The sequence below is a fragment of the Homo sapiens genome, chromosome X (genome assembly GCF_000001405.40).
Source record: "Homo sapiens chromosome X, GRCh38.p14 Primary Assembly".
Taxonomy (NCBI): domain Eukaryota; kingdom Metazoa; phylum Chordata; class Mammalia; order Primates; family Hominidae; genus Homo; species Homo sapiens.
In genome coordinates, this window is record NC_000023.11 from 779,456 (window position 1) to 846,279 (window position 66,824).

General features: G+C 44.2%; 20 annotated features.

Moving 5' to 3' along the window:
* Nucleotides 10,634-11,660: an enhancer, noted in NCBI's record as "CNE5 PCR-amplified transgene fragment". NCBI's record gives its function as "activates a beta-globin promoter in mouse E11.5-E12.5 neural tissue, especially in hindbrain {active_cell/tissue: hindbrain(E11.5-E12.5) | neural(E11.5-E12.5)}" and the evidence as "EXISTENCE:transgenic organism evidence [ECO:0001131][PMID:23575226]".
* Nucleotides 10,634-11,821: a biological region, named in NCBI's record as "CNE5 enhancer downstream of SHOX". NCBI's record gives its function as "regulatory_interactions: SHOX".
* Nucleotides 10,635-11,660: an enhancer, noted in NCBI's record as "CNE5 reporter construct fragment". NCBI's record gives its function as "activates a SHOX or beta-globin promoter in ovo in chicken limb buds, in day 2 and day 3 zebrafish embryo brain, skin, heart, fins, muscle, notochord and eye, and in human U2OS osteosarcoma cells {active_cell/tissue: limb bud | brain(d2-d3) | skin(d2-d3) | heart(d2-d3) | fin(d2-d3) | muscle(d2-d3) | notochord(d2-d3) | eye(d2-d3) | U2OS}" and the evidence as "EXISTENCE:reporter gene assay evidence [ECO:0000049][PMID:17200153, PMID:22791839, PMID:26631348]" and "EXISTENCE:transgenic organism evidence [ECO:0001131][PMID:21731768]".
* Nucleotides 10,645-10,694: a conserved region, noted in NCBI's record as "conserved region; CRCNE00011075 more deeply conserved sub-region". NCBI's record gives the evidence for it as "EXISTENCE:sequence alignment evidence [ECO:0000200][PMID:21731768]".
* Nucleotides 10,832-10,891: a conserved region, noted in NCBI's record as "conserved region; CRCNE00011096 more deeply conserved sub-region". NCBI's record gives the evidence for it as "EXISTENCE:sequence alignment evidence [ECO:0000200][PMID:21731768]".
* Nucleotides 10,995-11,281: a conserved region, noted in NCBI's record as "conserved region; CRCNE00011097 more deeply conserved sub-region". NCBI's record gives the evidence for it as "EXISTENCE:sequence alignment evidence [ECO:0000200][PMID:21731768]".
* Nucleotides 11,105-11,821: an enhancer, noted in NCBI's record as "NANOG-H3K27ac-H3K4me1 hESC enhancer chrY:701295-702011 (GRCh37/hg19 assembly coordinates)". NCBI's record gives its function as "activates a minimal SCP1, AML or CMV promoter by ChIP-STARR-seq in primed H9 embryonic stem cells {active_cell/tissue: H9 hESC(primed)}" and the evidence as "EXISTENCE:reporter gene assay evidence [ECO:0000049][PMID:30033119]".
* Nucleotides 11,331-11,495: a conserved region, noted in NCBI's record as "conserved region; CRCNE00011098 more deeply conserved sub-region". NCBI's record gives the evidence for it as "EXISTENCE:sequence alignment evidence [ECO:0000200][PMID:21731768]".
* Nucleotides 11,508-11,567: a conserved region, noted in NCBI's record as "conserved region; CRCNE00011099 more deeply conserved sub-region". NCBI's record gives the evidence for it as "EXISTENCE:sequence alignment evidence [ECO:0000200][PMID:21731768]".
* Nucleotides 13,608-14,108: an enhancer, noted in NCBI's record as "H3K4me1 hESC enhancer chrX:753798-754298 (GRCh37/hg19 assembly coordinates)". NCBI's record gives its function as "activates a minimal SCP1, AML or CMV promoter by ChIP-STARR-seq in naive H9 embryonic stem cells {active_cell/tissue: H9 hESC(naive)}" and the evidence as "EXISTENCE:reporter gene assay evidence [ECO:0000049][PMID:30033119]".
* Nucleotides 25,674-26,170: an enhancer, noted in NCBI's record as "CNE6 PCR-amplified transgene fragment". NCBI's record gives its function as "enhancer in diverse tissues in zebrafish embryos, especially heart and ear at day 2, and muscle, ear, eye and heart at day 3" and the evidence as "EXISTENCE:transgenic organism evidence [ECO:0001131][PMID:21731768]".
* Nucleotides 25,919-26,007: a conserved region, noted in NCBI's record as "conserved region; CRCNE00011100 more deeply conserved sub-region". NCBI's record gives the evidence for it as "EXISTENCE:sequence alignment evidence [ECO:0000200][PMID:21731768]".
* Nucleotides 39,898-40,804: a meiotic recombination region, noted in NCBI's record as "meiotic double-strand break mapped by DNA meiotic recombinase 1 chromatin immunoprecipitation followed by single-stranded DNA enrichment and sequencing on the X chromosome in the germ cells of some male individuals with the PRDM9 A/A genotype". NCBI's record gives the evidence for it as "EXISTENCE:chromatin immunoprecipitation-seq evidence [ECO:0000229][PMID:25395542]".
* Nucleotides 39,898-40,989: a biological region, named in NCBI's record as "SHOX downstream enhancer, distal recombination region". NCBI's record gives its function as "recombination_partner: LOC108251803".
* Nucleotides 39,999-40,989: a meiotic recombination region, noted in NCBI's record as "meiotic double-strand break mapped by DNA meiotic recombinase 1 chromatin immunoprecipitation followed by single-stranded DNA enrichment and sequencing on the Y chromosome in the germ cells of some male individuals with the PRDM9 A/A and PRDM9 A/B genotypes". NCBI's record gives the evidence for it as "EXISTENCE:chromatin immunoprecipitation-seq evidence [ECO:0000229][PMID:25395542]".
* Nucleotides 40,359-40,360: a chromosome breakpoint, noted in NCBI's record as "distal breakpoint sub-region, recombines with the proximal breakpoint sub-region within the SHOX downstream enhancer, proximal recombination region, resulting in a recurrent 47.5 kb deletion". NCBI's record gives the evidence for it as "EXISTENCE:nucleotide sequencing assay evidence [ECO:0000219][PMID:22791839]".
* Nucleotides 40,391-41,045: an enhancer, noted in NCBI's record as "ECR1 PCR-amplified reporter construct fragment". NCBI's record gives its function as "enhancer in human U2OS osteosarcoma cells" and the evidence as "EXISTENCE:reporter gene assay evidence [ECO:0000049][PMID:22791839]".
* Nucleotides 40,510-41,030: an enhancer, noted in NCBI's record as "CNE7 PCR-amplified transgene fragment". NCBI's record gives its function as "enhancer in zebrafish embryos in day 2 skin, and in day 2 and day 3 brain, fin and cardiovascular system" and the evidence as "EXISTENCE:transgenic organism evidence [ECO:0001131][PMID:21731768]".
* Nucleotides 40,594-40,765: a conserved region, noted in NCBI's record as "conserved region; CRCNE00011101 more deeply conserved sub-region". NCBI's record gives the evidence for it as "EXISTENCE:sequence alignment evidence [ECO:0000200][PMID:21731768]".
* Nucleotides 40,833-40,942: a conserved region, noted in NCBI's record as "conserved region; CRCNE00011102 more deeply conserved sub-region". NCBI's record gives the evidence for it as "EXISTENCE:sequence alignment evidence [ECO:0000200][PMID:21731768]".

Consider the following 66,824-nt stretch of genomic DNA (forward strand, 5'->3'; position numbering starts at 1 on the left):
GGATGAGAGATAGATAGATAGATAGATAGATAGACAGATAACGGTAATAGATACATACTTAGGTAGATAGAGGATGAGAGATGGATAGATAGACAGATAATCGTAATAGGTACATACTTAGGTAGATAGAGGATGAGAGATAGATAGACAGATAGATAGACCGATAGATAATGGTAATAGATACATACTTAGGTAGATAGAGGATGAGAGACAGATAGATAGATAGATAGATAGACCGATAGATAATGGTAATAGATACATACTTAGGTAGATAGAAGATGATAGATAGATAGACAGACAGACAGATAATGGTAATAGATACATACTTAGGTAGATAGAGGATGAGAGATAGATAGATAGATAGATAGATAGATAGATAGATAGATAGATGATGGTAATAGATACATAGGTAGATAGAGGATGAGAGATAGATAGATAGATAGATAGATAGATAGATGATGGTAATAGATACATACTTAGGTAGATAGAATATCATAGATAGATAGATAATGGTAGTAGATACATACTTAGGTAGATAGAGGATGAGAGATAGATAGATAGATAGATAGATAGATAGATAGATAGACCGACAGATAATGGTAATAGATACATACTTAGGTAGATAGAAGATGATAGATAGATAGACAGACAGACAGATAATGGTAATAGATACATACTTAGGTAGATAGAGGATGAGAGATAGATAGATAGATAGATAGATAGATAGATAGATAGATAGATGATGGTAATAGATACATACTTAGGTAGATAGAATATCATAGATAGATAGATAATGGTAGTAGATACATACTTAGGTAGATAGAATATCATAGATAGATAGATAGATAGATAATGGTAGTAGATACATACTTAGGTAGATAGAGGATGAGAGATAGATAGATAGATAGATAGATAGATAGATAGATAGATAGACAGATAATGGTAATAGATACATACTTAGGTAGATAGAGGATGAGAGATAGATAGATAGATAGACCGATAGATAATGGTAATAGATACATACTTAGGTAGATAGAAGATGATAGATAGATAGACAGACAGACAGATAATGGTAATAGATACATACTTAGGTAGATAGAGGATGAGAGATAGATAGATAGATAGATAGATAGATAGATAGATAGATAGATGATGGTAATAGATACATACTTAGGTAGACAGAGGATGAGAGATAGATAGATAGATAGATAGATAGATAGACCGATAGATAATGGTAATAGATACATACTTAGGTAGATAGAAGATGATAGATAGACAGACAGACAGACAGATAATGGTAATAGATAGATACTTAGGTAGATAGAGGATGAGAGATAGATAGATGATAGATAGATAGATAGATAGATAGATAGATAGATAGACAGATAATGGTAATAGATACATACTTAGGTAGATAGAGGATGAGAGATGGATAGATAGACAGATAATGGTAATAGATACATACTTAGGTAGATAGAGGATGAGAGATAGATAGATAGATAGATAGACCGATAGATAATGGTAATAGTTACATACTTAGGTAGATAGAAGATGATAGATAGATAGACAGACAGACAGACAGATAATGGTAATAGATACATACTTAGGTAGATAGAGGATGAGAGATAGATAGATAGATAGATAGATAGATAGATAGATAGATAGATAGATGATGGTAATAGATACATACTTAGGTAGATAGAAGATAGACAGATACTGGATAGATAGACGATGTAAAATCACTAGCAGCACTTTTGGGAAAAGGTGTTGTATAAACTGGATCAAAGACTAACTCTGAGCTACACACATATGAAATCTCACCCAGAGGAGACCCCACTGCTCACAAAGACCTCAGTCAGGAGCGGGCGAGCTGTATTTTTATGCTAAAATTTACACAAAGGGACGGCCCCAGGCTCTCCCTCCTTTACAAGCTGTGGTCAGTCACGCCGTCTGGCCGAGGAATCCGGCTTTCACAGGGGGAAGCAAATAATAGGACGGGGAAACCGCAGGGTCCTTGGGCACTCAGAGCTGTCACTCATCACAAATCCATAAAACAATTCGTGTGGAAGTAATGATATTGTTTAACCACTGTATTTTTGATTAATGTATAAATAATTTAACTGAGTATTTCTTGAGTTTTCAGCGTGTCTGCCATTATTTACCGGCCCTGTCATGACGGCTGCTGGTGCTCTGCCATATAAAACATCCTCAAGTCCGTCCGAGGAGGCTGGTGGGTTGTTAATGGTCTTAGGGGGAAACGGCATTGCAGCTATTAACAAGCCGATTAGCATAATCCATTGTGATATATCATCATCCAGAAGTTCATCTGTGCAACTCGATGGGACTGGGGAATGGCTTTGAAGATCTTATGATACAATAACTATCTATTTGATAAGCAATTAAAAAGATATTTTGAGACACGAGGAGTGAAGATAATGGAACGGAGAGGAGGAGGGAGGCATGAGGGTGCCACGCTTCAGGGGAACGCGTTTGCTGATGACGGATGGAGCTTGATTCAGCCTGAGCTGTGGATGTCAGTGGCATGTTTGGCTCCCGGAGCAGCGTGGGGTGGTGACCTAGAAGCTATGGTATTCACGCAGGACTCTCCGCATGACATCAGGAGGCAGGACAAAGCACCTGTCATTATGCCACAACATCCTACTGCACTCACAGCTGCAAATCAAAGTATCTCAAAACCATTCTTGTTTCCATAGTCTTTGCCTTACACTATTCTGTGATACTGGGGGCAACTGTCAGGATCTGGGTGTGGGGACTGATAAGTGTGGATCACAGACTTCTTTTTTTCTTTGAGACGGAGTCTCACTCTTGTCGCCCAGGCTGGAGTGCAATGGAGCGATCTGGGATCACTGCAACCTCCGCCTCCCGGGTTCAAGCGATTCTCCTGCCTCAGCCTCCCGAGTAGCTGGGACTACAGGCACCTGCCACCACACGCGGCTAATTTTGTAATTTTAGTAGAGACGGGGTTTCACCATGCTGGTCAGGCTGGACTCGAATTCCTGACCTTGTGATCCGCCTGCCTCGGCCTCCCAAAGTGCTGGGATTACAGGTGTGAGCCGACGTGCCCGGCCTTTTTTTTTTTTTTTTTTTTTTTTTTAGATGGAGTCTTGCTCTGTCACCCAGGCTGGAGTGCAGTGGTGTGATCTTGGCTCACTGCAACGTCCGCCTCCTGGGTTCAAGCGATTCTCCTGCCTCAGCCTCCCGAGTAGCTGGGACTACAGGCACCCGCCACCACGCCCGGCTAATTTTGTGTTTTTAGTAGAGACGGGGTTTCATGATACTGGCCAGGCTGGACTTGAACTCCTGACCTCAAGGGATCCAGCCATCTTGACCTCCCAAAGTGCTGGGATGACAGGTATGACCCACTGCACCCGGCCACAGACTTCTTTCAAAATTGTGGCAAACTGTATAGAACCTAAACATGGCCACTTGACCATTTCAAGGTGAACAATTAAAGTTGCATAAAATATGTTCACAGCTCACACCTGTCATCCCAGCACTTTGGGAGGCCGAGGCGGGTGGATCACCTGAGGTCAGGATTTCAAGACCAGCCCGGCCAACATGGTGAAACCCCGTCTCTACTAAAAATACAAAAATTAGCCAGGTGTGGTGGCGCGCACCTGTAGTCCCAGCTACTCGGGAGGCTGAGGCAGGAGAATTGCTTGAATCTGGGAGGCGGAGGTGGCAGTGAGCCGAGATCACACCACTGGACTCCGACCTGGGTGACAGAGCGAGACTCCGTCTCCAAAAGAAAATAAAAAATGAAATAAAATAAAATACATTCACAGTGTTGTGGCATCATCCCCACTGTCTAAAGCCAAAGTTTTTCTTTTTCACCTAAACAGGAACTCTCTATGTATTAAACTATCATTCCTCATACTCCCCGTCCCCCAGCCCCTGGAAATGTCTAATTTTACTTCCTGTCTCTCTGGATCTGCCTATTCAAGTTTGTTTCTACAAATGGAACCCTACGTTATGTGGTTTTTTGTGTGGCTGGCTTATTTCACGGAGAGTCTTTTTCTTTTTCTTTATTTTTTTTTTTATTTGTTTATTTTTTTGAGACGAAGTTTCACTCTTGTCGCCCAGGCTGGAGTGCAGTGGCGTGATCTCGGCTCACCACAACCTCCGCCTCCCAGGTTCAAGTGATTCTCCTGCCTCAGCCTCCCGAGTAGCTGGGATTACAGGCGTGCACCACCACGCCAAGATAATTTTGTATTTTTAGTAGAGATGGGGTTTCACCATGTTGATCAGGCTGGTCTCGAACTCCTGACCTCCAGTGATCTGCCCGCCTCAGCCTCCCAAAGTGCTGGGATTGTAGGTGTGAGCCACCGCATCCAACCAAGCCTTCTTTTTCATGGCTAAATAATATTTCATAGTACAAATGGAATACAATCTATTTGTTGATTCTTCTGTTGATGGATATTTGGGTTTTTTTTTTTTAAGCTATTGTGAATAATGCTGTTAGGAAGTTTGTGGACAAGTACCTGTTTGAGTCATTTTCCAATTCTTTTTTTTTTTTTTTTTTTTTGAGACAGAGTCTCACTCTATTGCCCAGGCTGGAGTGCAGTGGTGTGATCTCAGCTCACTGCAACATCCTCCTCTGAGGCTCAATTGATTCTCCTGCCTCAGCCTCCCGAGTAGTTGGGATTACAGGCACCTGCCATCATGCCTGGCTAACTATTATTATTATTATTATTTTTGAGACGGAGTCTCTCTGTGTCTCCCAGACTGGAATGCAGTGGCGTGATCTCGGCTCACTGCAACCTCCACCTCCCGGGTTCAAGCGATTCTCCTGCCTCAGCCTCCCGAGTAGCTGGGATTACAGGCACCTGCCATCATGCCTGGCTAACTATTATTATTATTATTATTATTATTATTAAGACAGTGTATCTCTGTGTCTCCCAGGCTGGAATGCAGTGGCATGATCTCAGCTCACCGCAACCTCCTCCCCTGAGGTTCAATTGATTCTCCTGCCTCAGCCTCCCGAGTAGCTGGGATTACAGGTGCACGCAACCAAGCCCAGCTAATTTTTGTATTTTTAGTAGAGACGGGTTTTCACCATGTTGTCCAGGCTGGTCTTGAACTCCTGACCTCAGATGATCCACCCACCTCGGCCTCCCAAAGTGCTGGCATGACAGGTGTGAGCCAGCAAACCCTGCCCTTCTCTTCCTTTCTTTGCTTCAGGACTTATTGACAAATACAGCCACAGGGATCAAACACACGGGGAAAAGCATCCTTATTTTTTTCTTCTTTCCCCAACGGATAAAGGTACTGATCCTCTCAGATCTGGATCTGAGAGCAGTTAAGCCTCCTCGTTAGTTCTCTTAAGTTGAACTTGCTCTCCTTCTAATGAGGAACAAGGAGGGGTGAAAACGGTGGACATTCCCCTTGTCGGGGAGACCTGACCCATTCAGCTTCCTCTGAGCAGGCCGGTTGTCCCAAAGACAGACCCCCAGAGGGTCTAACCCACGTTCTCTGAGAGTCAGGTCATTCCTGGGGGCACTTGCAGGGGCCGTCAAGAGGAACCAGGAGCACTCATCGGGGAGGACTCCCGGAGTGCAAGCACGAAGAAGGAGTTTCCCCGCTTATTCCAGCAGACACCGCCCTGCGCAGCCTAACGCAAGATCACCATGTTACCTGTAGGCACCCATCTCCATGCCTGTCCTTGCAATGCGATCTTTCTCTCTCTTTCTCTTTCTTTCTTTCTTTTTCTTTCTTCCTTCCTTCCCTCCCTCCCCTCCCTTCCTCCCTCCCTTTCTCTCTTTCCTTTCTGTCTTCCTTTCCTTCTTTCTTTGTTATTTTCTTTCTTTCTTCCTTTCTTTCTTTGTTGCTCTCTTTCTTTTCTTTCTTTCTTTCTTTCTTTCTTTCTTTCTTTCTTTCTTCCTTCCTTCCTCTTTCTTTCTCTTTCTTTCTTTCTTTCTCTCAGATGGAGTCTTGCTCTGTCGCCCAGGCTGGAGTGCAGTGGCGCGATCTCAGCTCACTGCAAGCTCCGCCTCCCGGGTTCACGCCATTCTCCTTCCTCCGTCTCCCGAGTAGCTGGGATTACGGGCACCCGCCACCTCGCCCGGCTAACTTTTTTGTATGTTTAGTAGAGACGGGGTTTCACCATGTTAGCCGGGATGGTCTCGAACTCCTGACCTCAGGTGATCCACCCGCCTCAGGCCTCCCAAAGTGCTGGGAGGACAGGCGTGAGCCACCGCGCCAGGCCAACAATGGGAGTTTTCTTTACTTCACTTCTTTTTTGCATGGAGAGGCTTATAATTGGATACACTTGGGGCTTATAACTGGATACACTTGCAGCTTATAACTCCATACACTTGCGGCTTATCACTCGATATAGTTATCTTCCAGCACATGGACTCCGCATCACACAGGGATATGGCTGCAACACAGCAGCTACACATACTCATGTAGGTGAGAGGGATTCCGCAAAACCTCAACATTTGGAAAAGAAAAAAAAAAAAAAACAAAAAAAAGCCAGGCGCCGTGGCTCACACCTGTCATCCCAGCATTTTGGGAGGCCAAGGAAGGTGGATCACCTGAGGTCAGGAGTTTGAGACCAGCCTGGACAACATGGCGAAACCCCATCTCTACTAAAAATACAAAAATTAGCTGGGTGTGCTGGCGTGCGCGTGTAATCCCAGCTATTCGGGAGGCTGAGGCAGGGGAATTGCTTGAGCCCGGGAGGCGGAGATTGCAGTGAGCTGAGATTGTGCTACTGCACTCCAACCTGGGCGACATGGTGAGACTCTGTCTCAAAAAAAAAAAGACAAAATGAACAAAACAAAGAAACAAACAAAAAAACACATGCAATTGTTTACAACGCCATTGGGGTCTGGAAATTGTCTGTTTCTTGCTGAAGCTGACACTGTTGAGATCACTAAGGCAGCAAGCAAAGAACAGAGCCTCAGATGCACTTCACAAGCTATGCCATTTCCACAGTGAAAACAGGGAGGGGTCTGGAGTGCTGAAAACTTCCATGCCTTCCTTCAGTGCTAGGTGGTCCGGCTGCCCTAACATCACCCAGCTAGCAAGGTGTGGTGCCTGCTTTCAGCTCAAGTCTGCAAGCCACACCAGGCCTGTGCATTTGTGAGTGAACACAAGACATTAGCTTAGTTCACCCCTGAATACGGTGCAAGCACCTGCTCGTACAAACGCAGTATAGTACTGATGGCTTCAAATGATCTATTATCTATTAGACTTATCTACTGATGGTTATCTATCCACTGAGACTGGCGTTTCAGGAATATCCACTCAACCAGCTGTAGCCAAGGGGCCCACGGTGACTGCTCACTGCCTGCATTGACTGTGACCCAAGCCTGCTCTCCAACATTCCTGGGACTCACTTTCCCCAACTGTGGAGGAGAAGAGGATTTAACCTGCAGGGTGGTTATGAGAATGTAACACTTTTAAAAAGCACCTGCCCAAGGGTGGTGGCTCACGCCTGTGATCCCAGCACTTTGGGAGGCCGAGGCGGGTGGATCACTTGAGGTCAGGAGTTCGAGACCAGCGTGGCCAACATGGTGAAACCCCGTCTCTACTAAAAGTACAAAATTATCTGGGCATGGTGGCGGGCACCTGTAATCCCAGCTACTTGGGAGGCTGAGGCAGGAGAATCGCTTGAACCCAGGAGGCAGAAGTTGCAGTGAGCTGAGATCGAGCCACTGCACTCCAGCCTGGGCAATAGAGTGAAACTCCATCTCAAAAAAAAAAAAAAAAAAACTAACTGCCTGGTCCATCACCTGCCCATGTGTGTTTGGGGCTATTGGGAACCCCTTCTTAGTGATTGGAAAGACATTTTCATGATTTCTCCAAGCAAAATCAGGAGGATTAAGGCCAATAGCGTCAGAGGCGTTCGAACGAAAGCGACTTCATCTTGAGTGAGGGCTCGGAAAATGAGGCTGAGGCTTGCTGGCTGCATTCCCAGAAAGTTAAACATTCCTAGCCTCTATGTATTTATGGTTAAGAGAACAAATTAGGCCAGGCACAGTGGCTCACGCCTGTAATCCCAGCACTTTGGGAGGTTGAGGCGGGTGGATAATAAAGTCAAGAGTTCAAGACCATCCTGGCTAACACGGTGAAACCCCCTCTCTACTAAAAATAGAAAAATTAGCCAGTCGCGGTGGCTGGTGCCTGTAATTCCAGCTACTAGGGAGACTGAGGCAGGAGACTCGCTTGAACCCAGGAGGCAGAGGTTGCAGTGAGCCGAGATCGCTCCACTGCGCTCCAGCCTGGGTGATAGAGTAAGACTCTGTCTCAAAAAACAAAACAAAAGAGTAAAAAAAAAAAAAAGGAATAAATTAATAATGTTTACTAAATAGACCCCGACTTGGGACTATCCAGCTATCTCAATATCTGAAGAATGAAGGTATTCCTGATTTTGCTTTAAAGATAATGATATTGATTCTTGCAACATATAGTAATTAAGAACATTAATCCTTTATCACAAACCCTCCTAGCAGAGCATACGTCCCCAAGATATTTTTTTATCCTATATATAAACAACTATTGCATCTGCGGTGGAAGCTTCCCCCTCTCAGTTTCAGAAATGCCCTACTCTGTCTATGGAGGAGCTGTTCTTTTACCAATTTAGTTTCCTTTTTTTTTTTTTTTTTTTTTTTTGAGAGAGAGTCTCGCTCTGTCACCCAGGCTGGAGTGCAGTGGTGCAATCTCAGCTCACTGCAACCTCCACCTCCCAGGTTCAAGCGATTCTCCTGCCTCAGCCTCCCGAGTAGCTGGGACTACAGGCACCAGCCACCACGCCCGGCTAATTTTCCTATTTTTAATAGAGACCAGGTTTCACCATGTTGGCCATGCTGGTCTCGAACCCCTGGCCTCAGGTGATCCACCCGCCTGGGCCTCCCAAAGAGCTGGGATTACAGGCGTGAGCCACCGCCCCCGGCCTTTTTTTTTTTTTTTTTTTTGAGACAGAGTCTCACTGTGTCGCCCAGGCTGGAGTGCAATGGTGCAATCTCAGCTCACTGCAACCTCCGCCTCCCTGGTTCAAGCGATTCTCCTGCCTCAGCCTCCTGAGTAGCTATTGATTACAGATGCCCACCACCATGCCCAGCTAATTTTTCTATTTTTAATAGAGACCAAGTTTGACCATGTTGGCCAGGCTGGTCTCGAACTCCTGGCCTCAGGTGATCTGCCCGCCTCGGCCTCCCAGAGTGCTGGGATTACAGGCGTGAGCCACCGTGTCTGGCCCCAATTTACTTTCTTAATAAAGTTCCTTTAATTTGCATTACGGGCTTTCCCTGAAGTCTTTCTTGCACAAGATCCAAGAACCTTCTCTTGCCGTCTGGATCGGGACGCTTTTCCTGTAACAATAGGGCCGAACACGCTAAGAGGGGAAAGGTGGAGAGATGAGGCTTCCGTATGGGCACTGAGATGGGTCTTCAGCGTCGGGGAGCGGAGAACGGTTGGGGTCTGAACTACAGTGTCTGCCCACCTCCCCATGAGGAGCTCCAAAGACAAGCTGAACCCCTAAGCTAGTACCAGCCCCAAACTCTGAAGGCCGTTCGTATATTCCCTTTATCCACCGGAGGTCCAGGTGGAAGCAGAAAACAGAAAATATTGTCCTTTGTGGCCCGAAGGGAAGATGCCGAGGCCCCGTGACTCTGCTGAGCAGGGGAACCCCTCACCAGGACTCATCCCCACAGCCGTTTACAAGTCCTCGTTCCCCCAGACCCCCCAGTCCCTCCTGCAACTCAACCTGACCCGCACTCACTCAATGCTGCGGATCAAGCCTTCTGGGCCTTTTGTTTGCTTTTCCACACACAGTCTGAGCTGCTCAATTAAAGCATAAAAACCATTAGTGAGCCGGGGAGGCCCCTGGGGAGGCTCAGCCAGTGAACTCCCTGGCCTGTTTCCCCAAGGCAAGCCGAGTGGGCCTCCATCTGTCAGCACTGAGAGGTGGCCGCCACACCTCCAAAACCTCCAAACGGCTTCCCGGGGGACTGAGGGAGGAGATAAATTGAGATTAAAAAAAAAAAACAAAACAAAACATGGCACTATTTTTTTTGAGACAGAGTCTCGCTCTGTGGCCCAGGCTGGAGTGCAACGGCGTGATCTCGGCTCACTGCAACGTCCGCCTCTCGGGTTCAAGCGATTCTCCTGTCTCGGTTCCCAGAGTACCTGGGATGACAGGCACCCGCCACCACGCACGGCTAATTTTTGTATTTTTAGTAGAGACGGGGTTTCAGCGTGTTGGCCAGGCTGGTCTCAAACGCCTGACCGCAGGTGATCCACCCACCTCAGCCTCCCAAAGTGCTGGGATGACAGGCACCTGCCACCACGCACGGCTAATTTTTGTATTTTTAGTAGAGACGGGGTTTCAGCATGTTGGCCAGGCTGGTCTCGAACGCCTGACCCCAAGTGATCCGCCAGCCTCGGCCTCCCAAAGTGCTGGGATGACAGGCGTGAGCCCACAAGCCCGGCCAAGATTTAAAAAAAAAAAAAAAAAAAAAAAAAAAGTCACTGTTGAAATACTGGCACGTAGAATGCCAGAGATGAGGAGGATTCTAGGTAGGACAACAGCAACCTTCGCTCCCGGACAACAGGTAGCAACATCGTCCTCATATCCCTGGCCCTCTTATCGTCACCTTCCCTTCCACGCCTCCCTCGGGAGCGATTGTATCTATTGTCTCCCAGCCCCGATGATGGATGCTCAGGGCACTCATCTCTCTGAGTGATCAGTATTTTCCGTGTTCTTCTCAGAGTCTCTGACACTGTGGGCCGGGCCCTGGCTACAGCTGACGAGTGTGTGTGTGTGTGTGTGTGTGTGTCTGTGTGTGTGTGTGGGGGGGGGGGTTCATTTACATTTCAATCTTCACCTCATGAATGTAAAAGCTCAGCCGGCAAATTAATAACAGGGTGATGAGGACGCCTCCCTGCACTGGGAAGGGGGGCACCACCTCCCCTCGTTTCCAACCCCTAGAAGCCGACAGCCCCTTCCTGGCCATTGTGTTCGGCAGCCGTCTCATTTACCGGCCCGCGGTGAATGACATTACAGAGAAAGGCATATCCAGAGTGACACAAATGTATTTCTGTCCCAAGCAAGGCAGTCTATTTTCATAGAATCAAGGGGCTATTTGTCTGGGGACGATTTAGTTTCCATGAAAAATTAAAATGGTTTTCTGTGCTGCTATAGGGTGGCGAAATTTAATTTGTCACTCGTTTACTAAAGCAGGTATAAAAAGGAGAAGAATTGGATGTCTGATGGGCTGAAATTGGCGACGTCCCTCGGTTTGGTCTCCCAAGGCCTGGGGACGCAGAGGCCTGTCCCGGCCACCCCCAACGCCCCCCTCTCCCCACCCTCGGAGGACCTGGTCATCTTAAACCAACTTACAGAAAACCTTTGGGGAGGCTGTGCCAATCACCCGGAAAACCACGTTCCTATCGATCCCCTGTCTGCGTGATTTATGGCTTCATTTTACGGTAATTGAGAATTAGTGAGGAGATGAGCAGGACTGCACGTGGTGACACGGGGTCCACATCTCATTGAATTGCGGGATGACGTGGAAATTAATGTGACACACGGGAGATGTGGAACAGGGGGCCGTGTGTCTCCAGCATCACACGGGCGTCCCCGGTCACCAGCACCCCCTCCCCGGTCTGCCTTCGAAGGCAGGATGAGGATGATTGATCCGAATCGGTTTCAATCCGTCTCAACTGCAGCCCGGCCGATGGACGGGACACTCACAATTGGATTGAGCCTCCTACGAACAAAGTTCATCGACAGCCACCCGCAGGTCAATGGCTGCAGCTCACCAGCGTGGCACACGTATACGTATGTAACTAACCTGCACAATGTGCACATGTACCCTAAAACTTAAAGTATAATCATAATAAAATAAAATAAAGGAAAAAAAATAGGAGGTCTCGTGTCATCCGACCGCCTCAAAATGAAGTTTTGAAAATCTACGTCTTGCAGCCGACATGCCAAATCTCTAAAGCCAACCAACAGTGGCAAAGTCGAATTACAGATGGACTCTGCTGGGCTGTTTACAGGATAATCGGCTGCTCTGATCGTGAATAAAGGTGCTAACTACTCCCCACTGTGCAGAGAGAAAAAGGTTCTAACTACCCCCACCCTACAGAGAGAAATGTCTGCGTCCCGTAAGGGCAGGAGGGGTGACAGAGGAGATCTGGGAAGCTCTAGGGGTGAAAAGAGGCTTATGTCTGGCCTCAGCCATCTCTCCAAAGCCTTACAGAGGCCTCCTCTGCAGATTTGCACACCTAAAGCTCGGCGGGGTTTCAAGACCGTTAAGAATCTCTTTTGCATTTGAACAGGGACGTAGGTGTGAACGTAGAGTGTCCAGCAGAAAAAAAAACAAACAAACAAAAAAAAAAAAAAACGGAGCTGTGGAAAGTTCCGGAGAAGCTCACAGTGTAACAGTGGGAAATTCTTCACCTTCTGGTGCTCGGCAAATTGTTTGACAACATCTGGGTAGAAAATGGAGAGCAGAGTCTGTGAACGCTCCCCTCAAGAAAACCCGCTCATGTGTGTTTGGAAAATGCAATGGGGTTGGGATCATGGCTTTTTCTTATAAAAACACTGGGTGGCCCGGCGTGGTGGCTCATGTCTGTCATCCCAGCACTTTGGGAGGCCGAGGTGGGTGGATCACCTGAGGTCAGGGGTTCGAGACCAGCCTGGCCAACATGGTGAAACCCCGTCTCTATTAAAAATACAAAAATCAGCTGGGTGTGGTCACTGGCTCCTGTAATCCCAACTACTAGGGAGACTGAGGCAGGAGTATCGCAGGAGACTAGAGACATGGTGAAACCCTGTCTCTATTAAAAATACAAAAAATTAGCTGGGTTTGTGGCCTGTAATCCCAGCTGCTCTGGAAGCTGAGGCAGGAGAATCGCTTGAACCTGGGAGGTGGAGGTTGCAGTGAGCTGAGATCGCGCCACTGCACTCCAGCCTGGGTGACAGAGGGAGACTACGTCTCAAAAAAAAAAAAAAAAAAAAGCTAACAAAAAACTAAAAACAGGACTCTAACTTTCCCTGTTTTCCTCTCACCAACAGTATTAAAGCATTCCTATTTCCCCACATCCTCGCCAGCATCTGTTGTTTCCTGACTTTTTATTTTTTTATTTTTATCTTTTATTTTTTTGAGACGGAGTTTTGCTCTTGTTGCCCAGGCTGGAGTGCAGTGGCACGATCTCAGCTCACCGCAACCTCTGCCTCGCGGGTTCAAGCGATTCTCCTGCCTCAGCCTCCCCAGTAGCTGGGATTACAGGTGCCCACCACCATGTCCGGCTAGTTTTTTGTATTTTTAGTAGAGTTGGGGTTTCTCCATGTTGGCCACGCTGGTCTCGAACTCCTGACCTTGTGATCCGTCTGCCTCAGCCTCCTGAAGTGCTGGGATGACAGGCGTGAGCCATGGCGCCCGTCCTACACACTTCTTATGATAGGAGCTGAGTAAGGGCTTCCAAGGTGTTTTCCTGTACTAAGCACTTTGTGTTTTTGAGGCAGAGTCTCACTCTGTCATCCAGGCTGGAGTCCAGAGGTGCAATCTCGGCTCACTGCAAACTCTGCCTCCTGGGTTCAAGCGACTCTCCTGCCTCAGCCTCCCGAGTAGCTGGGACTACTGGCACCCGCCATCACGCCCGGCTAACTTTTGTATTTTTAGTAGAGGTGAGGTTTCACCATGTTGGCCAGGCTGGTCTCGAACTCCTGACCTTGTGATCCACCCACCTCAGCCTCTCAAAGTGCAGAGATGACAGGCGTGAGCCATGGCGCCCGTCCTACACACTTCTTATGATGGGAGCTGATGTGTACAAGGGCTTCCAAGGTGTTTTCCTGTGTTTTTTTGAGGCACAGTCTCACTCTGTCATCCAGGCTGGAACCCAGTGGTGCCAACCAGGCATGACTGAGGCATTAAACAGAAGGAAAACCTGTCCCTTGCACCAGTAACGTGATTTGCAAAATCCGATCAGCTATGTGCCTATCGCATACGTGGGTCTCTTATCACATTGGCGGGGACCACAAGCCCTAATGCAATGCAGGAGGTGCGCTAACGAGACAGGGGAGTCGCTAACGCAATGATCCCGCAGTCAGGGCGAGGCGAGGGGCTGCCCGTCGTGGCCAGAGGTTCCCGGAATAAATTAGCCAAGCGGAGTTGCTGAGTGCGGGAGGAGGATGAATTAGAAGTCCGACGCTGTGTGGGGAAAATAGGCTCCACCTCCCCGAGCTCAAGCCTTCCCGGGCGCTGGGACTACAGGTTTGCACCAACACACCTGGCTAATTTTTTTAAATTGTTTCTGTTTTGTAGAAACAAGGTCTCAGTATGTTGCTCAGGCTGGTCTCAAACTCCTGGCCTCAACTGATCCTCCCACCTCAGCCTCCCAAAGTGTTGGGATCACAGGTGTGAGCCACGGTGCCCAGCCCAGGAATGAGGTTTAATTCTTCACAACGCGTTATTCCAGGTCAAAGGTAGTCCCACCCCCAGCTAAATCTCCATGGGTAGAAACTGAAATGTCTTCCTTTGGAAAAAGCAGCTAAGCCAGCAGAACTCTGATCATTGGCTGTGGTGGTAGCTTGACTATGTCCCCCGAAAGAGACAGGATCATAAGGTCAGGAGTTCGAGACCAGCCTGGCCAACATGGTGAAACCCCGTCTCTACTAAAAATATAAAAAATTAGCCGGACACGGGCTGTTTTAACCTGTGCTACCTATGAGTGGGACTTTATTTGGAAATAAGGTTTCTGCAGTTGGAATTAAGTGGGGGAATTTGAGATGAGATCATCCTGCATTAGGGGGACCCTAAACCCAATGAGGAATGTCCTTCTAAGAGACAGAAGAGGAAACACAGACACAGAGGAGAAGGCCACGTAGAGACGGAGGCAGAGACTGCAGTGAGGCGGCCACAAGCCCAGGGATGCCTGGAGCCCCCAGGAGCTGGGAGAGTTAGGAAGGACCCTCCCCTACAGCCTCCAGAGGGAACACGGCCCTGAGACACCTTCTTCTCAGACTGCTGGATGCCAGGACTGGGACAGGAAAAATTCTTGTTGTAAAAGCTTCTGGGTTTGGGGTCATTTGTGTGGCAGACGTAGGATGTCAGTCACCAGGAGATCACGGATCAAAGCCGAGAAACACTGGGATGAGGGCCCTAGGTTATCCACAGGGGCCTCGATGAATGAGTTGGATGTTTCCTCATGTGTAGCAGTGCACAGAAGGGCAGGAGGAACTGGGTACCAGGCTGACTTTACCTTTCGCGTAAAAGCCCGTCCAAGAGTCACACCGAATGTGTTTCTGGTTGTTTTTTTTTTTTTTTTTTTTGGAGATGGAGTCTCGCTCTGTCGCCCAGGCTGGAGTCCAGTGGTGCCATCTCAGCTCACTGCAACCTCCGCCTCCCGGGTTCAAGCGATTCTCCTGCCTCAGCCTCCCGAGTAGCTGGGACTACATGCACCTGCCACCACAGCTGGCTAATTTTCATATTTGTAGTAGAGACGGGGTTTCGCCATGTTGGCCAGGCTGGTCTTGAACTCCTGACCTCAGGTGATCTGCCTGCCTCGGCCTCCCAAAGTGCTGGGATGTTGCAGGCGTGAGCCAACGTGCCCAGTGTGTTTCTGTTAAGACACGCGAAGCCGTGGTTCTCCCCTGGGCTCCGTCCTCTTGCTTTTGCTTTTTGAGTTCTCCAGTAATACGAGTACCCTTTACTTTTTGTATCCCATTTTTTATCTATTTTTTTCTCTCTTTTGGGTGTCTGCAACAACCTGGCTGGCTCGGCTCTCGGCTCTGCAAGACAAATGTTCAGCTTCCTCGCCAGAAAAGAAAAAAGAAAAAAAAAATTCTGGACGGCGTTTCTTGCCTTAAATAAAAAACCGCTTATTCACCTCAATGTGGGAGAAAGCTATGATTATCACACCTATATTTCGGGCCCAGGGTAAGCCGAGAATGTCTCTCTAGAATCCCATAAATCCAACCCTGAAAGGATGAATTCCTCAAACATGAAATTGGGTCCTCACCTGCTTTTCATTATAGGTTTTCAAGAAGTAAATGGTGTTTCCGTTTGTTATTTATATGCTCGTGGAGTGTAATGGTTGTAATGATTAATACTGAATTTCTGAAATTATTCTAAAAAGACACTTCATAAATATTGAACAGAGCTATTATCCGCATGTATCTCCATTTATTTTATTAAAATGGAAATTCAGCAATCATCAATAAAAGCATACTGTGTATTTTGAGAGGGCCCTGGGGAATGGAGTAGAATACAGAATTTTTTTTTTTTTAAACTTCACTACCCTCTCTTCTCTTTCACAGCTGCATTTGAACCCAGTACAATAACTCTGATGATTTCAGGGGAATGTCCCCTTTGGTGGTTTTAGGGGACTGTCCCCAAGGGTTATGTCGACGAATCCGGGAAAAATTTGATCAATAACTGGATGTGAACAGGGATATTCAGAACGAGCCCTGTTTGGACTTGAATTTTCCAACAGGGCAGAAGCATTTGCAAATATTGATAACATACGTTTCCAATCAGACCTGAATTTTGGATATTTTACTTGGAAGACTTCTCTGGAAGTTTGGAGGTCTTCAAAGACAAAATCTTGCTAATCCTCTCACTGGGGCTGAGACAGAGGACAGGATTTCTTTCAGCTTTTTTTTTTTTCTTTTTTTGAGATGGAGTCTTGCTCTGTCGCCCAGGCTGGAGTGCAGTGAGTGGTGCGATCTCAGCTCACTGCAAGCTCCACCTTCCGGGATCAAGTGATTCTCCTGCCTCAGCCTCCCGAGTAGCTGGCACTACAGGCACCTGCCACCATGCCCGGCTAATATTTGTAGTTTTAGTAGAGACTGGGTTTCGCCATGTTACCCAGGCTGATCTCAAAATCCTAGTCTCAAGTGATCCATTCACCCTGGCCGCCCAGAATGCTGGGATGACAGCTCCTTTTACCTATTTTTTTTTTTTTTTTGAGACAGAGTCTCGCTCTGTCACCCAGGCTGGAGTGCAGTGGTGCGATCTCGGCTCACTGCAAGCTCCACCTTCCGGGATCAAGGGATTCTCCTGCCTCAGCCTCCAAAATAGCTGGCAATACAGCCACCGGCCACCATGCCTGGCTAATTTTTTTTAATCTTTTTTTTATTATTATTATACTTTTAAGTTCCAGGGTACATGTGCACAACGTGCAGGTTTGTTACATATGTATTACTAGAGACGGGGTTTCTCCACGTTGTCCAGGCTGGTCTCAAACTCCTGACCTCGGGAGGTCCCCCTACCTCGGCCTCCCGAAGTGCTGGGATGACAAGAATGAGCCACCGCGCCCGGCCAGAATGCCCCAAATTTTAAACCAATAAACCATGATGGGAGTCCCTGGGAATCCAGAGTTCTGATCTAGAATAACTCAGGGACCCCACTCCCCAGTTTGTAAAGTAGGGAGTTACAGGGCAGTCTTGGGGTGAATGAGGTTCAAATGCCTTGTGTAAATTAAAAGGTTAGAGGCGGAGATAACGTTGGCCTCTGGAAACCCTAGCGGGGACAGAGGTGCACCTGGGCTGGACCAACAGACACAGAAATTGTTGCAAAGATGGAAACCATTGCCAATGCTGGTTTGATGGGATTAGGGAAAGCCTCATATATCTGACATCTTTCCTTCTTCAGTTTTCACACAGAAAATCAGAGAAAGGGAAATGCCTGCACACACAAAAAGGGAAATTACTGCACCAAAAAAAAAAATTCTGTACACACACACACACACACAAACACACACACACACACACACACACACACAATTCCCTGGAGAATTTCAGGAATAAAGCCAATCACCATTTATGGGGACAATGGAGAGACACCAGAAAGAAAACTATATACCTTTAAAAGTAATTTTTTTTCCAGGTACAACAGGACTTAAAACAAGTAATGACAATTTTTTTATTTTTATTTTTATTTTTTTGAGAGGGAGTTTCACTCTTGTCACCCAGGCTGGAGTACAGTGGCGCAATCTTGGCTCACGGCAACCTCTGCCTCCTGGGTTCAAGCGATTCTCCTGCCTCAGCCACCTGAGGAGCTGGGATTACAGGCATGCACCACCACGCCCGGCTAATTTTGTATTTTTAGTAGAGACGGGGTTTCACCACGTTGGTCAGGCTGGTCTCCAACTCTTGACCTCAGGTGATCCACCCATCTCGGTCTCCCAAAGTGCTGGGATTACAGGCATGGGCCACCATGCGTGGCCACAACTACCAACACTTTTAAGGTTAAACAGTAAAAGCTATTCTGTCTCTCTCTCCATATATATATATATATATATATATATACACACACACACACACACACACACACAGACACACACATACATACATATATATACATATATACAAATATACATATATACATATATACATATATACACATATACACATATATACACATATATACACATATATACATATATACACATATATACACATATATACGTATATACACATATATACGTATATACACGTATATACATATATACATATATACATATATACACGTATATACATATATACATATATACACGTATATACATATATACATATATACACGTATATACATATATACGTATATACTCATATATACATATATACGTATATATACATATATACACATATATATACATATATACGTATACATACACATATACATACATATGTATACATATATACGTATACTGGGGGAAGGGGAGAATTGGGCATAGCCCCAGACCAGAGGGTTTTATTGAGTCTGAAAATCAATAAATACAGTGTATGGGCTGCAGACAGGATGAGTTATTAGAATATCATGGAGATCACCTGTAAAGATTCTCCGGCAAGCTGGAAATGAGATTACAGGAACTGGGACAGACCCTGGATGCAGAGGTCTCATTAGCAATCCATGCGTACATTAATTAAGGTAAGCAGTGCCTTTGCTTCCTGAAAACCTGCCTTCCTTGATATTTTCCTCGAAGACGCTACAAGTTTTGGAGGGCACTAACCTCTCCTCTTATATGTCGATTGCTTTTTTTTTTCTTTTTTTTTTTTTTGAGACCACGTCCTTCTCTGTCACCCAGGCTGGAATGCACTGGCGCAAGCTCAGGTCACGACAACATCCTCCTCCAGGGTTCAAGTGATTCTCCTGCTTCAGCCTCCCAAGTAGCTGGGATTATAGGCACCTGCCAACACGCTTGGCTGACTTTTGTACTTTTAGTAGAGACGGGGTTTCACCATGTTGGTCAGGCTGGTCTTGAACTCCTGACTTGAAGTGATCTACCTGCCCTCCATCTTTCAAAGTGTTGGGATTACAGACATGAGCCACCGCACCCAGTCCCAACTGCTTTTTAAAAATTGAAAAAATTGAATGTTTATTGACATGCCAATTTTTTTCAATCTGTTTTAAAAATAATATATCCTAAATGGACAGGTGCAGCGGCTCACGCCTGTAATCCCAACACTTTGGGAGGCTGAGGCGGGTGGATCACTTGAGGTCAGGAGTTCGAGACCATCTGGCCAACATGGTGAAAACCCGTCTCTACTAAAAATACAAAATTAGCCAGGCGTGGTGGCGGGCGCCTGCAATCCCAGCTACTCGGGAGGCTGAGGCAGGAGAATAGCTCAAACCCGGGAGGCGGAGGTTGCAGTGAGCCGAGATCACACCACTGCATTCTAGTCAGAACGTTCTCATCACCCCAAATGGAGACCCTGTACCCGCAAAGCAGTGACTCCCCGTGCCCCATCCCCCAGCCCCTGTGGCAACCACGAATCCACTTTCTGTCTTTGTCGGTTTACCTTTTGTACACATTTCATGTAAATGGACTCATATAATGGGTGAGGTAAATATTTGTTGTTGTTTTTGTTGTTTTTGAGACAGAATCTCGCTCTGTTTCCCAGGCTGGAGTGCAGTGGCGCAATCTCGGCTCACTGCAAGCTCCACCTCCTGGGTTCAAGCGATTCTCCTGCCTCAGCCTCCCGAGTAGCTGGGACTACAGGCACCCGCCACCACGCCTGCCTAAGTTTTTGTATTTTTAGTAGAGACGGGGGTTTCACCATGTTGGCCAGGCTGGTCTTGAACTCTTGACCTCAGGTGATCCACCCGCCTCGGCCTCCCAAAGTGCTGGGATGGGATTATAGGCGTGAGCCACCATGCCAGGCCAGTAAAATATTTTTTGTTGTTGTTTGTTTCTGTTTTTGTTTGAGACAGAGTCTTGCTCTGTCTCTCAGGCTGGAGTGCAGTGGTGCGATCTCGGCTCACTGTAACCTCCACCCACCAGGTTCAAGCCATTCTCCTGCCTCAGCCTCCTGAGTAGCTGGGATCACAGGTGCACACCACCACGCCTGGCTAATTTTTGTAGTTTTAGTAGAGACGGGGTTTCACCATGTTGGTCAGGCTGGTCTCGAACTCCTGACCTCAGGTGATCCATCCACCCTGACCTCCCAAAGTGCTAGGATTACAGGCATGAACCACTGCACCCGGTGAGATAAAATATTTTGTATCTGGCTTTTTTTCACTGACCATGATCTCTTCAAGGTTCATCCATGCTGTAGCCTGTGTCAGAGCCTCATTCCTTTTCATGGCTGTATAATATTCCACAGTGTGGTTGGAGCACATTCTGTTTCTCTGTTTGTCAGCTGAGGACCATGGCTATTTCCACCTTTTGGCTATTGTGAGTAACACTGCTGTGAACATGTATGTACATGTTTTGGTTAAATATCTCTGTTTTCATTCCTTTTGGGTAGCTGTTGAGAAGTAGAATGGCTGGGCTGTATGGGAATTTGACGTTTGACTTTTTTCATTCTTTGATGAACCAATAGCTAGAGTTTTGCTTGCTGCACTGACAAGACAAGCAAGATATACAACTCATATTGGTCTATACTTCATCCACGCATTCCCAGGCCATTTCCCTGAAAGTGGTGTCCAGAACTGGGGGCAGGAAGAGCTGACCAAGTGAGCAAATGACCAGAAAGGGCTGGAGGGCAAGGATGGTGACCAGGGCCGCTGTCGCAGCAGGTGCAGTGAGTTTACCAAGCATCTAGTCCAGCTTCTCATTTCATAGACGGGGAAGCCGAGGGACTCTGAAAAAGGATAGAGCCTCACTAGGAATGGCTGGCCGAGGACTTCCCTGGATATAGACTTCAGAATGGCTGGCCTGGGAAGTCCTGGGATATGCACCTTTGTCATGCAGCTGGAAAAGATGTGCGGGGATGGAATGTTAGTGTAAACACTGAGGGATGATGGGAGTATGGGCATGAAGGTCGAAGCTCAGATACATTGATAATATATAGGTCAATGATAGTTACATGATAGATGAAAGATATATAGATGATGGATATATAATCAATAGATAAGTCAGGTGCGGTGGCTCACGCCTGTAATCCCAGCACTTTGGGAGGCCAAGGCGGGCGGATCGCCTGGGGTCAGGTGTTTGAGACCAGCCTGGCCAATATGGTGAAACCTCGTCTCTACCAAAAATACAAAAATTAGCCAGGCGGGGTGGTGGGCGCCTGTAATCCCAGCTACTCAGGGAGCTGAGGCAGGAGAATTGCTTGAACCTGGGTGGTAGAGGTTGCAGTGAACTGAGATCACGCCACTGCACTCCAGCTTGGGTGACAGAGTAAGACTCTGTCTCAAAAAAAAAAAAAAAATCAGGCCGGGTGCAGTGGCTCATGCCTGTCATCCCACCACTTTGGGAGGTGAAGTGGGTGGATCACATGAGGTCAGGAGTTCGAGACCAGCGTGGCCAACATGGTGAAACTCTGTCTCTACTAAAAATACAAAAATTAGCCAGGTGCCGTGGTGTGCACTTGTAATCCCAGCTACTGAGGAAGCTGAGGCAGGAGAATTGCTTGAACCTGGGTGGCGGACGTTGCAGTGAGCCGAGATCACACCACTGTACTCCAGCCTTGGTGACAGAGTAAGACTCCGTCTCAAAAAAAAAAAAAAAAAAAAATTCAATAGATAGATAACAGATAACATTAATAGCTAGGTAAATAATACATGATTGAGAGATGATAGATAATTGATAAGTAAATAGACGATAGATGAAAGATATTATGTAGGTGATAGCTAGCTAGATGATTGATGAATTTGTACATAGATAGATGATTGACTGATACGGTTTGACTCTGTGTCCCCACTCATCTCTCACATTGAATCATAATGATCCCCATGGGTCAAGGGGGGGACCAGGTGGAGGTAATTGAATTACGGGTGCAGTTTCCCCACACTGGCCTCGTGATAATGAGTGAGTCTCATGAGATCTGAAGGTTTTATAAGCATCTGCCATTTCCCCAGCTGGCACTCCTTCTCTCTCCTGCCGCCCTGTGAAGAGGTGCCTTCCGCCACGATTGTGAGTTTCCTGAGGTCTCCCCAGCCATGTGGAACTGTGAATCCATTGAATCTCTTTGCTTTATAAATTAGGCAGTCTTGGATATGTCTTTATTAGCAGCATGGGAAGAGTCTAATGCTAGAAAATTAGCCAGGTGTGGTGGCTTGAGCCTGTAATCCCAGCTACTTGGGAGGCTGAAGTCGGAGAATCACTTGAACCTGGAAGTTGGAGGTTGCAGTGAGCTGAGATTGAGCCACTGCACCCAGACCTGGGTGAAAGAGCAAGACTTTGTCTTAAAAGGAAAAGAAAAAAACCTCAAAAACAAACAAACAAAACGAACAAAATATTCCATCCCATACCAAGGTTATCCAAACTTGACTTCTGGCAAATTGAGTGTTTTCTGTTACTTACCTAGTATCAACATTTCTTTCTTTCCTCCTTTCTTTCTTTCTTTCCTCTCTTTCTTTCTTCATTTCTCTCTCTTCTTTCTCTTTCTTCATTTCTCTCTCTTCTTTCTCTCTCTCTTTCTTTCTTTCTTTCTTTCCCTTTCTTTCTTTCTTTTTTCTTTTTTTTTGAGATGGAGTTTTGCTCTTGTTGCCCAGGCTGGAGTGCAGTGGTGCCATCTTAGCTCACTGCAACCTCCACCTCCCAGGTCAAGCGATTCTCCTGCCTCCCAGGTAGCTGGGATTACAGGCGCCCACCACCATGCCCGGCTGTTTTTTTGTATTTTTAGTTGGGACTGGGTTTCACCAAGTTGGCCAGGCTGGTCTCAAACTCCTGACCTCAGGTGATCCACCCACCTCGGCCTCCCAAAGTGCTGGGATGACAGGAGTGAGTCAAAATATTTTTTCGTGTTGTGTGTTTTTGTTTGTGTTTTTGAGACAGAGTCTCGTTCTGTCACCTAGGCTGGAGCGATCTCAGCTCAGGGCAACCTCCATCTCCTGGGTTCAAACCATTCTTCTGCCTCAGCCTCCAGAATAGCTGGGATTACAGGCGCCCACCATCACGCCTGGCTAATTTTTGTATTTTTAGTAGAGACAGGGTTTCACGATGTTGGCCAGGCTGGCCTCGAACTCCTGACCTCAGGTGATCCACCCACCTCAGCCTCCCAAAGTGCTGGGATTGTAGACATGAGCCACCACGGCCGGCCACACCATTACTTAAATGACATTGAAAAGCACTTCCCTGGAAGCCAGATCCAGGCTGTTTCACAGTTATGGCAGTGGAGGACTTCCCAGAGCTGCTGGGCAGTTGTCCAAAAACCAATCTCTAAGTGGTGCTTTTTGGCAGCTCTAAAGGTGCAAACTTCATGGGCCTACACAAAATTGCACACGGGCTTAGCGTGCGTGGGGTCCCTTGGAACGTAGGCATCTTTGCACTTCTAGGTGGCCTTCCTTCTGAGCAGGGGGTATCTGGCTGCCTGTGGCTTTTCTCCAGCAGGAAGGGGGGTATGTGCATTGGCAGACATCAATGAGCATGAGAGATATGAATAGGGCTGAGAACGGCAGACTCTGCCCTGGATGGTGGGAGATACTCGCCAGAGGTGGCATTTCTTCTTCTGAGTTGGTCAGCACGACATGCACCCGTGGCAGCCTCTGGGACAGTTTTCTGATCCATAACAAACTTAATGGACTTGGGTGGTCTCTAGGTTCTCTGGCTTCTGACGCTACATGAACTGATGTATTAGTCAGTTCTTCCATTGCTACAGACAAATACCTGAGACTGAGTAATTTATAAAGAAGAGAGGTTGGCCAGGCACGGTAGCTCAAGCCTGTAATCCCAGCACTTTGGGAGGCTGAGGTGGGTGGATCACCTGAGGTCAAGGGTTCAAGACCAGCCTGGCCAACATGGTGAAACCCCATCTCTAGTAAACATACAAATAATTAGTTGGGCGTGATGGTGTGGGCCTGAAATCCCAGCTACTCAGGAGGGTGAGGCAGGAGAGTCACTTGAACCCAGGAGGTGGAAGTTACAGTCAGCTGACATAGCACCACTGCACTCCAGCATGGACAACAGAGTGAGACTCCATCTAGGAAGAAAGCAAGAAGGCAAGAAAGCAAGAAAGCAAGCAAGCAAGCAGGAAAGAAAGAAAGGAAGAAAAAAAGAAAGAAAGGAAGAAAGCAAGCAAATAAGAAAGCAAGAAAGCAAGCAAGCAAGAAAGAAAGAAAAAGAAATTAAGAAAGCAAGCAAGTAAGAAAGAAAGCAAGCAAGAAAGAAAGAAAGTAAGAAAGCAAGCAAGTAATAAAGCAAGAAAGAAAGAAGGAAAAGAAAGAAAGTAAGAAAGCAAGCAAGCAAGCAAGACAGAAAGTTAGAAATTAAGAAAGCAAACAAGTAAGAAAGAAAGAAGGAAAGAAAGAAGAAAAGAAAGAAAACAAGTAAGAAAGCAAGCAAGTGAGAAAGAAAGAAAGAAAGAAAGAAAGAAAGAAAGAAAGAAAGAAAGAAAGAAAGAAAAGAAAAGAAAAGAAAGACAGACTTTCCATCTGATGCTACGCTCACTATTTAAGGGATGTGTTCCATGGAAGCTCAAGCCTCCGCTTCAGACAATATATCCATATAACAATCCTGCACACGTGCCCCCGAATCTAAAATAAAAATGAAAAAAGAAACCACTTTCCACGAGCTATTTCTTTTTTTTTTTTTTTTTTTTTTTGGATTTTTTAGTAGAGACGGGGTTTGGCCCTGTTGGCCAGGCTGGTCTCGAACTCCTGACTTCCGATGATCCACCCACCTCAGCCTCCCAAAGTGCTGGGATTACAGGTGTGAGCCACCGGGCCTGGCCTTTTGTTTGTTTTGTGTTTTTTGAGATGGAGTCTCTTCTCTCACCCAGGCTGGAGGGCAGTGGCATGATCTTGGCTCACAGCAACCTCTGTCTCCTGGGTTCACGCGATTCTCCTGCCTCAGCCTCCCGAGTAGCTGTAAACTTTCACAACTGCGAATTTTTTCTCCTTCTCACTGTCCCCAGGGACAGTGTCCCAGGGAAGGGACAGCCCTTCCCAATTCGATCTCCCTTGTCAAGCCTGTTAGTGCCTCAACTTCCACTTTGAAAAGTCACGTCAACGCTGCCTGAATGTGCGGTTGTCCTTAAAAGACCGTTTGAATGAATTGTATTGTGTTTAGTGCAAGGACAAGGAGGATTGGGGTGGAAATGTGGAAGGGAAACCTCATCCCTGTGTGTGTGTGTGTGTGTGTGTGTGTGTGTGTGTGTGTGTGTGTGTGTGACATTAACGTGCTGCCACTCAAATGCACCTGTTTCCTCTCAAGGAAAGTCACTTTCAAGAAAGATGCGGTGGAAAGTCGTTTGTTTGTGATCACCGGCGTGTTGGAACACCGGGCTGGTGAAAGCAAATAATGCTGTTACCTCGTCGTCATACTGTCACTGGATACGTTTTCCTGGGGTGCAGGGAAGCTCCTTCTGATATAATACAGGGTGAAGAGATTCCCCCAAGAAGCCGTTGTTTCGGAGTCGAAACAAAGAAAAGCTTTTGCAAAACCCCCTGTCTCTAATTTCGTTTTAGAAAATTAGATACTCAGAATTTTGCCTAAGATAACTGTATTACCGGGATGCAATTTGCTGTAGGTTGCTAGCTTTCCTGCGCGGGATCCCTTAATAAAAAGTGTCAGTTAAAATGAAAATACAGCTTGGGTAATTAAATTTAATTGGATCTTGTCACTTTACATCCGCTTCGTTTTGGAGGGTTTCTACGGAATTGCAGCTACCCGGTTTGCTAATTTCTTGACGGCAAGCTGCTGAGGAGAAGCTGACCCTCCTCTAATCAACTGACACCCTGTTTTTGCCAGGACTCTGAACCCTGCTAGTGACGATAAACAAAGAAAAGGGAAGGAAGGGCTTAGGGTAGGAAAAGAGGGGGATGGAGTTATCTGTGGGTGATTAACTTGTTCTCCCAGCGAGTGAGCTGCTATTGTTACCATTTGCAGGGGAGGAATCCCAGCTCTGAGAAAAGGCAGTGATTTTTCCTACCAGGACGGATTTCCATCCCTGCGATATAATATCCGCAGATGTTTCTTCTAAACACTGTGAGCACCTACAGGGCAGCCACCCTTTACTCAGAGAGAGCCAATGCTCTTAATGCATGATGGTTCTGGAGGCCACGTCTCCCAAATCAGCCTCTCTGCGCTACCGTGAACGGGTGTGCAGGACTGAGTTCCTTCTGCAGGTTCCAGGAGACAATCTGTACTTTGGTGTTTTCTGGGTCCTACAGGAAACCCACAACCCTTGGCTCCTGGCTACGCGTCTCCTCTCCTTCTTCCTCTTCTGTCTCCTAATCTCCGCCTGTCTTCATCACACAAGGACCCTTGGGATTCCATCGGCCCACGTGGATAATCCCAGGTCACCTGTCCATCTGCCCGTAACTGAATCACATCTGGAAGCACCTGTTGCTATGAGTGCTCACATGCTCGTAGCTTCTAAAGATTGGGACCTGGGTATCGTTGGAGGTCCTCATTGAGCTGATCATGGGGAATAGAGAGTGTCAGGCCTCTGAGCCCGAGCTAAGCCATCATATCCCCTGTGACCTGCACGCATACATCCGGATGGCCTGAAGCAACTGAACATCCACAAAAGAAGTGAAAATGGCCAGTTCCTGCCTTCACTGTTGACATTCCACCATTGTGATTTGTTTCTGCCCAACCGTAACTGACCAATGTTGTTTATAATCTCCCCTACCCTCAAGAGGGTTCTTTGTAATCTCCCTAACCCTTAAGAAGGTTCTTTGCGATTCTCCCCACCTTTCAGAATGTACTTTCTGAGATCCATCCCCTGTCCCCAAAGCATTGCTCCTATAACTCCACCGCCTGTCCCCAAACCTATAAGAACTAATGATAATCCCACCACCCTTTGCTGACTCTCTTTTTGGAAACAGCCCGCCTGCACCCAGGTGATTAAAAAGCTGTATTGCTCACACAAAGCCTGTTTGGTGGTCTCTTCACACGGACGCGTGAGACAGAGATATTCCAGCAAATATCGGTCAGTGAGGGCTTGAGAAAGGGGGGAGGCCAAAGACTGGTCTACACCGGCTGACCCCGCCTGCCGGCTCACAGGGCATTTTCTCCTGGGGCCAGAGTTCCATCTCCCACCACAGCTCTGCAGACACAGCATCCAAAAATCAAGAATGCTGGATGCATGGAGAGAGTGGGCTTATCCTGAAGTCTGAGGAAAGAAGGAAGGAAGGAAATAAGGAAGGAAAGAAAGTAGGGAGGAAAGAAAGAAGGAGGGAAGGAATGGAGGAAGGAAGATTGGCTCAAGTTATCCTCCCACCTCATCCTCCCGGTAGCTGCACTGTAAGTCTGGATTGTAAAAGTTAAAGGAAACGGGGCCGAGCGCAGTGCCTCACGCCTGTCATCCCAGCACTTTGGGAGGCCAAGGTGGGTGGATCACTTGAAGTCAGGAGTTCGAGACCAGCCTGGCCAACATGCTGAAGCCCCGTCTCTACTAAAAATACAAACATTAGCCACGCCTGGTGGCGGGTGCCTGTAATCCCAGATACTCGGGAGGCTGAGGCAGGAGAATTGCTTGAACCTGGGAGGTGGACGTTGCAGTGAGCCGAGATCATACTCCTGCACGCCAGCCTGGGCAACAGAGCGAAACTCCATCTGAAACGAAACAAAGCATTTAAGGAAAGGATTGCCGATGCCCTCGGATAATTCTCCTTAGAGACAGTTGCCCAGATTTCAAGTTTTTTTCTATTTGAACAAATAGGTGGATATACATGGTGGGTGTAGACTGTCAAATACATAAACCTCAAAATCTACAAAGTCTTCACAGAGGTGTGGGCTGCACTCTGAAAAAAAAAAAAAAAAAAACTTTGGGAGGTGGAGGCAGGAGGATCACTTGAGCCCAGGAGTTCAATACCAGCCGGGACAACACAGTGAGACCCTGTCTCTACCAAAAACAATAAACAAATATTAACCAGAATAGTGGCACACACCTGTAGTCCAGCTACCTGGGAGGATGAGGTGGGAGGATAACTTGAGCCAATCTTCCTTCCTTCCTTGCTTCCTTCCTTCCCCTCTTTCTCTTTCCTTCCATACTTCCCTCTTTCCTTTCTTCTCTTCCCTTTTCCTTTCCTTCTTCCTTTCTTACAAATAAATAATGAGTATAATAAAAAATAAATAAATAATAAATAAATAATGAAATTAAAAATAAAATAAATCAATTAGTAAAATAAAAACAGAAAAGGTTTTTACTTTATAATAATACTATTAATATTAATAGTATTATTATTATTTGAGATGGAGTCTCTCTCTGTCGCCCAGGCTGGAGTGCAGTGGTGTGATCTCGGCTCCCTGCAACCTCCACCTCCCGGGTTCAAGTGATTCTCCTGCCTCAGTCTCCCAAGTAGCTGGGATTACAGGCATGTGCCACCATGCCTGGCTAATTTTTGTATTTTTAGTAGACATGGGGTTTCACCACTTTGGCCCCTTGCTGGGTGAGAGGGTCTCCTGCCACACATCCCAGCCTCTCTGGGAGCCTCCATCTGCAGAAGGATGCACTGACTGTCTGTCTCTAGTTGTGCTGACCCACCCTCCCTGCACCTCTTTGTCTGTAGATTCAAAGCTGTGTAGGAAGTAGCTTTTGACAGCCTGGCATATCATGTCTTATGTAAAACCTTCTAATTTATAGAGGGCCTCAGGTTTAATCTTACACATTCTCCCGCCGTATCCTAAATTATCAATCATTTTAATGACATGTAAAAAAAAATAACAAGCAAATCTTAGAGGACATCCTTATCGCCTATTTTAATACAATTTCCTAAATCAAACATCATAGGGAAGCTCATATAAAAAACTTACGCCTAGCAAGAAATTAAAGAAATATGTACTTAGGGCAATCAACGTTACACGGATAGACTTACCAGATCTTTAATTTTATACAAACGAGCTTCTCTTCGTATTAAAAGACGCATCTGGCTTTTTGAATGACAGACTCACCGGGTCCACATATGCAGAGACGTCTTTGGAATCATAAATACTAGCTAGCAACAGTCCTACATTAAACTTCAGGTCTTAATCAGGTCTTACACCACGTGCATTCTTTGTTGTTGTTGTTTTGTTTTTTTGAGATGGAGTCTCGCTTCTGTCACCCAGGCTGGAGTGCAGTGGCGTGATCTCTGCTCACTGCAACCTCTGCCTCCCAGGCTCAAGCGATTCTCCTGCCTCAGCCTCCTGAGTATGTGGGATTAATAGGTGCCTGCCACCACGCCTGGCTAATTTTTTGTGTTTTTAGTAGAGATGGGTTTTCACCATGTTGGCCAGGCTGGTCTCGAACTCCTGACCTCCTGATCCGCCCGCCTCGGCCTCCCAAAGTGCTGGGATAACAGGGGTAAGCCACCACGCCCGGCCATATTCCTGCTGTTTTAAACCCATCTGTGCATTGGACTTTGCTACCGCAGCCCTACGATGCTGATGAGGATGGTGATTTTTGTTTGCTAAATCATAGGTTTCTGCCTGTTTAGAAGGCAATTTAAGCGCGAATGAAATGAATCTGCTATCTGTGCAGGGCCCTCGCCAGCCATCTAACCAGCCATCTTCGACGTGGCCACTACCCCTTATTAGCAGCAGTTCCTGGCACCCACAGCCTCCCACACCCAGAAAGCAAACTTACAGTTTGACCACCAAAATTTAAAAGTATGTGGCTGTACGGATGACCCCGCTTGTTTGAACTCCCAAGGAACAGAGGAGCTCTTGTTTTACAAGTTTATTGCACGATGATATACTTTAATTTTATACAAACGAGCTTCTCTTCGTATTAAAAGATGGTATACAGTGGAGAGAGTATGTTTGGATGTTGGAAAAAAATCTCGGAAAGAGAGAGTCTTTTGTAACTGGGTATACACAGGTGCCAGCCTCTTGCTGTCCATTTGGGAGAGTGCTTTTTTAGAAATTTTTGAAACAGGGTCTGGCTAGGCTGCCCAGGCAACAGTGCAATGGTGCAATTATAACTCACTGCAGCCTCAATCTCCTGGGCTCAAGCAGTCCTCCTGCCTCAGCCTCCTGGGTAGCTGGGACTACAGGAGTGTGCCACCAAAGTCAGCTAATTTTTTATTTTTTACTTTTTGTAGAGGTGGGGTCTTGCTACATTGCCCAGTCTGGTCTCAAACTCACAGGCTCAAGCAGTCCTCCTGCCTCAGCCTCCTGGGTAGCTGGGACTACAGGCTTGTGCCACCACAGTCAGCTAATTTTTTATTTTTTACTTTTTGTAGAGGTGGGGTCTTGCTACATTGCCCAGTCTGGTCTCACACTCAGAGGATCTCCTGCTTCAGCCTCCCAAAGTGCTGGGATGACAGGCATGCACCACCACATCCTGCCAGTTTGAGCCAGTTCTATTCCCATGTCCCAGAGCTTCATTGGACCAATGACCGGGCATTTCATTCCCTCTTCCCCAAGAACTGAAGCGGATGAGCTTTCTCTTGGATGTTGTATGTTAGTGCTGGGATCTGTCAGTAGAGAAGGGTGCATGCCTGCCTTTTTGGAGCACACACATATAGACACACAGACACTCTCTCAGTGGCTCTTGACCTCTAACCATCAAGGCTGGGTGCGTGCATGGCCCCAGGATCCCAAGCATCCCTCAGGGGCTGACACTGATTGTTCGGTCTTCTGGTCAACCACTCAGTAAGTTCTTCCTCAGGCTCCTTGCTCACCTTGGCCACCATCCCCACTCTAAACGTTCCGGGGGCTCTCCTGTCCTGGCTGCAATGATGCCCCAGGATTCTTGGGGACAGGGGATTCTATGGGGACTCACCGAAGAATGAGAAGGGTAGCAAGATAGTTAGATCATAGCTAAATAGATAATAGGTAGATGATAAATAGATAGATGAAAGAGAGTAGATAGATGGTAGCTATAGGTGATAGATAGACAGATAATAGGTAGATGATAGGAAGGTAGTAGATAGATGTAGATTAGATAGACAGATAGGCAGATGATGGAATGTGAGTAGATGAATAGATAGATGATAGATAGATACATACATACGTACATATATACATACATAAATACATGATAGGATGTAATGGATAAAAGATAGAGGCACAGATGATAGAATGTGCGTGGATGAATAGATAAAAGATAGATAAAAGGATGTGAATGTATGAATAGACAGATAACAGATGGATGGATGGATAGATAATAGGATATGAGTGGATGAATAGATAGATAAACAGATGATAGGATGTTAGTGGATGAATAGATAGATGGATAGATAGATGTGATGGTGGGTGGATAGGTGGATGAACAGATAGATAGATATATGGATAGGTGAATAGATAGATACTAGACAGATGTGATGGGTGGATGGATAGATGGATGGATGAATAGATTGATAGATTGATCAATAGATAGAGAGATGATATATGGATTTCTTTTAATAGATATGACAGATAGTAGACAGATGATAGATGAATAGATGGATAGTTATTAATAGATAGATAGACAGAAAGATGATAGAATGTGAGTGGATGAATTGATAGATGATAGATAGATAGATAATATATAGATAAGATAGATACATAAATAGATACATAGATAATAGGATGTAATGGATAAAAGATAGATATACAGATGATAGAATGTGAGTGGATGAATAGATAAATGATAGATGATAGAATGTTAGTGAATGAATAGACAAATGATAGATAATAGGATGTGAATGTATGAATACGTAGATAATAGATGGGTGGATGGCTACATAGGTAGATAGATAGACACATAGATTGATAGATAGGTAGATAGATAGATAGATGATAGATAATAGGATATGAGTGGATGAATAGACAGATAGATGATAGATAGATAATAGGATATGAGTGGATGAATAGATAGATACATAGATGTGATGGTGGATGAACAGATAGATACATGGATAGATGAACAGATAGATACTAGATAGACATGATGGATGGATGGATGGATGGATGGATGGATGGATGGATGGATAGATCGATCAATAGATAGATGATAGATAGATAGATAGATAGATAGATAGATAGATAGATAGATAGACAGATAGATAGACCTTCATGAAAAAATTCCCTACATTTAGTAGAATGCACTAGGACCTTACCCCTGGGGATGCTGAAACTTAAGTTGAGATTTGGGTCAACAACACAATGATTGTTTTCCAGGACGTGGCATCTGCTGATTCTGGGGACCAGCCTGAGGGAAGGCACGAATTTTGTCCTCCTTCTTCCAGAAGGAGGCCTCTTTGCAAATGGTTCTTGGGGAGAAAGTTTGCCTCTGGCTCTTTGGTATATTTCTGCATCTCAAGGGACATTTCTATCTCAACCTAATACTGAATTCCTCTTGGATGAGTCTCAAAATCATGGTGTTTCTCTTCAGTTTCATGACTGGAGGGGGTGAGAGTCGGTGGGGTGGACACACCCATCCTCAGGACAGAGTCAGCAAGGAAATAAATATACTCCTGGTTCTCTAGTGGAGAGTTTAGCAATTTAACCTGAGAGGTTGGAGACTACCTACTCTATTTTCACGAGCAGTCTTGGATTTGGGGCCTCACTAAAGAAACTCATAAAATGCAAAGCACAGATGTAGAAAATGACCAAGAAAGAAAACAACTCGAAAATCAGTTTTAGGATGAGCCCAGGTTAAAAACGCAGCATACAAGCTGGGTGACGTGGCTCATGCCTGTCATCCCAGCACTTTGGAGGCTGAGGTGGGAGGATCACCTGAGGTCAGGAGTTTGAGACCAGCCTCACCAACATGGTGAAACCCCGTCTCTACTAAAAGTACAAAAATTAGCTGAGTGTGCTGGTGCGCACCTGTAATCTCAGGTACCCGGGAGGCTGAGGCAGGAGAATCGCTTGAACCTGGGAGGCGGAGGTTGCAGTGAGCTGAGATCATGCCACTGCACTCCAGCCTGGGGGACAGTGTGAGAGTTTGTCTCAACAAGCAAAACAAACAAACAAACAAACAAAAACCCCACAACATAATTCATTCGAACCCATTCTTAGTCATCTTTGTGAGATTAAAAAACCACAAATTCTGATTCACTGGGATAGGGTTGAGACAGAAATCCATGCGAGTTTGAAAAGCATGTAAATTAGCTCAGACATTTTCAAGCACACACGGGGATTAAAACTCAGCCAACAGCTCTTCACTGTTGGGCCGCTCTATTACCAGGACTTTGATAAAAAGATGAAAGTGCACTGAAATGGTGGTCTTCAGTAGGTGAACTCTTCTGCTCAGAGGTTTTCCTATAGCTGAGATATTCTCCTGTGTCTTGTCCCTGCCTTTACTTTCACATATTAGTAGAGAATGAAAAGTTGAAGAATTTGACTTCACTTTGGGTGTTCGTTGGTGCAATGGATATGGTTGTCTGTTGAAGGGAGTGAACCTCTGAAAACGAAGCCATGGGCTGGCTCTCAGAGCTAAGATAAAATATAAGATGTCATGAAGACCAAAGAGAGGAGAACCAGTGAAACTGGAATACAGAGTCCCAGACAATACCCTGGCTGGGTGGAGAAGATGCATGGATTTCATTGATAAGAGACTGCAGGATTGTAAGACAGATGTACAAAATGGCTCAGAGAGAAAACTTGGGGTCTTTCTCTAGCCTGCTCCCAACATCTGATTTCTTTTTTCTTTCTTTCTTTTTTTTTTTTTTTGAGATGGAGTCTTGCTCTTTCACCCAAGCTGGAGTGCAATGGTGTGATCTCAGCTCACTGCAACCTCTGCCTCCGGGTTCATGCAATTTTCCTGCTTCAGCTTCTTGAGTAGTGGGGATTACAGGCGCCTGCCACCATGCCTGGCTAATTTTTGTATTTTTATTAGAGATGGGGTTTTGCCATGTTGACCAGGCTGGTCTCGAACTCCTGACCTCAGGTGATTCACCTGCCTCGACCTCCCGAAGTGCTTTTTAAAAAATTTTCTTAGTATTTTTTTTTTCAAGGAGTCTTCAACAGCAGGAACCACATCTGAATTCTAAACCTCTCTTTTCCAGCTGATGACAACGTTGCCTTCTCTGAGTGTTTGACCCATCAAAGCCAAACTCTTTCTTCCACCATCTCCTGAAGGCACCATCTTGGTTGGCCACTGAAGTAGGCTGAATGTTGATGACCTGGAGAAATAGATCCTTGTCCTAATCCCTAAGAAGCAGAGAATGTTCACTTACGTGGTAAAAAGCGTCTTTGCAGACATGATGAATGAAGAATCTTGAGATGAAGAATTATCCTGGATTATCTGGGTGGACTCTACATCCAATGGCAGGTGTCCTTCTGGGAGACAGAAGAAGAGACACAGACACAGAGGAGAAGGCCACGTGGAGACGGAGGCAGAGACTGGAGTGATGCGGCCACAAGCCCAGGGACGCCTGGAGCCCCCAGGAGCTGGGAAAGGCAGAAAGGATCCTCCACTAGAGCCTCCAGAAGGAACTAGACAGAGTTGTAATGGATTGAACAGTGGCCATGAGATAGACACGTTCATGTCCTAACCCCCAGAACCTGGAATGAGATCGCATTTGGAAATAGGGTCTTTGCACATATAATTAGTTAAGGATCTTGAGAGGAAATCGTCTTGGATTAGGGTGGGCTCTAATTCCAATAACAAGCATCCCTGTAGGAGACAGAGGAGGAGACACAGACACAGAGGAGAAGGCCACAAGGAGACGGAGGCAGAGACTGGAGTGATGCGTCCACAAGCCGAGGGATGCCTGGAGCCCCCAGGAGCTGGGAGAGGCAGGAAGGACCCTCCCCTGGGGCCTCCAGAAGGAACTGGATACAATTGTAATGGATTGAACAGTGGCTGTCGGAAAGACGTATTCATGTCCTAACTCCCAGGACCTGGAATGAGATCGCATTTGGAAATAGGGTCTTTGCACATATAATTAGTTAAGGATCTTGAGAGGAAATCGTCTTGGATTAGGGTGGGCTCTAATTCCAATAACAAGCATCCCTGTAGGAGACAGAGGAGGAGACACAGACACAGAGGAGAAGGCCACAAGGAGACGGAGGCAGAGACTGGAGTGATGCGGCCACAAGCCGAGGGATGCCTGGAGCCCCCAGGAGCTGGGAGAGGCAGGAAGGACCCTCCCCTGGGGCCTCCAGAAGGAACTGGATACAATTGTAATGGATTGAACAGTGGCTGTCGGAAAGACGTATTCATGTCCTAACTCCCAGGACCTGGAATGAGATCGCATTTGGAAATAGGGTCTTTGCACATATAATTAGTTAAGGATCTTGAGAGGAAATCGTCTTGGATTAGGGTGGGCTCTAATTCCAATAACAAGCATCCCTGTAGGAGACAGAGGAGGAGACACAGACACAGAGGAGGAGGCCACATAGAAATGACGGCAGAGTCCATCTAATTCAGGACACTCTCAACTTGAAATCCTGAATTTAACGTGTCTGTAAACACCTTATTTTTAATTAAGGTTACAAATAGTGTCCTGGCAACGGTGTGTTTTAGGGGACACTTTAAGCTAATACAGAGAGTGACAGCTGATTCTTGTAATTATCACAGAAAGGGAATTTTCATTTGCTGGAAGAGAGAAGAAAGCAGAAATTAAACAGGCAGTTTCTTCCACGTTGCTTTGGGCTCTGTTTGATTGCATTTACTCCAACCTCTGATGCCCTGAAGTGAAGGGTTTGGACTACAAACCTCAAATGGGCTTCCAGCTCCAGGAATTTATGAACTTGCATTTTTTTTTTTTTGTTTTTGGTCTTTTGACAGAGGCCCTGAAGCGGCTACAGTAGAAGAAAAACAAATCTTCTACGAACAGAGAATTACTCTGGAAGGTCAAAAGCTAAGCTTAAAAGGATCTATTAAAACTCAACAGCAAGGCTGGGCGCTGTGGCTCACTCCTATAATCCCAGCACTTTTGGAGGCTGAGGCGGGAGGATCACCTGAGGTCAGGAGTTCGAGACCAGCCTGGCCAGCATGGTGAAATCCCGACTCTACTAAAAATACAATAATTAGCCAGGCATGGTGGCGGGCGCCTGTAATCCGAGCTACTCGGGAGGCTGAGGCAGGAAAACCACTTGAACCTGGGAGGCGGAGGTTGCAGTGAGTGGAGATCGCACCACTGCACTCCAGCCTGGGCGATGGAGCGAGACTCCATCTCAAAGAAAACAAACAAAGAAACAAAAACAAACAAACAAAACCCCTCAACATCAAAAGGACAAACAACCCAATTAAAAAGTAGGCAAAGAACTAAAATAGACATTTCTCCAAAAGAAGATAAAGAAATGGCCAAGAAGGGCATGCAGAGATGCCCAGCATCACTTACCATTACTGACGTCAAAACCGCGTTGAGAGACGGCCTCACACCCACGAGGATGGCAAGAAGGATAGTTGAGGCAATATTAGCAAGCGTTGATGAGAATGTGGAGAAACTGGAAGTCCTGTCTACTGCTGGAGGGTAAAATGGCACAGCCGCTGTGGGAAATGGCATGCACCTCACCAAAAAATGAAACATAGACTTATCCTACGATCGCATGATCTCACTCCTGGCTGTGTGCACCCAAAATAACTAAAAACAGACTCAAAGAAATACCAGAGCACAAAGAGCGGTGGTGCATGTGCCTGTCATCCCAGCTACTCGGGAGGCTGAGGCAGGAGAATTGCTTGAACCCAGGAGGAGGAGGCTGTGGTGAGCCAAGGTTGCGCCACTGCACTCCAGCCTGGGCGACAGAGCGAGTCTCCATCTCAAATAAATAAATAAATAAACACCACACCTGTAATCCCAGCACTTTTGGGAGGCTGAGGCGGGCAGATCCCGAGGTCAGGAGTTCGAGACCAGTCTGGCCAACGTAGTGAAACCCCCGTCTCTACTAAAAAATACAAAACAATTAGCCGGGTGTGGCCGTGCACGCCTGTAATCCCAGCTGCTTGGGAGGCTGAGGCGGAAAAATGGCTTGAACCCGGGAGGCGGGGAGGTTGCAGTGAGCCGAGGTTGTGCCATTGCACTGCAGCCTGGGAGACAGTGAGAGACTCCATCTCAAAATAAAAAATAACATAAAATAAATAAATAATAAATAAATAGAATCTCCAGTCCTTGGGCTCAGGGCTATTTGTACACACAACTACAGGGAGACTTTGGGTTTCCCGGTTCGGTTTTCCTTTAATCCGAAAGCTCTTCTGGAAAGAAAGTGATATTTCACCTGTTAAAGCTGCTGAATTATTCTCAAGCGGGTTCCGCGTATCTTGCACCTGTATTGGCCGATGAGCGTGAGAGACGCTCCCATCTCGTTACTGGGAGAGGTGGGACTGGGGGGCTTCATCGCCAGAGGGATGAGGGGCTCGAGGTACTTACCTTTGTGGTGGGGACATTAACTACAGCATAGCCTGAATCTTGTGATGTTGAACCGTGCACGGCGGCACTGCCTCGGGGTCTCCCCAAGAGGCTGTTGATGTCTGTTTTACTTTTTTTATATTTATTTATTTATTTGAGATGGAGTCTCGTGCTGTCACCCAGGCTGGAGTGCAATGGCACGATCGTGACTCACTGCAATCTCTGTCTCCCGGGTTCAAACGATTCTCCTGCCTCAGCCTCCAGAGTAGCTGGGATGACAGGCACCCGGCACCACGCCCAGCTAATTTTTGTGTTTTTAGTAGAGACAGGGTTTCACCATGTAGGCCAGGCTGGTTTTGAACTCCCAACCTGCTGATCTGCCTGCCTTGGCCTCCCAAATTGCTGAGATTACAGGCATGAGCCACCACGTCCAGCCTTTATTTTTATTTTTGTTTATTTATTTGAGATGAGTCTCGCTCTGTCTCCCAGGCTGCAGTGTGATGGTGTGATCTTGGCTCACTGCAACCTCCGCCTCCCAGGTTCAAGTGATTCTCCTGCCTCAGCCTCCCGAGTAGCTGGAATTACAGGCACCCGCCACCACGCCCGGCTAATTTTTCTATTTTTAGTAGAGATGGGGTTTCACCATGTTGGCCAGGCTGGTCTCGAACTCCCGACCTCAAGTGATCCACCCGCCTCGGCCTCCCAAAGTGCTGGGATGACAGCCATGAGCCACCACGCCCGGTGGATGATGCCTATTTTATAAATCAACGCCTAGAAAGTTTAGCATGTCCAGAATCTTTCGGAACAGGTGCTACCAGCCACCCACCTGGGCTGGTTCTTTTATTTCATTTCATTTATTTATTTCATATTTTATTTTATTAACATTTTATTTAATGTATTATTTTATTTATTTATTTTATCTTTGATTGTATTAGTATTTTATTTCATTATTTAATTTTATTTTTATTTCATTCTATTTTGTTTGAGACAAGGTCTTACTCTGTCCCCCGGGCTGGAGTGCAGTGGCTCGATCACGGCTCATTGCAGCCTCAAATTCCTGGGGTGAAGCAATCCTCCCATCTCAGCCTCCTGAGTAGCTGGGATTACAGGCACGCACCACTCCTGGCTAATTGAAACTGGGAGACACAGGTTGCAGTGACCCGAGATTTTATAATAATTTTATAATTATTATAATTATAATTTAGCATAATGTTATAATCATAATTATTATTATTATAATTATAATAATGTTATAATTATAATTATAATTATAATAATGTTATAATTATAATTATAATTATAATTATAATAATGTTATAATTATAATTATAATTATAATTATAATAATGTTATAATTATAATTATAATTATAATTATAATAATGTTATAATTATAATTATAATTATAATAATGTTATAATTATAATAATGTTATAATTATAATTATAATTATAATAATGTTATAATTATAATAATGTTATAATTATAATTATAATAATGTTATAATTATAATTATAATAATGTTATAATTATAATTATAATAATGTTATAATTATAATCATAATGTTATAATTATAGTTATAATAATGTTATAATTATAGTTATAATAATGTTATAATTATAATTCTAATTATAATAATGTTATAATTATAATTATATTTATAATTTTATTATAATTATAATTTATAATAATATTTATAATTTTATTATAATTATAATTATAATTTATAATAATATTTATAATTTTATTATAATTATAATTATAATTTATAATAATTTTATAATTATATTTATAAATTATATATTTTATATAATAAAATTATATTATAATTATAATTATAAATTATAATTTATACCACTCCTGGCTAATTTTATAATAATTTTAACATTGAGGTTTCAGTATGGTACCCAGGCTGGTCTCGAACTCCCTGGCTCAAGCAATCCTCCTGCCTCAGGCCTCCCAAAGTGCTGGGATTACAGGTGTGATGTTTATTTATTTATTTATTTGAGACGGAGTCTTGCTCTGTCGCCCAGGCTGGAGTGCAGTGGCACAACCTTGACTCACTGCAGCCTCCACCTCCTGGGTTCAAGCAATTCTCCTGCCTCAGCCTCCTGAGTAGCTGGGATTACAGGCATGCACCACTCCTGGCTAATTGAAACAGGGAGACAGAGGTTGCATTGAGCCGAGATTTTATAATAATTTTATAATCATTATAATTATAATTAATAATAATGTTATAATTATAATTATTATTGTTATAATTATAATAATGTTATAATTATAATTTATAATAATTTTACAATTATAATCATTATAATAATTTGATAATAATTATAATTATAATTATAATAATTTTATAATTATATTTATAAATTATATTATATATTTTATATAATAAAATTATATTATAATTATAATAATAAATTATAATTATAATTTATACCACTCCTGGCTAATTTTATGATAATTTTAACATTGAGGTTTCACTATGGTACCCAGGTTGGTCTCGAACTCCCGGGCTCAAGCAATCCTCCTGCCTCAGGCCTCCCAAAGTGCTGGGATTACAGGTGTCAGCCACTGTGCCTGGCTAATTTTTTTTTTCTTTCAGGTAGAGACGGGGTCTCACTGTGTTGCCCAGGCTTCGGTTTGTCCTTTTAAATAGCCGATCGGGATATTTAGCGTTACGGTTATGCCTGGTTCCATAGCAGGGGTATTGAATGGTATGGAATCAAAATCGGGATATGACATTGTTACTGTAAGATGCTGTGAAACCTGCTCTCCACACTCCCTTGTAAACGGAGACAGGGGGGTTTGCCCCTTGTCCATCTGCGTCTACACATCATCCTGGTAGGGACTGTACCTTTTGCCCGTCTTTCAAGGCAAAAGAATCCTCCTGGTCCCCGGGTGGATATATAGGCTCCTGTTTCCAACGCTGGAGGCTGCAGCTCACCCCGCTGCACCCCACTTACCCACCGCTTCTGATCTGAACTCCGGGCTGATGTGGATTCAGCCAAACTGCCTGCTGTACCCCATTCCCATTCAATCCATTACGCGGCTCCCTCCACCGACTCCTCATCTCCCTGACTTCTAATTTGACAATGACAAAGAGCTCCGCGGTGATTTTAAATTTCATAATTTTAATCTGTCAAGCCTGACATTTAATTACTGCCCTCCTCACCTTGCAGCCACGTACGAGGGGGCTGCTGTGCGTCTTCCTTTAGAATGTATTTTTTCCCCCTTCCGTGGAGGAGTAGACTAATAAATAAGTATATGCATAACTGCCAGGTACAAGACAATGTGCCAGGGATGGTCTATTAGCCCCAAATCTAGACAGATGAGGTTAATCATATTTCCAAGTGCCACTTTATCGTATTAGGAGTGATTAAAGCACAGCCTCGGCCCCCGGATGAGACGTCCGTTGGAAACATGAAACAGGAGACCTGGTCTGTGCAGTTTCATGTGAGCCGTTAGAGAGGCACACAGGGAGGTTGTGGGAGCCTTATGGGAACCCCGATTTGCTGCGCTGCTGGTTGTGGGGTTTGCAAACAAAGCAAGGCAAGCAGGGATTGCTAAGAGATGGCTCTGGGCAGCTGGGGTACGAAGGTTGTTTGGGACACCTGGGGCCGTTCCTTGGGTGTCTGTGGGAGGAAAAGTCTCTCTCCACACGCTGCTGTAATAGCAGGTGTAACAGACTCATCATAACTGGGTTACCTGTGTTGAGACCGTCCACCTTGACTTAGGTCCAAGCTGACTTCTTTTGCTTTTGAGACGGACTCTCATTCTGTCGCCCAGGCTGGAGTGCAGTGGCACGATCTTGGCTCCCTGCAACCTCCACCTCCCTGGTTCAAGCGATTCTCCTGCCTCAGCCTCCCGAGTAGCTGGGATTACAGGCGCCCGCCACCACACCCGGCCAATTTTTGTGTTTTTAGTAGGGACGGGGTTTCACCATGTTGGCCAGGCTGGTCTCGAACTCCTGACCTCAGGTGATCCGCCCGCCTCGGCCTCCCAAAGTGCTGGGATGACAGGCATAAGCCACTGCGCCCAGCCCTTATCCCATAATCTTTCAATTTTTTAAAAATATTTGAAGGCATGCATCATCACATTCTGAGATCTCATGGATGAAGCTGGAAACCATCATTCTCAGCAAACCATCGCAAGGACAGAAAATCAAGTCTACCATGAGAAAGACCCATTCTAATATGCCAAAGCAAAGCATGATGCACCTGGGGAGCCCAATTTCAGGTCAATATGGAAGAAGAGATGTCTCAATGCCAGAGTTGTGTGAGGGTGAAATGGCTTTTAATGACCAGGGTGAAATGTATTTTAGTAGAGACAGGGTTTAATGAGAAGGCGAGTTTCCTTCCGTTGGACATACCCCAGAGACCCCTGTGTCCCACCCAGAGAAAACCAAAGGCAGGTTCCAAGCAAGGGTCAGACGTTGGACTTCACAGCCCTGCACGTCCCTGCTAAGTCTTGGAGTCCATAAGACGTCAGGGGGCTGCCGCCTGTGTCAGCTTCCTCTCTGCAAGTCCAGGGATGGCAAATGGATCACTTCAACATTGAAAATGCATTTTTGTATCAGTGTGGGCTGCAGAATGTCTCCAATGCAAAGAAAAACCTCATCATCCCAGGCAGAGACTTGGCAAATACCTCCTATCTGGAATGTTTGTACAACATGGTCTTAGCCTCCATTCCCATGTTATACATAATTCGTCCCCAGTGGACATAAAACAGTTCGTAACAATGCAAAAAATGCTTATCCTCGTAGTCCAATTGCAGTAAAAACAAAAAACAAAAAAGATCCTGAAAGATTGAATTTTCTTTTCTTATGATACATTCAGAATTGCGGTCCAGAATAATCAAGCCATATTATTTTCCATAAATGTCTGCATTTTTTTCTGGGAAACCCCAAGGGCCCTCTATGCAGAATGAAAAGCTTGGTCTAGCTTGAGATTTGGCAAGAAGCTGTTTAACACGGAGAAGGGCCAGGCAACAGCGGTTCCTCAGGTCATTTCCCACCATAAATAGCTCAGTGCAATTTAGAGAATGAGAGGGAAGTATTTTGTAATTTCACTAAAAGATTAAGAAAATATAATAGTAATTGCCAGGTGGGAAAAAAATCCTTTTTTTTCTGTTTCAAAAATCAGTCAAGAGGAGTTTAGAAAGGAGATCAGATTGGAAGGGGGAGGGTTATTTATTTAATTTTTGTTTTGTTTTATTTTTAAGAGAGAGTCTCGCTGTGTCACCCACGCTGGAGTGCAGTGGTGCAATCTTGGCTCACTGCAACCTCTGCCTCCCAGGCTCAGGTGATTCTCCCGCCTCAGCCTCCCAAGGAGCTGGGATTACAGGCACCCGCCACCACGCCCAGCTAATTTTTGTATTTTTAGTAGAGACGGGGTTTCACCATGTTGGCCAGGCTGGTCTCAAACTCCTGACCTCAAGTGATCCATGTGCCTTGACCTCCCAAAGTGCTGGGATTATCGGCCTGAGCCACCATGCCTGGCCTTACTTAATTTTTTAAATCATTTTATCCTGAGCTTCTAACACACTGGTCATTGGGAGCACATGGTAATCACAAGGAAGAATTTTTAAAGTTTTTTTTAAAAAATGTATCAATGATAATGGGTACATAATAGTTGTATATATTTATGCCGTGCATGTGCTGTTTTGATACAAGCATACAATGTATCGTGATCAAACCAGGGTGACTGGGGTATTTACCACCTCAAGCATTTATCATTTCATTTTATTTATCATTTATCATTTTATTTCATGATGTCAAATCCACTGTTTTAGTTATTTTAAAATATACAATAAGTTATTGTTAAGTATAGTCACCTTACAGTGCTACCAAATAAGAGATCCTTTTCATTCTACCTCACTCCATTTTTAACTTTTTTCAATTATACTTTAAGTTCTAGGATACATGTGCAGAACGTGCAGGTTTGTTGCATAGGTATTCACGTGCCATGGTGGTTTGCTGCACCCATCAACCCCTCATCTACATTAGGTATTTCTCTTAATGCAATCCCACCCCTTGGCCCCCCAGACCCTGACAGGCCCCAGTGTGTGACATTCCCCTCCCTGTGTCCATGTGATCTCATTGTTCAACTCCCACTTATGAGAGAGAACATGCAGTGTTTGGTTTTCTGTTCCTGTGTGAGTTTGCTGAGAATGATGGTTTCCAGCTTCATCCATGTCCCTGCAAAGGACATGAACTCATCCTTTTTCATGGCTGCATAGTATTCCATGGTGTATATATGCCACATTTTCTTTCTCCAGTCCATCATAGCAGTGTATATAGTTATGGGGTATAAGGATATTTTTGTACCCATTACCATCTCTACCATTTCCTTCCTTCCTGCTACTTTTCTCAGCCTTCGGTCACCATCATCCTCCTCTCCATGTCCTTGAGTTTAGTGTTTTTTGTGTAATTTTTAGCTCCCACACATGTGTGAGAACATGTGAAATGTGTCTCTCTGTGCCAGCTTGTTTCACTGAACATAGTGACCTCCTCTTCCATCCATGTTTTTGCAAATGACAGGATCTCTTTTTTTTTTTTTTTTTTTTTTTTTTTTTTTTTTTTTGAGACAGAGTTTTGCTGTTGTTGCCCAGGCTGGAATGCAATGGCTCAATCTGAACACACTGCAACTTCCACCTCCCGGGTTCAAGCAATTCTCCTGCTTGAGCCTCCTGAGTAACTGGGATTACTGGCACCCACCACCATGCCTGACTAATTTTGTCTTTTTTTTTTTTTTTTTTAGTAGAGACAGGGTTTCTCCATGTTGGCCAGGCTGGTCTCGAACTCCCAATCTCAGGTGATCCACCTGCCTCAACTTCCCAAAGTGCTGGGATTACAGGTGTGAGCCACCACACCCGGCCAGGACCTCATTGTTTTTTGTTTTTTTTTCCAGCTGAATACTATTTCCTTGTGATTGACAAATAATAATTATATACATTTCTAGAGCACCATGCAATGTTTTGATACGTGCATAGGATGTGGAATGGTTAGATCAAGCTCATTAACAAATGCATCACCTCACATACGTCTCATCTTTAGGAGGTAAGAGCATTTAAAATCGACTCTTTCAGCAATTTTGAAACATACAATACGTTATTATTAACTATGAGAATGAGAAAGAAGAGGACAAGGAGCTCTCAGAGAAGCAGCAAACATAGGTCCAAGGTCCTCACAACATTGACTTAAGCACCAACTGACTGCCTCTTAATTAGGTGCTTCCAAGTAAATATAACTATCATCTATCAGATATAATACCAGAGACACCATACAATATATACGGTAAGGCCTCACCCAACATCATTAATAGGTTATCAGAAATTACAACTTTCGCTAGGCATCCTGGCTCACACCTGTAATCCCAGCACTTTGGGAGGCTGAGGTGGGTGGATCACCTGAGGTCAAGAGTTCAAGACCAGCCTGGCCAACATAGTGAAACCCCATCTCTACTAAAAAATACAAAAATTAGCTGGGCATGATGGTGCATGCCTATAGTCCCAGCTACTCAGGAGGCTGAGGCAGGACAATCCTTTGAAGCCAGGAGGTGGAGGTTGCAGTGAGCCAAGATCACACCACTGCACTCCAGCCTGAGCAACAGAGTGAGACTCTGTCTCAAAAAGAGAAACTGCAGACCGGGCACAGTGGCTCATGCCTGTAATCCCAGCATTTTGGGAGGCCGAGGCAGGTGCATCATGAAGTCAGGAGATCGAGACCATCCTGGCTAACATGGTGAAACCCCATCTCTACTAAAAACACAAAAAATTAGCCTGGCGTGGTGGCGGGCGCCTGTAGTCCCAGCTACTCGGGAGGCTGAGGCAGGAGAATGGCGTGAACCCGGGAGGCGGAGCTTGCAGTGAGCAGAGATTGCACCACTGCATTCCAGCCTGGGCAACAGAGCGAGACTCCATCTCAAAAAAACAAACTGCAACTTTAAGCAAAATGACTTACGTATAACCTATTTTACCATAGGCCAATTGATATAAACAAGAGTTAAATTCCTAGAGCATACAATAGGTCCTTTTGCTTAAAGTTGCTGCTTTCAAGAACCTATTTGTGATATCAAGTGAGAAGTTACTGTATATGGAAATTATATATTTATTACACCTTTTGTATACATATTGTATATTGCGTATATCTATATGTCTTTACATAAATATGTTCATGTATCTATGTCCATTATATGTATTTTATACATATGTATATATGTATAAAATCTATTTATATATACATATGTATCTGTATACATATGTATATATTTATATGTATCTATTTATATATACATATGCATACATACGTATCTATTTATATATACATATGCATACATACGTATCTATTTATATATACATATGCATACATACGTATCTATTTATATATACATATGCATACATACGTATCTATTTATATATACATATGCATACATACGTATCTATTTATATATACATATGCATACATACGTATCTATTTATATATACATATGCATACATACGTATCTATTTATATATACATATGCATACATACGTATCTATTTATATATACATATGTCTCCACTAGCTTGGTGCAAAAGTTAATGGCAAAAACTGAAATTACTTTTGCATCGACCTGGTATTTATATATATTTTAAGTTTAGGTTTTAATTCTATTGATACAGATTCATTTATATAGATCATTGATACAGATGTCCTGTATTTATGGAAATTGCCCCCACATGTGTCTTTTATATTCATCTATGTATATTATAGACATATGTATGTTTTTATATCTACATGTATATCTTTTTACACACATCACTGGAAATAGACTGTTTAAAATTAACTGAACAGATGATGAAAAAAAAAAACTGTTTAACAAGAAAGTTAAGCCACCTTTTTTTTTTTCTGCCTTCTGAGTTGGACTACATGTGTTTCAATAACAGCGTGCTTTTAAAAAGATATTTTTGAAAAGTTGTGGCTCGTCTGGCTTGTATTAGAGGTTGAATTTTGAGGGAAGTGACATATGTTCCCTAGAAGGCCTCCCTCAGTGACTTCGGTCGGACGATTATTTCGGTGTGTTTACGCAGGTTTTGCTAATTTTAAGTAACTGGATGTTTCCTTCATAACGACCTGCCCGGGGAGGAAGAAGCAACGATTTGTCATCCCATAATCTTCCCCCAGGGTTCTCTGCATTTTTAAAATACAAGTCTAACCAAGATCTCCAAAAGGCATCTGAAAAATGTTTTTATGTGTGGAAACTGTTCATTTCTCCGTGGTTGCATAACTCAAAAATAGATGAGGACATTTCTGAAACTTTCCCAGAAAAATCCCTCTTGGGCTAAAACTAACATTCGCTGGAGAGAAGCAAATAGGAAAGCACAAAATAAGGAAAGAAAGGCCTTCAGTGTAAAATGATCATTTTCCTTTTAAGAATTGTCTGCTTATCATGACATGAAAATCATATTTCCGGTAGCTTTTAGAAATCCATGTGGGTGATGCTGATACTTAGAACTGTTCCAGTCATTCTCTAAGCTGAGACTCAGTGAATCCTCAATTGGAATCTCCTTTGTAAAGAACCCACACTCCTATTTTTGGCAACAAACTGGGATCTTTTGTGTTTATTTGTCTTAAATCAGCTTTTACTAAAGAGAGCTACGCCAGCCCCTAAATTACCAAAAGAATAATAGTTTCACGCTATGATGCCTTTCTCGCCCCCGTTTTGTCCTGACGAATGAGAATTGCTGCCTCTTTTGAACGTTCAGCTGTCTGGCGTGAGGGGACTTTCCTTTAGCTTCGGAAGAGTCAGTCTTGGCAGTTTTTGGTAATCAGAAACCAAGAATAAGAATTTGAATGCAGGGAAAACTGTGACACAGGAAATATGTTCATCTGTTACCTATATTTTAAAAGTTGAAAAATGAAGTGCTTTGGACTCTCTCTATATATAGATAGATATATAATATCTATATATATCTATAGATATATATAGATATTATATGTATAGATATTATCTATATAGATATATATAGATATTATCTATATATATCTATATATCTATAATATATATCTATATATATCTATATATCTATAATATATATCTATATATATCTATATATCTATAATATATATCTATATATCTATAATATATATCTATATATCTATAATATATATCTATAATATATATATCTATACATCTATTATATATCTATATCTATATATCTATGATATATATCTATATATCTATATATCTATGATATATATCTATATATCTATGATATATATCTATATATCTATGATAAATATCTATATATCTATGATATATATTTATATATCTATAATATATATCTATATATCTATATATCTATAACATATATCTATATATCTATAATATATATCTATATATCTATAATATATATCTATATATCTATATATCTATAATATATATCTATATATCTATATATCTATAATATATATCTATATATCTATATATCTATAATATATATCTATATATCTATATATCTATAATATATATCTATATATCTATATATCTATAATATATATATATCTGTATATCTATAATATATATCTATATATCTATAATATATATCTATATATCTGTAATATATATCTATATATCTATATATCTATAATATATATCTATATATCTAAATATCTGTAATATATATCTATATATCTGTAATATATATCTATATATCTATATATCTGTAATATATATCTATATATCTATATATCTGTAATATATATCTATATATCTATATATCTGTAATATATATCTATATATCTGTAATATATATCTATATGTCTATATATTATATATCTATATAGATATATAATATCTTTATCGACATATCGATATATATCGACATATTGATATATATCGACATATCGATATATATCGACATATAGATATATATATTTATATAGATATATCTATATATAGATAGAGATATATAGATGATATATAGATATATAGATATATTGATATATAGATATATATAGATATATTGATATATAGATATATATAGATATATAGATATATAGAGAGATATAGATATATAGAGATATATAGATAGACATATATAGATATATAGATATATATCTATATAGAGATATATAGATATTATCTATATATCTCTCTCTATCTATATATCTATGTGTAATATATATCTATATAGATATATAATATCTTTCCCTCTCTCTCTCTCTCTCTCTCTCTATATATATATATATATATATATATGTATATATATCTCAAAGAGGCAAAATGGTAGTTATTTTTTTTCCTGTCAAGCTGCTGCTTCTGTAGAATTATAAGCCATTCTAAGGAAACTAGGAGAATTTTTAAAATCATCATAATAAACGGACCTGGTGTCTCTTTGGAACTTAGAACTCTGACACTGAGTAACAAATTGAGCCGTTGGGACGTTTGTATTTGGTTTCAGTTTTGCTGATGATATCACCGGAATCCGTTTCATACTTAAAAAATTATGCAGGGTTACTGGTGTTCAAGTTTGATTAGATCATGTAAGAATGAGAAAAACAGGCAGTCATTTCTGGCAAGGTATAGGATTTCCTGCTTGCATCCACATTTACCCCAATTCTTTCCTTGTGGGATGAAGTTTTTATCTGTCTCTCCATGTGTCTCTTTTCTGTTTTTTCCCCCCAATTCTACTATATGGAAATCTTTCTCGCTGGTTTCTAGATGCCTTATGCTTTTCCAAGTAATTTTATATTTTGGAAAGGTGAGGTTAGAAATGGCAGGCCCATCTCACAGCTGAAAAATTCGCCATCTGGATTTGTCTTTTCTTTACGCAGGTCCAACACGAGTATCTCTCTGAAATGTTTTTACTATGATTCAACATGAGTTTTACAGATTTAAACCACTCCCAAGAGTCTATTCATTTTTTTTTGTTTTTTTGAGACAGAGTCTGACTCTTGTGGCCCAGGCTGGAGTGCAGCGGGGGTTATATTGGCTCACTGCAACCTCCTGGGTTCAAGCGATTCTCCTGCCTCAGCCTCCCGAGTAGCTGGGATTACAAGTGTAAGCCACCACACCCGGCTAATTTTTGTATTTTTAGTAGAGATGGGGTTTCACCATGTTGGCCAGGCTGGTCTTGAACTCCTGACCTCAAGTGATTGACCTGCCTCAGCTTCCCAAAGTGCTGGGATTACAGGTGTGACCCACCATGCCCGACCCATTCATTCATTCATTCACTCATTCACAAGCTCACTCCATTCATTCATTCATTCATTCACTCACAAGCTCATTCATTCATTCATAAGCTCACTCATTCATTCACTCACAAGCTCATTCATTCATTCACAAGCTCACTCATTCATTCATTCATTCACTCAAAGCTCACTCATTCATTCACAAGCTCACTCATTCATTCACAAGCTCACTCATTCGTTCATTCACAAGCTCACTCCATTCATTCATTCACTCACAAGCTCACTCACTCATTCATTCATTTATTCAGAAGCTCACTCATTCATTCATTCGAGACCAGCCTGGCCAACATGGTGAAACCCTGTCTCTACTAAAAATACAAAAATTAGCCGGATGTGGTGGCTCACGCCTGTCATCTGAACACATGTGTCAGCCACTGCGCCCGGCCAACTTTTATATTTTTTTTAGTAGAGATGGGGTTTCACCATGTTGGTCAGGCTGATCTCGAACTCCTGACCTCAAAAGATCCACCCGCCTCGGCCTCTCAAAGTGCTGGGATGACAGGTGTGAGCCACCGCACCCAGTCCAAAGCACTCGAGTTTAATCCAGAGGTAACACAGCAAGACTTGGGGGTCTTCCAGGCTTGGAGGTCTTCCATCCAGCCTCCAGGAATGCTTTCTCCATGGAGGTGCCCCATGAAGTTGGTAATTCAAGGCCAGGCTCATGGTGGATATCAGGAAACCTGGAAGAAAGGTCAGCGCCCACGGTGGGTTGGAAGGTCCAATCCGTGCAACTTCAGACAAAAGCTTGGAACGAAGCTGGTTCACCATGGCTGGCTGAATGCTTTGGTTGGATGGAGCAGACAGAAATCTACAGTTTTTCATCTGACTTTTGCTCCTGGGGCCTCAGGAGGGGCAGAAACAGATATGAAGCAGTTTCTACCAGGGCAACAACATCTCCGCAGAAGTTTTCTTTCTTAATCCTGTTTCCAGAGTAAGGGGGAAAAAAGGTACCCGGGGGTGGGAACACAGAGCCTGGGACCTGCATGGTTTTACCTTGGCACCTGCTCAGGGCCCTATGTCCTGTGGGCTGGCTCATAATTACTTTCTCATTAAGAAAGCAATCCAGCTCATGCCTGTAATCCCAGCACGAGGCAGGTGGACCGTGAGGTCAGGAGTTCGAGACCAGCCTGGCTAACATGGTGAAACCCTGTGTCTATTAAAAATACAAAAATTACAGGCAGTGGCGGGTGCCTGTAATCCCAGCTACTCGGGAGGCTGAGGCAGGAGAATTGCTTGAACCGGGGAGGCAGAGGTTGCAGTGAGCCAAGATCATGCCACTGCACTCCAGCCTGAGTGACAGAACAAGACTCTGTCTAAAAAAAAAAAAAAAGGGCAGTCTAAGGAGTGAGTATATCAAGACTTGGGTTTGAGAGTTAATCTGCCTCTTTATCTGTGTCTCTGCGGAAGAGGGTACACCCCTTCCTCCAACCTCAAGGCAGAGCTCTGCGAGTGGCCAGAGGAATGTGGAGTCACTTTGTTATTCTACTTGTCCTACACCCAGGGTGACTTAAAAACAGCGTTTGCCTCCAAAATGCTACCATACGTCTTCCTGAAACATTCCACATTTCCCCAAACCTTTGCAAGCAGCTGGGTTAAAACCGTAGGGCACAAATGCATTCCTTCGAGGAGAACTTGGCACAGCTAATCAGGAATGAGAAGGTGTCCCTTAAAAAATAACACATTTCCCCCTTTAAGATGCTTCAAGGGGCTCCCCCGGCCCTCCAGGCATGTCTGTAATTTCCCACAATTTTGCTTTACGTCTCAATATGCTTGAATTGGATTAAGGAAAATAATCAATGTTCTCAATACGGTATTTACTTGTAATATTTTCCTTGCGCCCTAAGTTAGTTTCCCCGAGATGAAAGATGATTTTAAAAATTGCTATAGGTAATGATTTTTTATAGCTTAATTTAGATTATATTGAAAATTATGAAGGGGAGGGGAAAAAAAATCCAACAACCCAGAATTGCCTCTACCTTATTAAACATCTCCACGTTTTTGCAATTTAAATACTACACTCAGCCGTATATTTTCTGTATTTCTATTTCCACAATAAGCATTAATAACATGGTAATATCTTTATTTCCATACTGTTTCCTTAATACACCACGGGGAGCTGGAAGCCATGTTCACTCAACAATTATTTCCATGAGAAAGAGCAGATTGTAGCAAAGGGCTCAAATTTCCTCTCGTGTGGTGGAAAACACTCCTCCCTGCCTGCTGCCTTAAGTGAACGAGTGAAAAACACTCATTGGTTTAAAAAATAAATAGCACAGCTCTGTTTGCTTACAAGCCCACCTGTCCAACTTTTCTCCAGCTTCTGGGGATGTTTGTCTCCACCCGCTGCTGGGATCCAGATGTATCAGCAAGCTACCTCTGACAGTCAGCAAATTAGAAACTCCTAACAGTTTCATGCCTAACAGGCATGGTGGCTCATGTCTGTCATCCCAGCACTTTGGGAGGCTGAGGTGGGTGGATCACCTGAGGTCAGGAGTTCGAGACCAGCCTGGCCAACATGGTGAAACCCCGTCTAATACAAAAAATTAGCTGGGCCTGGTAGCAGGAACCAGTAGTCCCAGCTACTCGGGAGGCTGAGGCAGGAGAATCTCTTGAACCCAGGAGGTGGAGGTTGCAGTGAGCCGATACCATGCCATTGCACTCCAGCCTGTGCAACAAGAGTGAAATTCTATCTCAAAAAAAAAAAAAAGAAAGAAAAGAAAAGAAAAAAGAAACTGAAACAGCGTCTCCTCCTAATGTCCATGCACTGGAATTCCAAGGGAACCACAGGGTGATCAGACGCCCTGAACTAAGCAAGACCTCCCCAGCGGCTTGGATCTCAAGCTCAGTGGCCCAGATGGGGGCTTGGGTCAGTCTGAGGGAGGTACAACTACTGCCACTTAACAGAGAAGAGAGGCACCTGCTTTGGAGCTACTTCCCTGCAAGTAGGTAAAGCAATGTTTACTCCATAGAACCCCATGATAAATGAAAACGAGGCCGGGAGCAGTGGCTCACGCCTGTAATCCCAGCACTTTGGGAGGCCAAGATGGATGGATCACGAGGTCAAGAGATCGAGACCAGCCTGGCCAACATGGTGAAACCCTGTCTCTACTAAAAATATAAAAATTAGCTGGGCATGGTGGCAGGCGCCTGTAGTCTCAGCTACTCGGGAGGCTGAGGCAGGAGAATTGCTTGAACCTGGGAGGTGGAGGTGGCAGGAGAATTGCTTGAACCTGGGAGGCAGAGGTGGCTGTGAGCCGAGATCACGCCACTGCACTCCAGCCTGGTGTCAGAGCGAGACTGCACCTCAAAAACAAAAACAGAAAAAACAAAAAAAGAAAAATGAAAATGAGGTAGTCCCTTGCTAAGAAATCATTCAGGTTTTCAGCATGGCAATAACAGAACATGATGCTAAGGGCAAGACCAAAGAAGGCAAGGCTGCTGTTGTTATGCACATATCCATGAACATGGTATAACCAAACCCAGGCTCCGTGGCTCGTGGCTTGAAAACCAATCTGGAGAGTTGGTGGGAGGAAAACCAGGTTTATTTGGAGAGCTGGCAAACCAAGAATCTGTTGAACAAAAGTCCGAGTGTACCCCCTTAAATAAGTACATCTTTCAGGCTCTTTTTATATGAAGGGCATGGGAAAGAGGAGGGGGTTGGGATAGAGAGATGACCGATGGCCACGGACCTCTGAATGCTAGTCAGGGTCCAAAGAAGTTGAAGACTTTTTTGTCCTTGGTCAAGTCACCATGCTCCCAAAAATCTTTAACAAAACATAGTTGTTTTACATGTTTTCCCTTTAATCGCAGAGTTAGTTTTAAAAACTACATGATTGCGGCTGGGGGTGGTGGCTCACACCTGTCATCCCAGCACTTTGGGAGGCCGAGGCAGGTGGATCACTGCTGGGATCCAGTTGTATCAGCAAGCTACCTCTGACAGTCAGCAAATTAGGAACTCCTAACAGTTTCGTGCCTAACAGGCATGGTAGCTCATGTCTGTCATCCCAGCACTTTGGGAGTCCGAGGCAGGTGGATCACCTGAGGTCAGGAGTTCGACACCAGCGTGGCCAACATGGTGAAAACCTGTCTCTACTAAAAATACAAAAATTAGCCGGGCATGGTGGCGGGCACTTGTAATCCAAGTTACTCGGGAGGCTGAGGCAGGAGAATTGTTTGAACCCGGGAGGCGGAGGTTGTAGTGAGCCGAGATTGCACCGCTGCACTCCAGCCTGGGCAACAGAGCAAGACTCCATCTCAAACAAACAAACAAACAAACAAAGAAAAAAACTACATGATTGCTGTTTTTGTTTTATCTCTGTGCTCTGAAACTATCCTATCCTATGTGCAAGAATGGGTAAGGTCCCCTTAAACAAAAAGTAGAGTTAGATATGTTCCTTATTTTGCTGTTTCACTGTTACTGCGGCTCCTGGAGGAAATGTCATTCAGAACGAGGTTCTCAACCCTGGATGGGAGGAAGCTTTGGTGTTTAGTGTTTCTTTGTTTTGTGTTTGAGACGGGTTTTTCTCTGTCTCCCGGGCTGGAGTGCAGTGGCACAATTATACTTTACTGCAGCCTCCACTTCCTATGCTCAAGGGATCCTTCCACCTCGGCCTCCGAAAGTGCTGGGATTACAGGTGTGAACCACCGTGCCTGGCTAATTTTCTAATTGTTTCGTAGAGGTGGGGTTTCACTATGTTGTCCCGTCTGGAGTGAAACTCCTGGGTTCAAGCATCCTCCTTCCTCACCCTCCCAAAATGCTGGGATTACAGGTGTGAGTGACTTCACTGGGCTAATTTTCTCATTGTTTTGCAGAGATGGGGGTCTCACTATGTTGCCTAGGATGGGCTTATACTCCCGGGTTCAAGCAGTCCTCCTGCCTCAGCCTCCCAAAGTGCTGGGATTACAGACATGAGCCACCGGGGCTGGCAAAGCTTTGAAACTAGAATGTGGAGGTCCAGTGGTAAAGTTTTGACAAGTCTTGGAAGATGTTGGGCCATGGCAATGCTGATGATTCTTTTTTTTTTTTGGTGACAGAGTCTTGCTCTTTGTCTAGGCTGGAGTGCAATGGCACAATCTCGGCTCAGTGCAAGCTCCGCCTCCCGGGTTCACGCCATTCTCCTGCCTCAGCCTCCCGAGTAGCTGGGACTACAGGTGCCCGCCACCACGCCCGGCTAATTTTTTGTATTTTTAGTAGAGATGTGGTTTCACCATGTTAGCCAGGATGGTCTCAATCTCCTGACCTCGTGATCCGCTTGCCTTGGCCTCCCAAAGTGCTGGGATTACAGGCGTGAGCCACCGCGCCCAGCCACACCAGGCTAATTTTTGTTTTGTTTTGTTTTTTTAGTAGAGACGGGGTTTCACCATGTTGGCCAGGCTGGTCCCTGACCTTGTGATCCGCCCACCTCGGCTTCCCAAAGTGCTGCGATGACAGGCATGAGCCACCACGCCTGGCCAATGTTGATGATTCTAAACAGCACCCGCTAATGTGAAAACCATCCAACTGGAAGCCCTGGCCTTGCCCAGAGGACAGAGCCTGGGTGGTGGGCAGAGACTTCAGCTGCCTTCCAAGGCAAGCAGCTCCCTCCTCCCCGCTTGCTGGAGATTTTACTTACAGGGCAGAAGCTGGCAGGTGATTTTGGGGGCAGGAATTGCTTCCTGGATGCTGTAGGATGAACCCCACTCCCCAGGAAGGCACCCATCCTGGTGGACTAACAGAGGCAGCCCTCACCCCAAAAGGCAATGTTGTTCCACTCATTTTATGGGGTGACTCCTTCCTGTAGGTTCCTTCCAGCTTTGCCAGAAAAACACACAACATCTTTCCTGACAGGACATTGGTTTTGTTTTTGAACAGAGAGATCCTTCATTTAAAAAGTTAGGTTTTTTTTTTTCTTTCTTTCTTTCTTTTGTCATGGAATCAACCTAGATCCTAAGCCTAGCAGGTTATTATTATTTTTTTATTATTATTTTTTGAGATGGAGTCCCACTCTGTGGCCCAGGCTGGAGGGCAGTGGCGCGATCTCGGCTCACTGCAACGTCCGCCTCCTGGGTTCAAGAGATTCTCCTGCCTCAACCTGCAGAGGAGCCGGGATTAGAGGCACACGCCACCATGCCCAGCTAATTTTTGTACTTTTAGTAGACATAGGGTCTTGCCATGTTGGCCAGACTGATCTCAAACTCCTGACCTCAGGTGATCTGCTCACCTTGGCCTCCAAAATTGCTGAGAATACAGGTGTGAGCCACCACACCCAGACACAGTTTATTTTTGCTGATTTTCTCCCTCCTCCCACCGTCCACACTCAAAGAAAATGTGGTACATCTACACCATGGAATACTACGCAACCCTGAAAAGAAACAAAATCATGGGTTTTTTTTGCAGCAACATGGATGTAGCTGGAGGCCATTATCTTTTTAAAATTATTTTTATTATTTTTTATTTTTTCTATTCTACTTTAAGTTCTGGGGTATATGTGCAGAATGTGCAGGGTTGTTACATAGGTATACATGTGCCATAGTGATTTGCTGCACCCATCAACCCATCATCTACATTAGGTGTTTCTCATAATGCTCTCCCTCCCCCCCCAGTCCCCCACCCCTGCAACAGGCCCCAGTGTATGATGTTCCCCTCTCCGGGTCCATGTGTTCTCATTGTTCAACTCTCACTTATGAGTGAGAACATGTGGTGTTTGGTTTTCTGTTCCTGTGTGAATTTGCTGAGAATGATGGTTTCCAGCTTCATCCATGTCCCCCTGCAAAGGACATGAACTCATCCTTTTTCATGGCTGCATAGTATTCCAAGGTGTCTATGTGCTACATTTTCTTTATCCAGTCTATCACTGATGAGCATTTGGGTTGGTTCCGTGTCTTTGCTATTGTGAACAGTGTGGAGGCCATTATCTTAAGTAAATTCACAGAATGCTGCACATTCTCACTTATAAGTGGGAGCTAAATGTTGTGTATACGTAGATGCAGAGAAGGGAACAGATACTGAGGTCTAGTTAGGGGGAGAGAGGAAGGTAGAAGCACAAGAGTTGAAAAAACCAACTGCAGGGTGTTATGCTCACTACCTGGGTGATGGGATCACTCATACCCCAGACCTCTACATCACACATGGTACCCATGTAATAAACCTGTACATGTACCTCCCGAATCTAAACTGCTCCAACATTTGCCCCAGCAATTCCAAGACTGGTCATCTACCCAAAGGAAAAGAAGTCATTCTACCAAAAAGACAAATGCATGGTAAAGTTCCTTTTTTTTTTTTTTGAGATGGAGTCTCGCTCTGTTGCCCAGGCTGGAGTGCAGTAGCAATCTCGGCTCACTGCAACCTCTGCCTCCCAGGTTCAGGCGATTCTCCTGTCTCAGCCTCCTGAGCAGCTGGGATTACAGGCATGTGCCACCACGCCTGGCTCAGTTTTGTATTTTTAGTAGAGATAGGGTTTCACCATGTTGATCAGGCTGGTCTCGAACTCCTGACCTCAGGTGATCTGCCCACCTCAGCCCTCCAGAGTGCTGGGATTACAGTGCCCAGCCCTGTAAGGTTCATCACAGCACGACTCACAATAGGAAAGTCATGGAATCGACCTAGTTGTCCATCAGTAGGGGATCAGATAAAGCAAATGTGGTTCTTCTACACCATGGAATACTACACAGCCACGAAAAAGAATAAAATCATGTCCTTTGCAGCCACGTGGTTGTAGCTGAAGGGCATTATGCTTAATGAATTAACCCAAGAACAGAAAACTCAAATACCACACGTTCTCAACTGGATAAAGCAATTGTGGCCCTTCTGCATCATGGAATACTACACAGCCATGAAAAAGAATAAAATCATGTCTTTGCAGCCACATGGATGCAGCTGAAGGGCATTATGCTTAGTGAATTAATGCCAGGAACAGAAAATCGAATACTACATGTTCTCAACTAGATAAAGCAAATGTGGCCCTTCTACAGCATGGAATACTACAGAGTCATGAAAAAGAATAAAATCATGTCTTTGCAGGCACATGGATGCAGCTGAAGGGCATTATGCTTAGTGAATTAATGCCAGAAACAGAAAATGAATACTACATGTTCTCAACTAGATAAAGCAAATGTGGTCCTTCTGCATCATGCATCATGGAATACTACACAGCCATGAAAAAGAATAAAATCATGTCTTTGCAGCCTCATGGATGCAGCTGAAGGGCATTATGCTTAGTGAATTAATGCCAGAAACAGAAAATCAAATACCACATGTTCTCAATTAGATAAAGCAAATGGGGTCCTTCTGCATCATGGAATACTACACAGCAATGAAAAACAATAAAATCATGCCCTTTGTATTCACATGGATGAAGCTGAAGGGCACTATGCTTAGTGAATTAATGCCAGTAACAGAAAATCAAATACCACATGTTCTTGCTTATAGGTGGGAGCTAAACGTTGCCTGCGCCTGGACACAATGAAGGGACACCACAGACCCTCAGGACTAATAGAGCAGGAAGCAGGGGCAGGGGTACCAGCGTTGAAAAACTACCCTGAGGTTCTTGGAATGTCAGGCAGAAGGCAGCGACTGGAGAGATCTTTGGGTCACGGATTTTTCTGTTGCATTTTCTTGCCTGTTTGTTTGTTTTTTTCTGTCTCTCTCTCTCTTTCTTTTTTTTTTTTTTTTTTTTTTTTTTTTTTTTTTTTGAGAAGGAGTCTAGCTCTGTCGCCCAGGCTGGAGTGCAGTGGTGCAATCTCGGCTCCCTGCGACTTCCGCCTCCTGGATTCAAGCGATTCTCCTGCCTCAGCCTCCTGAGTAGCTGGGACTACAGGCACCCGCCACCACACCTGGTTAATTTTTGTATTTTTAGCAGAGACGGGGTTTCACAAGGTTGGTCAGGCTGGTCTTGAACTCCTGACCTCAGGCGATCACCCTGCCTGGGCCTCCCAAAGTGCTGGGATTACAGGCCTGAGCCACCGCACCCGGCCTCTCTTCTTATGTATTTCTAGAACTCCTCTAGAATTTGGGGTTTGTTTTTCTTAATTACAAGGAACCAAGTTGAATCATTATTGCATGTATAAATATACATTTTATATTTAATACATATTATATACCTCATGGATGTACAATGCTCAGTGCCTGGGTGATGGGATCATTCATACCCCAAACCTCAGCATCGTACAATATCCCCAGGTCACAAAGCTGCATGTGGATCTCCTGAATCTATAATAATAATAAATAAAAAGTGACTTTGTAATTCACAGGGAAACCCCCTCTGCCTCTCAGTCCCTTGGATTCCCAAAGTTTGTTTTCAACACCCCTAGGGGAAACTCAGAATCTCATTTTCAGAACGCGGGTTGTTTTTCTTAGAAGCGCTTTGCAAAACAAAATAGGAAGCAAAATCTTTCTCGCTCCTTCCGCTCCGTAATAGACAAAATAAAATGAGGGGGCAGGAATCCAAAGGCTTTGACCGCAGCTGGCAGATTTATTGTGGTACAGACCTGAAGGCAAGCAGTGTTCTCTTTGATTCTACGAACCGTACAGCCCCGGGCCGGCTGCCTTCTGCTTTCTGGATGGTGCAGGCATGAGCTCCAAGCCCAAATTTCACCGGAGCTCCAGGAATCGAGCCTGGCCCAGAGGACTCACAGCACGGGGGCCAAACATGAAACCAGTGAGCGCTCCAGCAAGGTAACAGGACAGCTGGGTGATTCTTCTTGCCGGCTCCGCCAGATTACAGCCAGAATTCCACCGAATGTGGTCTTTCTGTGTCTCTCCCCAGACAGCGAAGCTGGACAAACCTGGGGGGGTGGGGGTGGGGGGGTGCTGACTTCAGTGGGGTGTCCTGGAGAGGCAGGAACCAGGGTTTCCAGGGTGCAGATCCTGCTGAAGCAAATGGACGTGGCATCCGCGGGCAGAGCTGGCTGTGGCGTCCCCCCTCTGCCTGCGGTGTCATCAAATGCACCCAGAGACCCCTCCTAAACCTGGAGGGTGTGCTGACCTCAGTGGGGTGTCCTGGAGAGGCAGGAACCAGGGTTTCCAGGATGCAGATCCTACTGAAGCAAATGGACGTGGCATCCGCGGGCAGAGCTGGCTGTGGCGTCCCCCCTCTGCCTGCGGTGTCACCAAATGCACCCAGACACCCCTTCTAAACCTGCAGGGTGTGCTGACCTCAGTGGGGTGTCCCGGAGAGGCAGGAACCAGGGTTTCCAGGATGCAGATCCTGCTGAAGCAAATGGACGTGGCATCCGCGGGCAGAGCTGGCTGTGGCGTCCCCCCTCTGCCTGCGGTGTCACCAAATGCACCCAGAGACCCCTCCTAAACCTGGAGGGTGTGCTGACCTCAGTGGGGTGTCCTGGAGAGGCAGGAACCAGGGTTTCCAGGATGCAGATCCTGCTGAAGCAAATGGACGTGGCATCCTTGGGCAGAGCTGGCTGTGGCGTCCCCCCTCTGCCTGCGGTGTCACCAAATGCACCCAGACACCCCTTCTAAACCTGCAGGGTGTGCTGACCTCAGTGGGGTGTCCCGGAGAGGCAGGAACCAGGGTTTACAGGGTGCAGATCCTGCTGAAGCAAATGGACGTGGCATCCTCAGGCAGAGCTGGCTGTGGCGTCCCCCCTCTGCCTGCGGTGTCACCAAATGCACCCAGACACCCCTCCTAAACCTGCAGGGTGTGCTGACCTCAGTGGGGTGTCCCGGAGAGGCAAGAACCAGGGTTTCCAGGATGCAGATCCTGCTGAAGCAAATGGACGTGGCATCCGCGGGCAGAGCTGGCTGTGGCGTCCCCCCTCTGCCTGCGGTGTCACCAAATGCACCCAGACACCCCTTCTAAACCTGCAGGGTGTGCTGACCTCAGTGGGGTGTCCCGGAGAGGCAGGAACCAGGGTTTCCAGGATGCAGATCCTGCTGAAGCAAATGGACGTGGCATCCGCGGGCAGAGCTGGCTGTGGCGTCCCCCCTCTGCCTGCGGTGTCACCAAATGCACCCAGAGACCCCTCCTAAACCTGGAGGGTGTGCTGACCTCAGTGGGGTGTCCTGGAGAGGCAGGAACCAGGGTTTCCAGGATGCAGATCCTGCTGAAGCAAATGGACGTGGCATCCTTGGGCAGAGCTGGCTGTGGCGTCCCCCCTCTGCCTGCGGTGTCACCAAATGCACCCAGACACCCCTTCTAAACCTGCAGGGTGTGCTGACCTCAGTGGGGTGTCCCGGAGAGGCAGGAACCAGGGTTTACAGGGTGCAGATCCTGCTGAAGCAAATGGACGTGGCATCCTCAGGCAGAGCTGGCTGTGGCGTCCCCCCTCTGCCTGCGGTGTCACCAAATGCACCCAGACACCCCTCCTAAACCTGCAGGGTGTGCTGACCTCAGTGGGGTGTCCCGGAGAGGCAGGAACCAGGGTTTCCAGGGTGCAGATCCTACTGAAGCAAAGGGGCGTGGCATCCTCGGGCAGGGCTGGCTGTGGCTGGCCCCCCCAGCCTGGACATCCCCCCCACTGCCTGGGGTGTCACCTAATGCACCCAGAGACCTCTCGTCCAAAAGGCCATTCATGGGAAGCCTCCAGGTCTCCTCGGCAGGCAGCATCACGTCTGATTTATCTGTGTTATCAGGTAACGCAGGCCTGTTCTACCTGTGTGCGTGAGCGCATGGGTACCGTGGGGCCGTGTGTGTGTTGACGTGGGTGTGGGTGTGTGCTTGTGTGGCTGTGTGTGTGTGCCTGTTTATGTGACGATGAGTGTGTCTGTGGGTCTGTAAGACAATGTGTGTTTACATGTGTGTTTCTGTGTGAGCGTGCATTCCTGTGTTTTACGGAAGTGTGTTTTTGTGATGGTGTTTGTGTGTGTCCCTGCGTTTATTGTGTTTGTGTGTTTGTGAATATGAGTGTATGTGTGTAAATCTGTATGGCAATGTATAAATTCTTTTTTTTTTTTTTTTTGAGACGGCGTCTCGCTTTGTCACCCACACTGGAGTGCAATGGTGCAATCTCGGCTCACTGCAACCTCCGCCTCCAGGGTTCAAACGATTCTCCTGCCTCAGCCTCCTGAGTACCTGGGATTACGGGCACCCGCCACCACATCTGGCTAATTTTTCTTTTTTGATATGGAGTCTCGCTCTGTTACTCAGCCTGGAGTGCAGTGGTGCGATCTCGGCTCACTGCAACCTCTGCCTCCCGGGTTCAAATGATTCTCCTGCCTCAGCCTCCTGAGTAGCTGGGATTACAGGCATATGCCACCATATCTGGCTAATTTTTGTATTTTTAGTAGAGACGGGGTTTCATCATGTTGGCCAGGCTGGTCTCGAACTCCAGACCCTAACTGATCCAGCAGCCTCGGCCTCCCAAAGTGCTGGGATGACAGGCTTGAGCCACCGTGCCTGGCCCCAGTGTGTGAATTTTTACGTTTGTGTGTCCACGTGATTACGTGAGTCTTTTTGTGACTGCGTTTGCACGAGTGTGACTGTATGTATGTGTCTGTGTGTGCTTGTGTGATTCTGAGTGTGTGTATGAGTGTGTATGACATATGTGAGTGTCTATGTGGGTGAATGGCCATCCACGTGTTTATATGAGAGTGTTTTCATGATTCTGTTTATGCGTCTTTGTACGTATACGTGTTTGTGTGCTTTGTGAGAACATCCATGTGCCTCTGCACCCACGTGTGCATGTGAGGGTTTTTGTAATTGTGTTTGTGTGTGTGTGTCCCTGTGTTTGTGTGAGTGTGCATGTCTTTGTGTGTCCATGTGCTTCTCTGAGTGTGTTTTGTGATTCTGTCTTTGCGTTGATGTGCGTTTGTGTAAGCGTGTGGTTGCATTTGTGTCCGTGATTCTGGAGCAGGTGAGCTGATCACAAGCCTGAGTCAAGAATCCATGGAGATCATTTACAGCAGAAGCCGGGACCCTGTGCAAATCCTTCTGAAATATCCCCGATTGACTGAGCTCCTAGGGGTGGGGAAGAAAAATTCCCTGACATCTCGGCCTCAGGGAAAGAGACACCCCACTGGCAGGACGTCTCTGCTGTTTCTCAGAAGACAGCTGGGGTGTCACTCTCCCAAACGACGGTGATTTTCAGAACGGTTCACTTTGTGGAGAGACGTTTCTGCCCTGGAGATCCGTACATATTGAACCCAAATGAATATTTTTTAATTAAAAAAGTTTATATAAATATGCATTGTGTATACTTTATATTAATATATTGATATAAATAAATGTATTTTATTAATATAAACATATGATTTTTATAGTTTACATAAATAATAAAGTTACATATGGTGTATATGTAAAATATACTTTTATTTGTAATACATAATTGTATAGATTAAATTTTATATACTAAGCAAAGTTACGTGTAATATATACATGCCATATAACATCATTTATATAATATATAACTTTATGTAAATAAAATAAAATTGATCTTATATTAATACGTAATTATGTATATACACTATGTAAAAATAAAATTATATATTGTATATGCATAATTATATTTCTATAAATACACGCTTATGTGTGTATTTATACGTGAATGCCTGTGTTTGTGTGAGTCCATCAGTGAGTGCGTGAATGTGTGTGTGAGCATGTGTGTCTGTGTGAGTGTAAGAGTGTTGTACCTTTATACACACCCATTTTGTTTTCTGGTTAATAACAAGGTCTATGTTTGATTTAGGATATGAAGAATTCTTATAAGCAACCCCACACACACAATTTGTATTTATTTTAAAATATTCTTAAAATATGGATTTTTTTTATTTTTGCACAAACAGACAAGACTGTTTTTTCTTTCCAAAACTTTTATTTCAAATTCTGACACCGAGGGGGAGAAAAAGAAGAAAACATTGTGTAACCTTATATGCATTAGACACATAAGTAATTACTAAATGCAATACAGATTTCGACAACATGCTTTTAGGAAACAGGAGGAATTCAAACTCGTAGCCGCCTCAATGTTGAACTTTCTAATGTTTAATTTTTTTAATTAAAAATTATTCGTTTGGGTTCAATATGTACGGATCTCCAGGGCAGAAACGTCTCTCTAAAAAGTGAACCGTTCTGAAAATCACCGTCGTTTGGGAGAGTGACACCCCAGCTGTCTTCTGAGAAACAGCAGAGACGTCCTGCCAGTGGGGTGTCTCTTTCCCTGAGGCCGAGATGTCAGGGAATTTTTCTTCCCCACCCCTAGGAGCTCAGTCAACCGGGGATATTTCAGAAGGATTTGCACAGGGCCCCGGCTTCTGCTGTAAATGATCTTCATGGATTCTTGGCTCAGGCTTGTGATCAGCTTACCTGCTGCAGAATCACTTTCCCTCGTAGCTTCTGGGCTCAGACACCTCAAAACCAGCAAAGGGAAGTCCTCACTGGCCAACGCGTCCATCCCAACTCCCGCATCTCCCCTTAGGGCGGGTTTGGGGTCCCGGACTTCGTTACTGATCCTTTCAAAGCGGACAGGGAGGTAAGATTTTATTCTGTTTCCAGAGGTTCACGATTTCTGCAGACGGTCAGCAACTCTTTGCATCCTACTGGTAAAAGTTTTATATACTTTGTATTTATATAAATATGCATTGGGTATATTTTATATCAATAGATTGCTATAAATAAGTATATTTTATTAATATAAACATATGATTTTTATATTTTTATATAAATAATAAAGTTATATATAGTGTATATGTAAAATACACTTTTATTTGTAATACATAATTTTGTAGATTAAATTTAATATATTAAGCAAAAATATGTGTAACATATACATAACATATAACATATTTATATAACATATAACTTAATGTAAATAAGTATATAATAAAATTGATATTATATTTGTTAATACATAATTATGTATATATACTATGTAAAAATAAAATTATATATTGTATATGCATAATTATATTTCTATAAATACAATTACATACCACATATAATTATGTATAAAATAATTGTATATAAAATTATATAATAAATTTTGAAACTTTATAAATTATTATACATAGTATTTTATTGTATTAAATTTAGAAATGTGTTATATATAATAAAACCTTATATAATAAATGTAGATTATATAAAATTTTATTTATAATAAATTACCTTATGTATAATCATAATATGAGAAAATAATTACATATAACATTGTATTACAATAAATTTAGAAATGTTATACATTATTATATATAAAATTTCATTATATTAAATTTAGAAATATATATAGTAAAATGGTATATTAAAATTTTTATGTAACATTTTATTATACATGTGTAATTTTATATGTTTTGTAATATGTAGAATATAAGTACAAAAATATTTATATACAGCTACGTGTAATATAAATACATCAGTGTAAGATTTTTTTTTTTTTGTGAGACGGAGTCTCGCTCTGTCACCCAGGCTGGAGTGCAGTGACACGATCTCGGCTCACTGCAACCTCTGCCTCCCGGGTTCAAGCGATTCTCCTGCCTAAACCTCCCGAGTAGCTGGGATTACAGGCACTCGCCACCACACCCAATCAATTTTTGTATTTTTAGTAGAGATGGGGTTTCACCGTGTTAGCCAGGATGGTCTCAAACTCCTGACCTCAGGTGATCCACTCGCCTCGGCCCCCCAAAGTGCTGGGATTACAGACATGATCAACAGTGTAAGATACTAGCTATTAAAAAATAAATAAATAAATAAATATATATATATATATATAGCAACAGCTGATTTGTCTGGAAGACTTTGGTCAGAAGACAGTGTATTAAGAAGACAGTGAGTCCCTAGAGGAATATAAGAATATACATCATGTTAATATATTATATATAACATAAACAGCTAATTATATCTGTATGTATAGTATAAACATAAAGTACAAAAATATTTGTATATAACTATAATATAAATATATGTGTAAGATATTAGCTATTAAAATATACATATGTGTGTATGTATGTGTATATGTGTATATATAATATATACATATATAGCATATATAATATATAATATATAGCATAATATAAAATAATATATTGTATTATATATAAGACATAATATAATATATATTATATATAAGACATAATATAATATATATTATATATAAGACATAATATAATATATATTATATATAAGACATAATATAATATATATTATATATAAGACATAATATAATATATATTATATATAATAAAATATATAGCATATATATTTGCTATATATATATAGTATATATATAGCAACAGCTGATTTGTCTGAAAGACTTTGGTCAGAAGACACTGTATTAAGAAGACAGTGAGTCCCCAGAGGAATATAAGAATATACATCATGTTAATATATTATATATAACATAAACAGCTAATTACATCTGTACATATAGCATAAACATAAAGTACAAAAATATTTATAACTATATATAATATAAATATATCAGTGTAAGATATTAGCTATTAAAAAATATGTGTACATAAATAGCAACTGGTGATTTGTCTGGAAGACTCTGTTCAGAAGACAGTGTATTAGGAAGACAGGCAGTCCCCTCAGGAAGCGTGGGGCAGGTGGGATCTGGAGGTGACTCTGGGCTGCCAGAAGATGCCCCACTGCTTTGGGGCAGACACAGGTGGAGAGGTCCTCTCTGTAGCTTCAGCGTGGACACTGTGTGTGTCTTGTTGTGGGAGCACTTCTTTGTGCTTCCCTCTCCACTGTGACCCCGTCACATTCACTGACCTGTCCTCCTCCTTCCTCTCGCTCTCCGGGGCCCCTGTGCAAAGAGGGTCTTCCCCCCGAGCAGCAGGAACCCCCTAGACCCTCCCCATGCTCCTGGGTTCTGAACCTCAGGTACATGAGATCCTACCTGACCGGGCACAGGCTCTGTTCACCCTCAGGAACCCCTGTCCTCCCAGGCCACCGTGGACTGGAGAACTGGCCTCCTGAAAATCCAGAGAGAACTTAGCACCGACAACTTCTTTTTTCCTTTTTCTTTTCTTTTTTTTTTTTTTTGAGACAGGATCTTGCTCCGTCCCCCAGGCTGGAGTGCAACGGCATGATCTCAGCTCACTGCAACCTCCTCCTCCCACATTCAAGCAGTTCATCCTGCCTCTGT